The sequence below is a fragment of the Diadema antillarum genome, unplaced genomic scaffold (genome assembly GCF_040938485.1).
Source record: "Diadema antillarum isolate AM-2024a unplaced genomic scaffold, OU_Dant_1.0 seq00000348_RagTag, whole genome shotgun sequence".
NCBI lineage: Eukaryota > Metazoa > Echinodermata > Echinoidea > Diadematoida > Diadematidae > Diadema > Diadema antillarum.
Genome location: NW_027271358.1, coordinates 793,142 through 865,230, shown reverse-complemented (window position 1 = coordinate 865,230; position 72,089 = coordinate 793,142). Strand labels below are relative to the sequence as shown.

The window sequence follows — 72,089 nt, the reverse complement described above, 5'->3', positions numbered from 1 at the left end:
TGTATGGATGGGGCGTTTTTTATGTCATGATTCAGAGAATTCCAATAATTTGGGCCGATATAAATAAGTGTATCTTTAGCAAGAATCGTGCGTAAGAGGGGTAAATGAAATTCATTGGAACGCCTAGTGGGATATTCATGAAATGATTGGTTTTTTAGGAACATGGAATTAAAAATAGACGGAAGCAAATTGTTACAATACTTATACATAAATTGGCCTAAATTATACAAAAATAAGTCTTTAATTTTTAAGAGCTTATTGGAGATAAACAATCTGACGCGAAGTATGAAAGATTTTTCCCCTCAATGTAAACACAAAAAGTCAGGGGTCTTTTTTCCTGTTTTTGTTTTGATTTGTTTTGTTTTGTTTTGTTTTTTTTTTTGTTTTTTTTTTTTTGGGGGGGGGGCATTTCTTACCTCCCTCGCATGTATGCACATAAGATAATGCACTTCGCATGTACAAGTGAAACGGTAAATGCACGTGTGCATGCATGCGGCTAATTGTGTGTGTGTGTGTGGGGGGGGGGGGGGGGAATGTGATGTTCTTGTTGCTGTTTTTAGGACTCTTTGGCCCGAATTCACAAAGGTGGTACAAATGAAACCATGGTTTAAACCATGGACAAAATCCATGGAGCGCCAAGTGTCGCATGGAATATTTCGTTACGAAATCAGTCATTGCGTCGATGAAATGATCATTTTGTAACGAAATGAAATTATTTTGTAACTAAATGAACATTTCGTCCACGAAATGATAATTTCGTTAACGAAACGGTCATTTTGTCGACGGAGTGACCAATTTCGTAACGAAATAGTCCTTGCGACACTTGGCGCTCCATGGTTTTTATCCATGGTTTAAACCATGGTTTCATATTTTGTACCACCTTCGTGAATTCGAGCCTTTGTATGAATCAAAGTTTAGTTCAAGGATATGTATCCCTGCTGAACTGTTCGTGCGTGTTTAATATTTCATGTACGAACCTACTTACGTGCGTTTGTATATTTCCATGTTCTATTTTCCGTGTTTTCTCTCCATATTTCAAATTTTTCTCTCCGTCTCTCTGTCCTTATCTCCCTCTACCTCCTTTCTTCTCTCTTTCCCTATCTCTCTCTCCACACACACACACATACACACACACACGCTCAGTACATTCTCAAATCCCGTTTTAATAAAGCATTTCAAACTAGAGCTACCACGACAACGTCCGGGTATCGTCAGAGTAATCTGTTTTGATGTTGTTGTTTTTTTTAAACCCCGCCTGTGAAAACGGTAACGGACGTTTCCACGGTAACTATTGCCATATTCTACCCTAGGGTAATCACCCCGACAACCCTTCTATTAGAACGCTCCCGCGGTAACATTCCTTGGAGGGTTCCATGATTTGCTCCCGCGACGATTGCTCCAATGAAATCTCTGCATGCCAATAAGCCAAACATAAGTTCCCTAAACGCAGAAACATAACCCCAACCCTAATCCTCATCTTCATATCAAACTAAACCTAAAACTCTATCACAACCCTTATCCTAATCGTAAGTCCTTGGAGAAAATAAGACTGGAGCAGTTGTCGCAGGAGCAATCGTCGTGTCACCGGTCACACTCAACACGCATGTGCAATATTGCAGACAGGAAATTAATGATTGACACGCCGCACGCCGATCAGGTGCATGGTAGGTACAAATTTGTATATGAATTCTCGGTATAGTATCGCAAATGCGCAGAAAACTTCTACGTACGCTGAAGAGCTCTGTCACAGATGCACTGTGGGATTCCTCGGTGTCACTACTGTTCGCTTCCGGTTGTCTCTCGCTAGTCGCAGTTCCCATATAATTCAATGGAGTTTTTGTCTATTGTCTTTGTCTTTGTATTTCTTATCCTTTAATTCTTGTCATCTCTTGAAGAAATGTATTTTCTGTTTGAATTTCCTGTATGCGTGTCATTTTGTAATGCGCAGTAGAGTATATTATTATAGTAGCTGCGCAATATAAATGTCCTTTATTATTATTATTATTATTATTATTATTATTATTATTATTATTATTATCATTATTATTATTATCATTTAATTCAGCTTTAAAGAGTAGATGTTTTTAAATTCTACTGATTTGCGGTCACTAGAGTCATGGTTCACTACTGCAAGGCTTCAATGTGCTGGTCACATGATGGAAAGCGAAGAAATCTTCCACAAAAAATACCCCTGGATAAAGACAGAGCTTGATCTGAGTGCATGTGCAGCCAAAACCGGGACAAGTTTGTCTCGTGAGCTATCCCATAATGCATCTAAAACGCTGCTCTGCGCACGGCACCTAGGTATTGGCGATACCGAAAATTGTTAATGAGGTCTGTTAAAACAGGGTTTCAGTATTGCTCCTCCCACCAAAGTATAATGTACATGTGACGTAAGCTCTACCTGATAGACTGTTTTTGTCACGCATTCAGATCGTATCAGGACAATTACCCTCCGGCTAATGACTGGTTAGTAACAAGGTTAGAGTAAAGATTAGGGTTAGGGTTAGACTTGTATAGGGTTAGAGTTTGGATTAGGGTCAGGGGAAGGGTCTGAGGTAATTGCCTAGACTCGTCACCTTTGCAATTAAACCGCTGCTGGCTTGCGGTTGTTTTCAACGAACATTATGTGCTTGCTTGCAATATCATAAATATATTACGAACATTATGTCCCGAATTCACGAAGGTGGTACAATCTTTTCGTAACGAAATGAACATATCGTTAGTAAAATGGTCATTTCGTCGACGAAGTGACTGCTTTCGTAACGAAATAGGCCATGCGACACTTGGCGCCCCATAAAAAACTACGGTCTTTGTCCATGGTTTAAACCATGGACAAGATTGTATACCACCACTATGTGCTTGCAATATCATGAATACATTAGGCATGATATTTTTCATGTTTCTATCTCTCGACCGGTGACTACCTTTAATTTGCATTATTCAAGTGGAATATGTATGTGGAATATGTATTCCAGGCCTCAAACTCGGAACCGCCCGGCAACAACGAACGTGGAAAAATCGACTAGTCCGAAAGCAGCACCACAAGCAGCACCACAGGCAGCCCCACTACCCGCCCATGAGCCCAGCCACGAACAAACTACTCTCAGCGAGCTAAAAGCAGAGATACTCTCACTTTCCAACTTGCTGTCTCGGAAACTGGATAATCTGGGTGACGAAACCAAAGCAATAAATCGCAAATTAGACGAATTTGAGGCATCGTTGACAGACACGACTGAACGCACCAGGCAAATCGAGCAAGTGCAAATCCCGAACCTAAAACAGCAACACCAAGCTGACATCGAAGCTCTCGAAAAGAAACTCATTCTAATGGAGCTGTATCAAAGAAAGAGTAACTTGCTCTTCTACGGGATTGAGCAACAAAAAGACGAGAACGTAAACTCCAAACTCCACAGCATCTTCATCGATCTCGGCATCCCAAAAGAAGAAGCTGACAAAATCCTCATCGTCAATGCCCACAGGCTCCCCAGGAAACCACCGGCCGGCGCAGCAGCACGGGACCCTGGCCCCGACCCGATAATAGCGAAATTTGCCATCATGAAGGACCGGCAGCGGATCCTTGAAGCCTTCGAGAGAAAGCCGCGAGTGCCTGATCACGTGACCAACGGTGGCGCCGCCGGGACAAGGATCTCGGTACGCACAGACCTACCCCCCGGTATGAAAGCCCAGCGAGGAAAGCTGTCAGCGATAGCCTACTCACTGAGAAAGGAGAAAAATAAGTCCACCAGAATCATCGTTAGAGGAACTGACGTGATCCTTCAGCACAAAGACAAGGGCACTAACGAATGGAAAAACTACAAAGATTAAGTAAGTCATCACAGTCATGCATGTTTAATAATGATAACAAGAATGTAGATATCAGTTTATTAATCTCAAATGACCACATACATGAGTTCAGTGTGAAAATTATTCAGAAAGATTGTGCATTCGATGCTGATTGAAACCCGGAGCAAATCCTCCGTTTGATCCTTACAGATAAATGTATATGTTTATATTTGACGATAACAACAAGATATTATGTTAAAAATAAATTGGTCATTATTTAATGAGTTGAGAATACCAGAATCGTGATACTTACCCCGTGCTGCAAATTTCTGTGAGAAATGCGACATTACCAATATCATGTCGATTCATTTGGTATATGGTCCATTTCTGTAATCACATACTGTGTGTACTTCTATTATTGGCCCACGGTCAATGACTGGCTCGACCAGGTTTTGCATTCAACTAACTAAGTCATCTATACTGCTATTATTTCAATTCATCAGACAAGAACTCGTTTGTCATTCCCATTTTGCACAAAACCGCCCGCCAGTGCATGCGGCATGGTTTCATTGTTCTCGTGAGCCCCTCTAAATGACAAAGTATTGAGACAACTCGGATTTTCACAGTATGCACTGCCCATTGTGGCTGTCCCTATTTCGTATCAATCATTATAATTCCATTACAATTAAGTTTATCCAGGCTCAGATTGTCAAGACATTTGAACGAGAGTGTCTTACTATTCTATTCCATCCTGGTAGACCTATTCACAAACATCCATTTAGCCAAATGTTGAACCACAAAGTAATGCGAACATGTCAGGTGTTATATTATTTTCCAGCCTACGGTTAATGACTCTTGGTCTTCCGGGTTTTCCTGGAGAATTCAACTCAGTACGTTGTTCAATGCCACATAGCAATATTCCAATCCTGAGGCGACAACTCGATCGTCATTCCACATTATATACGAATATACATCTGTATGTGCAGCCAGGTTCTGTTCCATTTCTTTTTTTGTGTGTGTGACCCTCTATTAAAAGAGGGTAATGAAACAACTAGCACTTTCACAGTGTTTAAAGACAGCATGTTTCTGCATGAATATGTCAGTGCGTTTATTTTATCCCTGGTGCTGCAAACACCGATTTGGTTTAACTGCCATAAATTTGATTTTTTTTTTTGAAAGATAATAAAAAATATGCACGGGAATTTTAGTCCAGTACGACGACCCTTGTCCAATGACTTTAAGCCCACCAAGTTTCTCTAAGTTCATTAACCGTATTAAGTTGTATACTGTTAGCTCCTTTGGTTTCGTAATAGCTCACAATAATTTCAGTATTTCACACAAGGCTATTTACTGCTAAATTCCATTTTTTTTGTACCTCTCCAGAGCTGAGATTGTTATACCAGCTGGATTTTTTTTTTTAAATTTTGGTCAATACACCAATGTCACTGCTCCTGTCATCTTCTTGCTCAATCACTCTGGGTTCAATGAGACTCGTATGTATCGGGATTCTCTTCGCAATCACTTTGGGTTTTTTTTTTCTCGTAAATATATAAAAAGTGATTATTTAGATAATATTTGCTGTATATAATTACCCATTTTGGTACCCCTGGCAGACTGCCAAATACTGTTGTAGGTTTTTCTTTTACCCATTAATTCTTCCCGCATATTCCAGACATTGTATATTTTTCTAGTTCTGTATACGGTGACTCTAGTTTCAAGTAAATAATTTAGACGCTTCACTCTTTATCACATACACTCAAGATGAATGCACACGCACGCACGCTCAGCGCACATGCACACACAGACACCTGCACTTGCACTCAAACCTCTTCCCACAACCCTTCAATTTCTACTCATACCCCCACACCGACAATGATCCCTCATGGTATGATCTTTGATGATCAAAGTTTGAATGACTCCGAAAGTACTTATTACACAACTGCCGAGTTTAATGCACTCATAAAACAAAATAAATTTCAATCATTTTTGGATTTGTTTAGTCTTCTTCACATCAATGCCAGAAGTTTAAATAAGAATTTTGATTCCATAGAATCATTTCTTTCCTCTTTACAAAATTTTCAATTTAGTATAATTGGCATATCAGAAACTTGGCTTAATACAAATTCACCACCAATGTTTAATTTAGAGCATTATCGAATGTATCGTTCTGATCGTTACTTAGGCAAGGGAGGTGGGGTTGCTTTCTACATTAGAAATAACATTGATATAAAAGTCAGGCATGACTTACATATCGAGGGTACGGAAGATATTTTTGTTGAAATTGTGAACAGTAAAGCAAAAAATATAATAATAGGTAATATATACAGGTCCCCAAGAAATAACATTGATTGTTTTCTAGAAAGTTTTGATCAAATTCTGAGTATTATTTCTCAGGAAAAGAAAGACACTTTTATAATGGGAGATTTTAATATTGATCTTTTAAATAATTCTGATAATCATACAATGCAGTTGCTAAGTTTATTAGCAACTTTCTCATTTCAACCACATATCAACAACCCAACAAGAATTTCTAGTACATCAAAAACTCTTATTGATAATATATTTTCAAATGTAATAAACACAGAATTTACAAATGGTATATTTTATTATGATATATCCGATCATTTACCTGTTTTTACCATCAACAATAGTTCTTTGAAAATAAAACAATATTTTGAAAATAAAAAATCTCAAATGTATTATAAGGAAACAGAAAGTAATATAAATTCTTTGATATTTGATTTAGCGCAGGAAGAATGGGACGATGTATTTGATGAAAGCAATGCTGATACTGCTTATGAAAAATTTATCAGCAGATTATTGTATTATTATCAGAGAAATATTCCTTTGGTTAAACGGAAACCTTTAAAGAAAAATAGACAACCCTGGATTACCAAAGGTATTATGCGGTCTATATCAACCCGTAATAAGTTATATAAGCAAGCAATAAAGAATCAAAGAAATAACTCATTTATGAAATACCGGAAATATAGAAATCAATTAACATCAGTAATAAGATTGTCCCGAAAATTGTATTATTCAACTAATATAGAAAAAAATAAGGATAATCTTTTTTCATTGTGGAAAACTGTCAATGCTCTTATGGGAAAGACGGTAAAAGAAACTACCAACTCTATCATCATTGACAATGAGGAAATTACTGATTTTACCACAATTGCCAATTCATTTAATGATTATTTTATAAATATTGGTCCTAGTTTAGCATCTAATATGAATTCATGTAATACACATTTTACTGATTATTTACCCAATCCTTGTGAAAATTCATTATTTCTCACGCCTACCAATGACCATGAAATAATCAATATTGTTCAGAATCTGAAAACAACTAAATCGAGTGGGCATGATGGTCTTAGTGTTCATTTATTGAAACAAATAATCTTTTACATTGCAAGCCCTCTAACTCACGTATTTAATATGTCTCTTTCAACAGGCATTTTTCCGAACTCATTCAAACTTGCAAAAGTTATTCCCATTCATAAAAAAGATGACTTTAAATTAATGAGTAATTATAGACCAATTTCATTATTACCAAGTATATCCAAAGTTCTTGAAAAAATTGTGTATAAAAGGTTATATCAGTTTTTACAAACCAATAATTTATTGATACCCAATCAATTTGGATTTAGAAGTGGATATTCTACTGACTATGCAATCGCTCACATGTATGATAAAATGATTGAAGCTTTTGCTGATAAAAAGCATGTTATAGGTATATACATGGATTTGTCGAAAGCATTCGACACCATCGACCATGAAGTATTGATACATAAACTTAATACGTATGGTATACGAGGTCACGCTCTGCTCTGGTTTATAAATTATTTGCAAAACCGTCAACAGTATGTTAGTTTTCAGTCTTATGAATCACACAAACTTGATATTAAATGTGGGGTACCTCAAGGCTCCATTTTAGGGCCTCTGTTGTTTAACATTTATATAAATGATATTATAGGTTCTCCTCCATCTTTGAATTTTATACTTTTTGCTGATGATACATCCATTATTACATCAGATTATGATATAGGGACACTTGTTAATCGTTTGAACACTGAATTATTGAATATATTGAATTGGTTTAAATCAAACAAGTTATCTTTGAATGTTAATAAGACAAATTTCGTTTATTTTAGAAAACCCTACTCACAGGATCTTAATGTCAACATATCAATTGATGGGTTTTCTCTTTGCGAGAAACAGGTTATTAGATTTTTAGGCATTACAATCGATTCTCATTTAACATGGAACGAACATATATCCTGTTTACAAAGGACCCTATCAAGAAATATTGGTGTACTCTGGAAGTTGAAAGATCTTTTATCAGAACGATCCCTGATTATTTTATATAATTCTTTAATTTTGCCTCATATATTGTATTCAAATATTGTATGGGGAAATTGTAGTATTACTAAACTGAATTCATTGTATTTACTCCAAAAGCGTGCTATTCGTATTATTACTAATTCCACATATTTATCTCATACAGATCCTTTATTTCATCGTTTGCATACTTTGAAGCTTCAGGACATCCACATTTTACAAACAGGTATATTTATGTACAAGTATGCAACAAATCAACTTCCCTCTTTATTTCATAATATTTTTCACTTAAATTCGAATATACACACATATCCAACTCGCCGTTCGACAGATTTTCACCTTGTAAACCCCAAAACTGTTTTAGCTCAGAAATCAATTAGACATTACGGCCCCGATGTCTGGAATAACCTACCTGATCAATTAAAGCAGTGTACTTCACTGTTTTCCTTTAAAGCTCATTTAAAAAAGTATTTATTATTGAAATATGTCTCCAGTTAGTAGTTTTTGATCAATGTACTTTTTCTTCTTTTTTTCTGAATTCTCAGTAAGCCCTGATCCATGCAAAGTGTTTTTTTTTTTCATTCCCTCCCGTTCCTTTCCTTTCTTTGATAATGATATTGCATACATTCATTAAAGCGTATACCTTACCCCCAAAATAGGCATGCTACAGCCTTTATTCTCTCTTGCACTGTCACCTGCACACACGACGCACTGTCACTCGCACACACCTACACTTTTATTGTCTACTATACCATGCAGCAGTCAATGGTGCTGCGTGCTGTTTTTTTTTTTCTTGTTCTAAAGCGCCAAGTCACTATTTTTCTTTTCTGTTTTTTTTTTCTGTAGCAAAATGTGTTTTGTGTATTAAGATTAAGAGTTTTATGAGTACATATATAATTGGTGTTGTATTACATTGGTATCACATATTCAGATAGGGCCTCATCCACGTCAAGCTCTGCTTATGATGACGGTCCCCTGTATTGATTTCTCCTTTGTTATTAGATACAGTAAGCCTTAATATGTTATTTTGATTCATAATTATGCCACTTCAGACTGAATGTTGTTACGCAAATGATTTTTTTTTTTGTATTGATTTGTATGTATCTGTATCATTTTGTTTTCATTTGCAATTGTATTTGGAGAAAGAAAATGCAGAAATAAACCAAACAAACCAAACAAACAAGTGTATTTCTAAAATTGATTCTTTGCTTTTCTTTGCCTAAAATTGTCAATAAACTAATTCCCTTTTCGGCTGTTTACACTACAACTTTTGGAATGAATGTGAAAAGAATAAGTTGTATATAGATGTATTAGAGCCTAATGATTAAGCACTAAAATGACATGAGTGAAACTAAAAAAGCTGCTGTCAATAAGTGTTATAGTTCTTGTTGTGTCAACTTCTTCATGTATTCCTAGTCGAAACTATAGGATGACCATTATTGTTTGCAGAGGATATTCACATTTGTATCACAGAGATTCCTGCTTTTAAACTGAGAAAAAATAGGATTCATTTGTTCTGTGTCCGTAGCCCTTCCCAGGCAGTCATTGTTATGTCGTTATGTGTCTGCGTATCAATTTCAATTCAACTAAAATTTTACTTCATTCTTTTTTTCGACAAGAACACACTACGCACATTATTTTCTTTGGAGAACATGATAAGAAAACAATGTGAAATGAACAGAGTAGGCCTTTACAATAATTGCGCAACCTTAAAGTACTTACACATTGTCATGAAAATTGAAATGATCAAAATTACGTAAGCAATACCCAAAATGCGAAAACCAGACATTCAGTGCCAGAGGGGCCCACTGAGCCTATGATGTGTTATGTTATGTCGTCATATGTCTGTGGTCCATATGTGAACATGATATTAAAAGATTCTGCTATATAGGATTGACAGCTCAAGCCCCTTTTAGTCTCAGTTAAACTCCTCTTGCTTGGTACTATTCATCAGCATTATTTTCTCCAAAAAGAAAAGGAAAACACCCAACAACATTCCGAATCCTAAATGCGTTGTCACACCTGAATTCAAAGAGTTGACAACGTCTATGCTGATATCAGAAGGACCAACTCGTTGATTAAATTTTTGCCGGGTCATTACTGTTCTGTTTAGCATTCCAACTGATAATCAGCGATAATGGAGAAATATTGAGAAAGAAATCCAGTTTGCAATTAATCCCCTTCGGTGGCCTTGTAAGACCCAGTTCCCTTGTATTCAACGTGCAGCGTTGATAGGCCTAACTTCAACCAATTGTCAACAGAGATCTTTTTAAGTTTCCTCGTAAACTTTACCTGGATGCAGGACAGTGGGACAAAACTCAATATTCCATTGTTACTGGTAAACATTCTCAGGGGGAAACCCCTGATTATTATGTGATTCTTTAAGGCCGTGACCAGTGCGTTGGTCTATTGCGTCTTTATCGATCACATGGCAAATGCAAATAAATATGTGATTAAAAAAAAATCGTGCTATGCTCAGTTTGTCTTTTAACTATTTCCTTTTTTTGGCTCTGCCATTGTTTATTCATAAAATAACACCCACTAGGCTTAGAAATGCGAATGATACATGTATTCTGCCTTGTGTCCGTTCCTTCTCATGTTTGACCCTTAAAATGTCTCTTTTCCTCAAACGACAAATCAAAGCATGCTAACTCATGGGCCTTACAGCCCATGAGTTCGACACTAAGCAAACAATTAAGGCCCATGAGACCAACATTAAGCCCCGTGTTGTAATGTCGAACTCGTGGGCTGTTTTTACCTAGTGTCGAACTCATGAGCCTCATTTGCCTAGCGTCGAACTCATGGGCTGTATGACTCGTGGGCTGCATGACCAGTGGACCTTTTTTTCCAACGTCGAACTCATGGGCCGTATGACTCCTGGGCGTCGGTCTCGTGGGATGACCTCAAATATTCCCACCCTCTTACGATTTACTCTCCTCGAGCTTTTGAGTAGAAGGTGATTCAATATCGAGTCTTTAAATCTGAATGATATCTTTAGTAATCATATTAGATAATATGGTACAGAAGTGAAGAATATTCATGAAGCATGTGAAGCCGAAAAAACACGAAAAAGACACTGATGAGTGATCTAAATTTTCAGTCGAGCTCTACATGTTTTTTATCGAGTAGATCATGGTACACCTGATGAGTTAGAAGTCGTGTTTTAAACCACAACAAAAAAAAAAAAATCCTTTTCGTGCTTTGATAGCGTTCAGAATGCAGAATTAGCAAAGCTGCTGGAGAATGTAGGAAATTCCATTTCGTATACTAGTATTGCAAAAGATTGATGAGGCGCAGACTCGTATAATTTCACGGTCCATGAATCGTTTCTTTCTCTAGTTTTTCTTTTTTTGATTGCATTCCTTGCGGCGCTTGGTAAAGCAACGACACTCTAAATTGATTGTCATTACCATTTAGTTGCACAAATACACACACGCATACACGCACACATACGAAGAAGCAAAGAATGCACTCCAACATGCGCTCATATAATACTGAAAAAAAGTGTATAGGTCTATTTAACACTTTTAACTGTTGTTCCCTCTTCCCCAAACGGGGTTATGATTGGTAGTAAAAGAGAGTAGTATTGATGTTATTAGCAATCGATAATGGTGGTGTAGTGGTAATAGAAATGTATACGGTGTAGTAATTGTCTGTAGTGGTGGTGATGGTAGGGTGATGTTTGTTCTTCCGTAGGTTCATTAATCAGAAATTGAACTAAGGTTCGTTATTCCGAAACAAAGTCCCTATACCTAGACGTTTGTTAATCCGAATATTTGCGGCTTTTCTCCAAAGGATCGTTAATCCGAAAATGAAAGAAGATTTGTTATTCCGAAGGTTCGTCAATCCGAAAGTGGAATGAGGTTCTCTCTTTCAAAGGTTCGTTAATCAGAAAATAAAAAGATGCGTAAAGACTCATTTTCGGAATCACGAACCTTACTTTGTTTTCAGATTAAAGAACTTTCAGATTGTCAGAAGAACGAACTTTGGGTTTGTCTTTGTCGGAATTTCGACTCCTTTTCCACGTGATCATACCTGTTTGTTTGTTGTTTTTTTCCTGAAATTGCATGTCTATTGTTTCACAGGTTCAGCCAAGTGGCAAAAAAAAAAGATCAATGAATAAGACTTATAATAAAACTGAACTACAAACATGAATTCATTATACGAAGACTGAGCAATTCAAGCATCATTATTATTTGATGACACATTTTTTCCTCAATATTATTGTTGTGAATGGTTAGAATGATACCATAAATTATCTCGTAATAGGCGATAGCAAGGTTTTTCCCTCTTGTCTACAGAGTATAAATTGGGACTTAAGTAAACATATTACAAGAAGTGATTCTGGAGGATATGAAAAGTAAGACTGGCATATTGTAAGGATTCTTTTTTTTTTCTGATTTTACATCCTCACGCATCTTCTTTCTTTTTTCTGATCAAACGTTGTCTACTACGGACGGGTAATTTGGTCATCTGGCAAGTCAGATGTTTTCTTAGCTATATCCTTTTCTTGTTGATTAAAAATGTGCAACAGAAGAATTATTTACGAGTCTCAATTCGTCAGTCAAGTTTTCTTCATTGCTGAAATGCCGACCGCTAGCAAAATCATTACTATACCAGAGATGAGCAAATGATTTGTTTAATACATGTAATTACATTGCAGCGTGTTTCTGATAAAAAGTATTACTTCTTATTCCCTTCTTCAACTCGGAGAACTTGAGCATGTATTCAAACGTTGGTATCAGTTACTATCTGCGTCTGCGGATGTTTGTGTCTGTTTGTGTTTTTGCATGTGTGAGTGTGTCTGTGTGAATGTGTGCGATGGATCGAAGTATGCATACCCATGAACTTCCTCTTGGCCGCAAATTGTATTATTAAAGTGTGTGGACCTTATTCGTGACACTGGCAGACAGTGTGTGGCACTGTGTGTGACGTCTCAAAAAAGTTTTACCCCAATCTCCCTTCAATTCTATAACTTTCCTATACAAGAACAAGTCGATATAGCAAAGGAGACACGAGTATGGACTGTGACATGTCAAACGCGATGAAACAGCCAATTTACTAAAGCTTAAAGGTATGATATGATTTGGTTGAGAAGAGGCTTCAGGTTTCCAAGTTTTTGTGAGATAACAAGAAGAAACCTCTGATAAAATATGAAAGAGCGTACAATTCGACGGGGAATTTATAGTTTATTTGATGAAAATTGGTTTAAAAATGGAGGAGATATCCAAAACAAAGGGATCCTAATAAAAAGTGGGGCCCAAATTTTATTAGGAACGCTTTGCTTTACTTTGTTTTTGGATATCTCGGCCATTTCAAAACCGATTTTCATCAAATAAACTTTAAGTTCCTCCTATAATTCATGCCCCTTAATATTTCATGAGTGTTTTCTAAATATCTCACAAAAATTTAAAAGCTGTATTTCAATGTCAACCAAAATTATACCATCCCTTTAACATATATATCATCTTGCCTTTTATTTGTTTTTTCTTTATCTGAAATCCTAATACTGCCTTGGCTAGTAACCTATGATATACCCAATTATGTTTTTTCCTTATCTGAAATCCTAATACTGCCTTGGCTAATAGCCTATGATATACCCAATTATGTTTTTTCTTTATCTGAAATTCTAATACTGCCTTGGCTAGCAGTCTACCCAATAATGTCGTGATTAGAATGTGAACTTATTCTATGTACAAAGCATTACGTTATAGCGTGCGGTATCTACAATTTATAGTTTGTCACAAGGTGAATTTGATATCAAGGCTTCTTGCTTCATTACACATGATCTTGACGACAACGTTATTCTGGCTTTTATACGGAGCGCGATATGCCTTCAATATTTCATTTAGGTATACTTCTTACGTCAAAAGAATGTATTACAGACCGTATCCATTCATTGCCGATGTCACTTGATATCATTTGTTTAAAACCATTAATAGCACATCTTGTTTGCCCAGCCGAAGGTCAGTTTGGTCTTTGTATCGCTAGATACGAGATACTCTGCAAGATTACGTCATTATAGCTAATATTGATATAAATTACTTGTGGTTTTCTTTTCTTTGTCAACTTGAACTTGCCGATAAGATACTAAGTAGGCTATTGATATTTAATGCTGTCAATTAATTATTCTCAGGCTTTGATAACCCATGGAAAACTTTTGGAAAAAATCCCTGAAATGGTGTGGAGACAAAATTTGACAAAAAATGACCACACCACAGATCTGCCTACGGAGTGATAAGTAAAATTAGGCCAACGTCATGTGAGTTAAGCCTGTATAAGTTTTGCAAAGCCATTTGCAAATAATGATAGTAACAATACAAGGAGCGGTTCAAATTCAAATATACTCTACACAAAACAATATTTATTTATGTAGCTATGTCTATTCTGGTGGAGATATGGTTGAATGCGGAGCAAATATTTTCCAATGATCAGTAAATGTTGAAAGGCAGATTGTATGCTAATGCTATTATCCCTATTTTTCGGGATTTTACACCCAATTTTCCCCCTCCAACGCATCCCAGATAAAATGACTGTTCAAGGTAAAATCCCTAAACATCACAGTAATAATCATCGCACGATGTAAATATTTGTTAACAAATAATCGGTGAATCAGTCACATCGGGCGCAAGGCCAGGATTCTTCAAGGCAGGGGGTGTTTCATAAAGCTGTTCGTAAAGTTACGAACAACTTACGAGCGACTGGTGATCAGTTCTGACGTGCTATACTTATCAGAATTTCCATAATTCAGCACAAGAACTGATCACCAGTCGCTCGTAAGTCGTTCGTAACTTTACGAACAGCTTTATGAAACACCCCCCAGGGTGGGTAACATGTCAAGATGGTGGGGGCGGTGGTAGCCTAATCGTGTAATCTGTCACCTCTTGATCTGCATGTGTGCGTTTTCACTGTGCGATACTTGTATATTGTATATTACAGTTTATGGAGGTAGACCAAAGGGAGAGGGGGTAAAAGGGGTGGCCCATTTCACACGAGGGAGCTTTTGAATGTGTAAAGTTGAAATTGAGCGATCTAGTGCACACTTTAGAGGAAATCTCAATTTTCAGTCGAAAAAGGTGAAAATTGATATTTTGAGACAATGTGAATGGTTAAATGATATTTTCATCTCCTGATCCGCGTATCCATTGTATATGGAGGTGGAAAGAAGGGGATGAGTGTGGGGAAGGGGTGACACCGTCCATCCCGTCACTGAATTAGAATTGAAATTGAACGATCTGGTGCACATTTTCAATTGCAAATTTCATTTGCAAATTTCAATTTCAAAAAAAAATCGAAAAGTAAGAAAATATTCAGATACATTATGAATGGCTAAATCATGGTATTTTCACCTTTTGATCCACGTATGCATCTTCTCTGGACATGCTGGAGATGAAATAAAGGGAAGGTGTGTTCCCTCTCACACAAAGGAGCTTTTGTATTTTAAGAATTGAAATTTAGCCATCTGGTGCATACTTTGGTGGTATATGTACCTTTTTTGTAAAAAAAAGAGTAAGAAATCTAAATATTTAGATGCAATGTGAATGGCTTAATCAAGGTACTATACAGTGCTGTATTTGTCACTTCTTTATATGTGCGTCTTCGCTGTGTCCCTGCCATTGCCTACTGTAAAGTTTATGGAAGTGGAGGGGGATCATTTTTAACCATTTTGAGCGGGTTCGTAAAAAGAAAATCTATCAAAAATGCTACGCCATCAGTACTGTCTCACAGGTGTTGGTCAAACAAGAGGCAATTTGATTGATTCTTATTGAAACATGAAGGCATCAATCTTTGTGATCTTGGTCCATTTTTTCCACAACACCCGCAACAATATCCTGCAGCACCCCCGCTCGCCATTTTGATTTTTCCAACACGTCTTCGTGGCTGACCGTCATGCCGCTGTGGTAGTCGGTTATCGCCATGTTGGTCACCAAGGCCATACCCAGGGTCCTCATCCCACAATGCCTTGCGGCTATGACTTCTGGCACTGTGCTCATTCCTGTCGAAAAAAGAATAAGATATGTTAGACTTTATATGGTGAATTGACTTTTAAAATCAAGTGTTCGATATCTTCGAAAATAACAATGAAAACAATGATGATGATGATGATGAGAATGATAGTAATAATAACAATCAAATGATGATAATAGCAATAACAATAGTAATATTCATAATAATGACTGTGATGATAATAATGATGATTATAATAATAATAAGGATAGACTATGATAAACAACTGCTAGTACAAATAGTACATTCCTTTTTAGGTTAAATGATTATACATTCCTTACTAAATGTTGACACTTAAATTGCAGTAAATTACTGTTTATCAATACGTATTCTTCATACAACATGTATGTGGACATTCTTAGCTGAATCTATGTGAGTCAAAACAATGTCAAAAAGCCAAAGAACACTGACCTTTGACACTGATCTTTGACCTATCACTACTATCATGATAACGCAAACAATAAATTCTGCCCTGTTCACTGTCAGACAGGTCAGACAAGCAAAAATCTATGAAATGGGGGCATTAAGTTAAAACCCTCAAAATTTTTGGTGATAGCGCACTCGCTTGTTCTGTCCAGGGACGTAAACCTCCCTGTTCTGTCTATATACTCGATCTTGTAAGGTCTTTAAGGTCTTTAAAGGTCCTGTTTTCCTTTGGGAGCAGTGATTAAAAAAAGTTCAAGATATCACATTTGATGCATATGTGTTGGTCTGTTGTATCACAAGACATCTTACCATAATTAATATATTTTTTTTTGCAATAAAGCCTATAAGGAAATATCAGTATTTTTCTCAATAAACCATAACTGTTGACAGTTTAATCTTGAAACATTTTTATCATAACTATTGTTAACGTTTTGTGTATTTAGCAATATTTAACATCTATTATAAGGATTCAAATTTTTACAGTGATTGTTTCTATCCCTATAACTCACATTTTAGAACTATTTCAAAGCACTAATGCTGGGTTCTCGTTTCATCTGCAAATGGTAAATTATGCCTTTAAGGGTCCGCTTTGTGTTCGCGTTTCTAACCACATTCTGTTGAAGAATTCCGTTCACATTTTGTACAGAAGCACGATACACTCCGGGAATGGCCAAAAGACACTAACCTTGCTTCCGACGTGTGACCAATGAGAAAAATCTCTGTGGAATGGGGGTATAAGCCATGATAAACCTCCATACAAGTTTTCAAGAAAATCCGTCAAGAATATGGATGGCATACTAGAGCGCACACAAAAATATATCATGCTTCTGAACTTTAAACCAGTAAAAGACGGAACATTGGAGGCAATATCAGTAAAAATTATTAGGTCTTAGATTCAACTAGGATAAACGTCTATATAAAATTTGAACAAATTTGGTCAAGAAATGTGGCTGGTGTATATAGAGCACAAACAAGTAGACCCTCAAAAATCTTTCTTTTTTTTTGTATAAAGACGGAACAAGGGAGGGCGCTATCCCCAGAAGTTCCGAGGTGTGTGTGTGTGTGTGTGTGTGTTTTTTTATAATACTCGTACACCTCCATACCGAATTTGAATAAAGTCGATTAAAGAATACAGCCATAGACCACACAGAAGACATGGACCGAAATGTGACCTTTAACCCTCTAAAAGGCAAAGAGCACCGGGGTAGCAGCATTAAAAACTCTGCTGAGTCTTTGTTCTCATGAATTCTCATGAACATTTGAAATTCATGAGATACCAGGAATGTAAAGTGAAATTAGCGATAAGACAAAAGAGAAACATTCCTATACGAAAAGTCGTAGATGAGCCATAGATTCACTGCCTTAGTGAAATACAAATATTTTCTGAAGGTACATTTTCATCGCAGTATGTGTCTTGAATTTCCTACCGACAACATCGGCTCCGATTGCTCGAAGATACCGGCACTCGGCCGGGGTTTCGTAGGTTGGGCCGCCGACCATCACATACACGCCCTGTTTGATGATCGAAGACACGTGAAGGTTTTCTGCCACCTCAAGAGTCGAATCCCTGAGCTCGGCATCATAGGCGCCGTTCATGGCAGTAAATCGACCTCCGAACCTTTTATAGGGAAATGGTATCATGCGGCAATGAATTTCTATGAGATTTTTTTTTGTACAATATGATTAGTTTCGTCGCTCTCTGTTTCTTCTATAGAATAGCTCTTCTTTTTTTATTTCTTCAGTTCTTTTTTGTTCGTCTGTTTTATGTTTGATCTTCTTCTTTTCTTTCTTTCTTCAGCCTGTGAAATGCTTCCTCTTCTTCATTCTAGTGGGGGCTCTGCGGTGTAATGGATAAGACTCTTGGCTGATACCCTTTTCACGCTACTCACCTGATCACCTGGGAGATTCGACGGGAAATCAAACGTTGAAAACCCGAGGAAAAAAAATCTTGCATACAGTGGACTCCCGTTATAACGAAGATCTCGGGACCGGCAATTTTCTTTCGTTATATCGAAAGAAGCAATAAAAAAAGAAATCATAGAACGAATAATGTAGCGGCCTGAATTTCTCCTTCGTTGTAACCGGAATTTCGTTATAACCGTGTTCGTTTTAACGGGAGTGAACTGTATATTCACATTGTCATAATGATCATCATTTAGAGTAAGATTTTATTTCAAATGAATAAAAAGGACATAAGAATGAGGTCACGTGGTCACCTGTCATCATTCTCGCCTGTGAGGGGGTTGTTTCCGGAGAGTGTTGGGATGCCGATATGATCGATGAACAGCATGATATCCCCCACCTCGTAGGCGGGGTTCAGTCCCCCACAGGCTGCGGTGACAATCAGTGTATCTACGCCCAATAATTTCATCACACGTATCGGGGCGATGACCTAAGTTGAGACAGAGAGCATTCTCACATCACACGTATGACGTAGATAATTGTTTTATTATTCGTATCATAAATTGTAGTTATCTCTATGAACTCTCTGGTTGCCGATATAACAAGCAGTGGTGTGCAACCATGATCCGTTTCATTATTAGTATCTTTGCTGTCCATACATTCAACCATTCGTTTCTTCCTATGCAATTTTACATGCATACAGAAATTGACATGTATTTTCATTTCAGTCGTGAGTTTTACTTGGGAGCAATACCCCCTCTTGCTCCATCCTTTTCATGATAATGATACTGTACAACCCACATCCTTTTCGTTTTGCGGTTAGGGAACGGGGGGGGGGGGGGGTGGGGACACCAGTGATGATCAGTTCCTACCTTCCAGATGGGGTAGCCTTCATAGAGATGAAACCGCCCCTGCATCATCACCACAGCCTTTCCCCTCAGCTTCCCGAACGCAAACTGGCCAATGTGACCATCAACTGTATTCAAACGAGAATAGAGCAAGGTAAGTGTAAATATCTCATTCATCAAAATAGATACTAAAGAAAAGAATTATGCTATTGAAGACTACTGCTAAACTTTGTGGTTTTAAAGCAACTGTAATTATTTCTCCAACGTGTTCTGTAGCAAAGGCTTCTCTTTTCTTTACCTTAACGTAACAAAATATGAGCCTAACAGAGATGAAAGTTCACAATCGATTAATATGTTTGATATTACAAATATAATATGAATTTAAATTTCTAAAGGCCTCCTTGTGCATTGGCTGGTTTCCGTATTTGTTATGTTGCTGTGTTTTTTTTTTATGATTGTCGCCAATTATCATCTTTAATACTTGACTGATCTGAACTGAATCTACTCACCATAAGATTGAATGCTCAAACAGCATGCATGCAACGTGGTAATATACACAGTTAGCACGATGATTGAAACTGATGTTGATATGCATTACGACGTCCAGTGATAATTCTTTACACAGTCATATCTCAGCTATTTCAGCCCAACCTACCAGTACTGACGGGAAAGCTTTGAATCTTCTCGTATGGAATATTGTGTCTCTCGTCCAATTTGTCTGCCATCCCCGTGAGTCCACTGCCGCAGATGATGCCGATTTTCGGACGATGCGGTTGCTGTGATAACAGATATTCTGCCATGGCCTTATAGTTCTCGTATGTGTACCTGACGACGATGAAAGCACCATTACGGCAGACATCATTTTTAAATCATTTCCTTTACTTCGCCGATATGGAAAATAAAGATGAAGAATTCATTATCAAGACGATGATAATAATAGTCATGGAACAAGCACATTATTCAATGCACATTGAGAAATATTATGCAATGGAAACTATAACAACAATGGTGGCGCTATCCCACTACTATTTACAGCATGCATCCTCTTCTCAGTAAGGAAGGAGTTTAAAGGGGACCTCCTGATGATTTTCAGACTTTTACATTTGAACAACTGTAAATTAGTTATCCTGCATGAGTACAGAGTTTCACAATTTATTGTAGCTGGGATGAGAAATAAGAATGTTTTCAAAATCTGTAACAAATTGCAATGAACAAGGATGATGACATCGCAGCATGATAAGAATGCATGAGTTGGGGCTCAAGGAAGCAGAACAGAAGAAAAAGGGATCCATAGATACTGCACAGGTGAACTTGTTAAGCAAGATGTATTGTAATGGAATTACACTGCTACATTTCTGAAATAATTGAGGCTCGTATGTCATCAACATTGTTCAGTGTGATTTGTTTAAGATTTTTCTGAGTATTGGTTTCTTTGCTCAAGGACCACAATAAATTCCACATTTTAATGTATACACGTAGCTCTCGATTTGTGTACTACATGATGTGAAATTATGAAAATCGTCTAGAATGCTTTGTCACTGACTGATTGCTGACCGAAACTCACATTTTGTTAAATTCCCTCAAATGAGTAGGAAAGTTGTTCGGCAAATGACATCAACATCTCCTTTAATCTGCATGTCTGGTTGTGACAGATATCACTGTTTCTTTAGAACATGGAACTTACAGATTTATAACTAGCTTAATCTACATCCGACCAGATCTATGTGGGTATTTTTAAATGAAATTATGATAACTGTTAATAAAGAAAATTATAAAGATTTATATTTATATTCATATTTACATTTAATAAAGAAAAGGTTCTGGAGCAGCCTTGACAACACTCTCAAAGATACTCTGACTTTTCTTTCCCTTTAAATCAAAACTGAAAAAATATTCTCATCCTCACAAAAACAAATAAATAAAAGTCATCCTCATAAAAATAAACAAATAATAATAACTAAATGATAAGTATCTTTTTTATATTAAGAGTTTGTGTTTCACTATTTGGCAATTGTTATTGAATTTCAAGTTTCTACCCATGCCTTGGCGACCTTTCCTGAAAACCAAATTGTAGACCACTCGTTTTTGTTTCTCTTTTTTCTTTGTTATGCCTATGTTTAATTTTGTTTTCCTGCCTGTTCCGTCCCTGCTTTCGTTCTTGTCCTTGTCATAGTCCTTTCTTTCTGTTTGTTTCGCCTGACGTCATGATATCAAAATCATCATACATGGAGTCCTTGACGGATCTTGAGATGCCCTCATCTTCTAGAGTAATTCACAAAATTTACTAGCTATGCTTCTCTAGTGAATTCCTCTTTTCCATATATAGAGTTATGAAATAATATTGTATTGCTAACTTGTTTATTTATCTGAATATAACAATAATGTTGTTGTTTTATTGAAACGTATGTGATGCAAAGTTCCTTAAAATATTATGTTCTCATGTAAGCGTTATATATATTGCTTTGTATTACTTTATGTGGAAATAAAATCACTTGAATCGAAATTGAAATATGTTCCTACATTCGTTAGTAGATGTTAACATTCGTTTATTGAACAATTCTGTTTGACAAAAAAAAAAGTAGCTGAATTCTTTATTTTTGTATAGTAAACTACACATACCTACTCATTCATAGCTAAACTCGCATGATGAATAATAGTTTCCTTGATGATGTATTCTTACTAATTATTAAGACCAAGAGATATCTTACTGACAGATATAAGGAACCATTTTCCAATATCTTATGTTTTGATTTTCATTTGATTTTCGTAATAAATTTGATTCATTATATAAGTATGTTATTAATGATGATTGCGTTCAAATTTGTGAGAAGTAAATGCTGCAAATTGGAATGTAAAAGATAGTGATGTAAATGTTGCATAATGATTTCTTTTTAAGGGACAAAAATACAAGAAAGTGTTAAGAAAAAAGTCATGGTTTAATACGACGTCATAAAAACTATGTCATACGAATCATATGTATAAAAGACGTTTGAGAAATAGTTCTTAAAAAGATATGACAAAATATGAACTGTTACAAAACAATGTAAGTCAAGAAACTGGCAATATGAGAAGCACGTGGAAGATTTTAAGGAGCCTTACTGGCTCTGGAGTTAAGAAAAAATATTTTACCCATGACTATTCATTGAAATGATGGAGAAATGACTGAGAAATGTGCAATAAGATAATGCATTTAATTCATATTATTGGAGGTATAGTGTGGCAAGACAATACCATTATGATGCTCAATGTATGCAATATCTATGTTTACAAAAACCAGGTAAATGCCTTTTCCTTGCCATGCAGTCCTTTAGAGATCATTGAGATTGTGCGTAATATAGAAGATTTAGAATTTAGAAGAGTCCAGGTTTTGATAATGTAGATGGTGAGTCAATAATAAAGTCAAAACGAAGGAAAAAATACAGTATCAATACGGGCACTCTGGAAAATATTGCCACTGACGAATGGGGCAATTTTAGCCCACTTTGTCGGGAAGCTCAAGAAGAGTAACATTATTAGTCTATGCAGTGGTTGGAATGCCTATAGGTATCTTAACTAACTCCCCAGAAGTTCACATAGAGCTTTGGTCACGCTAATTGCGTGGAAGAGAGATCACCCTTTCAGGTGATGTTGGTTATTCCGAAGTTCGTTAATCTGAACAAGAAATTAGATAGTTCGTGATTCCGAAGATCGTTAATCCGAAACGAAATAAGGCGCATTATTCCGAAGGTGCGTTAATCCGAAAATGAAATAAGTTTCGTTCTTCTCAAGGTTCGTTGATCCGAAAACAAAATAAGGGTCATTATTCCGACGGTTCGATAATCCGAAAATGAAATAAGATTCATTATTCCCAAGGTTCGTTAATCCGAAACGATATAAGGGTCAAGCGAAGGTTCGATAAACCGCAAATAATAGAGGTTCGGTTATCCGAAAATAAAAAGAAGGTGAGTACTAATGAACCCTCTAAATCATAAACCTTATTTCGTTTCTTTTTCTTTTTGATTTCCGGATTAACGAACCTGCGGAACAACGACCCTTATTTCATTTTCGGATTAATGAACTTTGGGAAAAATCTTATTTTCGGACTAACGAACCTTCGAAATAACGAACTGTATACTGCTCTTACACCCAATTATGTACCACTTATCCTCTCCATGAACCATGTATAACAAGTCCAACAGCAATGCGGTCTGATACACTGACACACACACACACACACACACACACACACATATATATATATATATATATATAATAAAACAAAAGTTTCCCACATTTCGCAATGTTATCCCCACCCCTGTTCTTTAGTGTAATGGAGAACCTACAGAAAAAAAATAATGTTTGCGATATTTGCTTTTTGATCGTTCTGATAATAATAAAAACATGAATGTTTAAATATTTGACTCTTCTTAAGTTAGCTATACGTGATATCCAATAGGCGTAATCAGTGGCAATGTGAGTTGTCTTATCATTAATGAGTAGTACACGTACAAAGATCTCAAAGTCCGACGTTGTCGTTTATCTAAACATAACTATAGTGATGGCTTATTGTCAAGGTAATAAACCTTAAGCCGACATACACACAGATGTGAATAACTGTTTGAGTACAACAGATAAAATGGAAGACATACACATTCTAAAGCATGTTGATATGATATGTTGTACAAATAATACACACCAGTGGGGACAGTTTACATATAGTATGAATTACCGACACATTGTACCTTTGGAACAATCTAATACGTCCGCATCGATTATCGAAGGCGTTTTGACTGTTTCGAAGGTAGCGAGTGTGGGTATTAACTATTGTACTAATGCGCGAACAAAACTATATGTATGATTTGTTTTATAAAACGATGAAGCAGATCCTCTAAAGGATTTCAGTTGTATGCGTCTTTATTTCTTGATAGCCGTTTTCGTGAGTAAGTTTATCAAGGTAAAACGATGAAATCTCGCCTAGTTGTCGCCACGTGAAAGTGCTAGTGACCGGTCATTGGCAAAATTACGTGTTATGAAATATACAAGCCTGGTCACGTGTACGTTCTTGACCAATCATTCGATGAGGACCTGCTTCATCTTTCTATCATAATCTAGTTTATACAAACATATATCAAAGTTCTACTCTAACCTTTTTTGGTATCCCATTCGGGCCACAGAAAACGTCAAATCTAATTTTTAGTGGCAACACAATAAAATTTGAAAGCCCGAAAAATAAAGAAAAACATCGGATAAAACATTGAAAAAATGACGCAATAACCATGATCATTAGATGGAAAATGGCAGGTATGATAAAGGGTTTCAAATACTTCGTGCTTTGAATAAGAGGTAAGAAAGTAAGAAATGATATGAAATAATTCAACAAAATGGTGATATGATTTTAAACCATGATGATAACGTGAAAATTAACTGGCATATTAAAGGGATTCAAATGTGACGTAATATGACTAAGTTCACTAAGTCTAACAGAGTTAATTCATAATTGAATTGTGGTATGTGCATGAGAGAGGGAGAGAGAGAGAGATATTCGTATACAATTACAGTAGATAGACGATGAAATAATAACCGTCCTTTACATTACAATCACTGCCAGAGAAGATGCAGTTATCCAATTCGTTTTCAGATACAATGTATACACAGTATGTATTCCACCGATGACATACAACTTACTTGGTTTCCATGTTGTTCTTATCCGTCAGTTTGTCTTTATGTGCTTACAATGGGTTTCCTATTGCTGTTTGACCACCAGCCACAACGTTTTTCACTCTACAACTTCGGCGAAGGCGATACATTATTGAATGTTCCTCCCCTCGATTAACCCCGGGTACGCCTGAAGAAGTTAAAACTTCTGAAGTACATGATAAAAAAAAAGTCGTTCGTGCATGTTGTAACATGTCGCATTTATACGAGTTCCCCGCAATTAAACAGAAAACTTTGATACCAGTTGACTTTAGGAGGGTGTGATACTGAACTTGGAACTTGGTTATATACAAGGCTGTGTACCCAATACTTTTTATAGGCCTATTCATGAATGGTTTAATTACATAGTGCATTCAATATCAGTTCTAGACCGGTTTATACTGGTGATGTTCGTTGTTGTCAAGATCGTTATTCCGAAAGTTTGTTATTCCGAAACACACAGATTTAATAATATAACTATAGGTCTTCGTGTTGTGGCATTAATTCGTTATATACGTTTTTCAGATTTAATATAACTATAGGTCTTCGTGTTGTGGCATTAATTCGTTATATACGTTTTTCCGAAGGCTCATTCATTCGAAAATGAATCAAGTAGGCCCTAAGGTTTTTTTTTTAATTGATCAAGCGAAAATAAAAAGGGTAGGTACAATGCAAACCTTCGGATTGGCCCAAGCTTCGGAATTGAACCTTTTTTTTCGGATTAACACATTTTAAAAATAAAGAACTTTCGGAATTACGAACTGTAACCGGCTTTTGCATTTTGTGCTGTGATCGACATTGCCACACTTTTTATAAAATATTTGGATTTTTCCTATAAAAAGGTGAGACAAATAAATATTCAGAGAAATGTGAATAGCGGATTCTGCAACCTCATCTGAGTTATCACTGGGTACTTAAATCTGTCATGATGGAGGATCGAGCGGGGGAAGAGTTTAGGTGGGGGTATCCTCACTTACACACAGAATTGAAATCTAAAGAAAATATAATGAATACTTTTTGCAGAATACATAGTATTGTAAAAACTGCTGATCGCCAAAGTGTATGCCTCCTGAGTCTATGAAGGGACAAGACCGAGCGAGGGGAAGGAGTGAAAGGGGGCATCCCCCTTCAACACGTCGAGGGAGTTTTGCATTTTTGGAATTCGAATTCAATGATCTGGCGCACACCTTTGGTGGAATATCTGGAAATTTGTCAGTCAAAAAAAGTGTATAATAGTCTATGAAGGAGTAAGGAAACGATGCCTGTGGGACGAGGTATCCTCCTTGAGGGAACCTCTGCATGTTTATAATTGAAAATCAGCGATCTATAGTGCACACGGTTAAAACTTGTTTAGAAACTATCGATATTAATAAGTGTATAATAGTTTTTGGAGGGTTACCAAGCAGATGGAGGGTGTGGGAGGGGGTATCTCTCCTCACATTACACGATGGATGCTTACCTAGGGTTTGGGAGGGTTTGGGAGAGGACATCCACCCCCCCCCCCACACACACACACATACACACGCACACACAGAGAGAAAAGAACTTTTACATTTACATAATTTGCTTTTGCTTTTAGAATTCAAATCAACAATCAGGCGCACACTTTGATGGAATATTTTGTAATTTGTCGATTCCCACGAATGTACTATTATCAAATAGTCTACATGGTCTATAAGAGACTCGGGATCCCAAGGGAATATTCTCCCCTCCCACGCGAGGGACATTCTACATGTGCACTGTTTTAGAATTGATATTCATCGACCTGATGCACACATTTGGACGAGTTTCTATCAAAAATGTATTTTCCCCTCGAGAACTGAGTGGATTCTTGTACATGACTATTGTCATATACCCCCCCCCCCCCCCCATCTTGTGAGCTGGGGGTATGTATACCTATTTAGACTTTTTTCCTAAACAGCTAGCCAAAAAAGGAGAACTCCAGCTGATTTTAACATTTTAACATTTGAACAACTATAAATTGCTTGTAATATTGGTGCAGAGTTACAGAATTCATATTGACTAGGATGTAAGGAATAAGAATGTTTTCAAAATTTATAACAAATCACCATGCACAAGGATAATGACATTGCAGCTTCACCATATGAATGCATGATTAGGGGCTCAAGGAAACAGAACAAAAGAAGAAAGCATGCATAAATTCCACACAGATGACCTCGTTAAGCAAGCGGTATTGCATTGCTACATTTCTGAAATATGTGAGCCTCCTACTCATGCATTCTTATGGTGAGCCACTGGCACCACCATGTATTTTTATGGTTAAGCTGTTACCTTGTTCTGTGTAATTTGTTTTGGGTTTTCAGCGTACTGGTTTCTCTGTTCAAAGACCACAATTAATTCCACAAATCTAAACATGGAGATGTCGATATCTGTACTTCATACAATGACATGAAATTATGAAAATCACCCGGAATTCCCCTTTAATCATTCTCCACACAATTTCATTTACTCTGTAAGTAGTTATTTGTTGTCTGAGAATGACAAAATAAGCCCAACGCACACTATAAGACTTTCGGTCGCACAACTAAGCGATTTTGGATTTGAAATAAACAAACATGTTTATTCTGAGGCTATTGTATAATTTATGTCGGATCCAAAGTCGCCTTGTCGTGCAACCAAAAGTCGTATGGTGTGGGGCAGGGTTTATTCGTACTGACACACAGAGACGGAGACACAGAGACAAACACACAAACACACACACAGACACACACACGTATTTATATGATTTATTTAATTCACGTAGCACTTTAATAGCCTATATCACATAGTATACAAACTGTTCGCAAGGTTCACCCTGAAAGACAAACTCTTCTATACGTCTATTTTGTTTTCTTGTGACAGACAATTACAGAAAGCTAAGTTGGCAAAATGTCTATTTACACTTTGGTATTTGCTGAGCACTATCTAGGACAACTAAGGCCACATTTTAAAGAGTTATATGTAATGTGCCATAATCAGGTCACGGGACATGAAGTACATTGTGCGATATAAGATATCAGTAAAAAGATATCAGTAAAACAAACTATATTTGCGAACTTTCAATACAAGGTCTTTGTAGGCTATACGACACTTTGAAACTCCTTCAAGTTAGCTTGAGCAACATGCATATGGAGAAGTTGTACACAATCTGAATGTAATTATGAAGTTTCTGTCAACATCTTAAAGGACAAGTTCACCTTCATAAACATAAGGATTGAGAAAATGCAACAATATTAGTAGAACACATCAGTGAAAGTTTGAGGAAAATTGGACAATCGATGCAAAAGTTATGAATTTTTAAAATTTTTGTGTTGGAACCGCTGGATGAGGAGACTACTACAGCTTGTGAGTCATATGCGTACAACAGGATAAAGAAAATGTAAAGAAAATTCAACATATTTTCACTTTTTTCGCATAATAAAAGAGCACTTGACTTGTCTCTTTCTAAAAGCAGGGGGAATAATATTACCCCTTACATATGTCGGTAACGAGTCAAGGGAATATGTACTTTTTTCAAAAGATGGAATTTTGTGAAATTCTCTTTATATTTTCCTTATATTGTTGTACGCATGTGACATCTAAGTTATTCATACACTGCAGTAGTCTTCTCATCCAGCGGTTACTACACAAAAACTTCAAAAATTCATAACTTTTGAACGGGTTGTCCGATTTTCCTCAAACTTTCAATGACGTGTTCTCCTAATATTGCTACATTCTCTCAATCCATATGTTTATGAGGGTGAACTTGTCCTTTAACCTACAAAGAATATCATAGCTTTTTTGAAATTTTGTGCGAAACTGCATGAGCATAAAAATGCTGATATGGGACATGCGTGAGTGTAAGAGCGACTCTGATACTTTCATACTGTTAATGTGTACAAAATTGGCCTACGATCGTATTATGACGGGGATCCACGGGTTAAAGTGCATTACCATACCATAATCAACTTGGTTTTTATTAATTCTGAGTAGATTTGATGAAAACACGCGAAACTTTATAATTTCACTTTCTTATGCTTATAATCTGCGTCCTACTCTAATGAAACTTCTACCGTCGTGCTTGTATGATTTTACTTTGCATTTTTTTTTTGTCAGAGAAAACCTAGAACATGGTGTGGAATCGAAATTAAAAAATCGGCATTATCTAGGCCTTATTGACCTTATGAGAGACGTATACATGACTGCGACAGAAGTCATACATCGATGACACTATAACGCAGTGCCGTGGACGATGTTCAGACTGCCACGTCAACCGATACATTGCGCATGCGCCATTTCCATGTCTTCCGTCCAGTGCCAAACTGTGGACTTGATATTGAATTGTACATGTATGTACGTTGATGATGCACTATTGTGCATATTTCTCATCCTCACAACAGCTTAAGAGTTGCAAATACCTGACTTTGGGAGCATTCAAGCATGCTACGTTTCCAATGTTTTTGAGGTTTTTTAGTAGGATAGACTACCTGTAACTCCTGCTTTATTGTGATCACCAGATGACAGAGCTATAGACTTCAGTATGTTCAAAACCATCACCCTTATCATTATCAATTTTTAATGGTCATTTTGAGTCTGTTTTTGCGACAATTTCACTGCCTAAAGTGCAGAGATCGGTACGTAATAGCGCTATTCAATAGACTGTGTATCAATATTACAGGTACTATTAATATCATTATCATCATCATCATTATTATTATTATTATCATCATCATCATCATTATCATCATCATCATCATCATCATTGTCATCATCATCGATCATCACAAATGAATGCGCACACATATTAATTATTGCGCTATAGGCAGTGAATAAAGGAGACGGAAGCAAGCATGCTAAAAAATGGCATGACATCAGTGGACATCATTTCACCTTAATAAACATAGCTGACCACTACATTCTTAGCTCTGTCCGAAGTAGCGGCGAAAAAAAAGAAACATGTTGGTAATTCGAATGTACAGATACACCAGTATAACCTCTTCTACGTAAGTATTCGCCCATGCCTTTTCCATGCAATGTTCCATTACATTAAAATGCAACTACTGTTCTACGCATGCCCCAACCTCTGCTCGTAAGAAACATGCAGGGTTCTATCGATTTCGAGTTCTAACAGTATATCTTAAAGTTATCTGCAGTTGCAAAACAAAACAAAACCCGGAGCACAATGATTTCCCAACAACATAAATGATAAGATTTCACATAATAATGATTTGATGGCAACCTCAGTATAATAGTACGGAAAGTATTCTCTTTCTGCAAGGCGTATAATCAACAAGAGAAAGATAGCAGCTGCCAACTTGTCTTCAGTAGACTCCTGTGGACCATGAATGTTTCAGGAGAGCAAAGTGTGATCGACACTAGCGCCATCTGTTGGCCAGTGTACAGACAGTAAGTGCCAGGGCTTTCTTTGACGCGTGGCCCGAACTTATTTCACAGATAAAACATAAATTGCGACTCGTCCGCGACGCCTCCGAGGGTCTTCACCACTAATCTCTATGTTACTATCTATATACAGGCAGATCAATGGCCTCAACATACTTCCCCACAAGCGACTATTTTTTTTTCTCTCCGTATCATCCTTAGAGTGAATTACATGTCTTCGTATCAACCAATTCAACCATGGAAGTTCGGTGGTCAGTTCTGTACAGCAGACAGGCAGTCAATAGTTTGCTTCCGTCGGATGTTAAAAATGACCAACAAACATATAAACTAAAGCAAAACAAAAACAAAAACAAAAACAAAACAAAACACCTGGCACTACCATAGACAACACTGCTGCATGAGACTCGAATGGTACTTTGAAATTGTTGGTCCAGTTTGATGTGTCTCAGTACGAAACAGTCTGCGGTTCATCGTAAAGTGAAACAAAATGAGGGCCTCAATCTTGGTCCATTCTTTCGACAACGCCCATTATGATATCTTGCAGCACCCCCGCTCGCCATTTTGATATTTCCAACACGTCTTCGTGGCTGACCGTCATGCCGCTGTGGTAGTCACTAACCACCATGTCCGTCACCAACGCCATACCCAGGGCCCTCATCCCACAATGCCTTGCGGCAAGGACTTCCGGCACCGTGCTCATTCCTGGAAGGAACAATAAAAACACATTTATGCCCAATTGTATTCAACAAATCAAATTTTGCATTCTCGTGTTCATATTCTTCACCGATGAAAAGTGATCAAACTTAAAAAGACAATTTAAAAGTAACAGTAACAGTACAGTCTTTCCTCTATATTTACATTTCTTTCTCTCTTTTTTTTTTGGATAAAGTTTGCTCTTTCGGTGTTTATACTTTTTGTTTATATGATGAAACATAAAATTCTACACAACAATTAGCACTAGACAATCTTGGCGATATTATTATGCCACATAATCCTTATTGTAATTAGTTCTGTATACCTGATTATGCTAAATCACTGGGTCAAATTGACACCCCCCCCCCCCCAGTAAAAACTTGGTCTCAGATAGCCCAGTTAGAATAGGGTTAACATGTTTAGTCGTCGTCGTTCTGTCTTAGAGATGTGTAAGATCCGATCCCCTAGGGATGCTATACCACCCGCTAATTTGGTGCAAATCCTTCATGGAGTTTTCAACAAGAAACTGAAAATGGAAAAAAAAGTTTACACATGACCCACGACGCACGACGCACGCCGCGCGCCGGACGCCGGACGCCGGACGCCGGACGCCGAACGACGAACGATCGCAATAGCTCACTCGAGCATTTGGCTCAGATAAGCTAAGAATCCAAAACTTTAGAAATATTTACTTGTCTAATTTTGCTCAAACTTTTCACTGAGAGTGTCTTTCGCTTTCGTGCATTAGCTAAATCTATACATATTTCATGTCTGGGAAAACTTCAAATTAAATTTACATTTCTAGTCGTGGCTCAGAGCTCCAGGAGACGTTTTGGCTCAGTGATTAAGTGGATACCATTAATCATGATGTTTCTCGGTTCTTAATCGATTGCTGGGATTGAGGAAATTGCCAGTGAGAAAAGGCCACTGTGTCTTAAATTTCCTACCGACAACATCGCCTCCAAGAGCCCGAAGATACCGGCACTCCGCCGGGGTTTCGAAGGAGGGGCCGCTGACCATCACGTACACGCCCTGTTTGATGATCGACGCCATGTGAAGGTTTTCCGCCACCTTAAGTGTCGACTTCATGAGCTCGGCATCGTAGGCGCCGTTCATGTCGGGGAAGCGCCCTCCGAACCTGGTGATTAAGAGAAACAAATAAAACATGTTTCTCTCTTCCAGAGTCGAAATTTCAATTTGATGTAAACGTCTCGTTTTCAGCATGACTTCAAGTCTCATATCAGTAAATAAAAATAAAAATAGCCTTCGCGAGCGAAGTTATTTGAATAAATCGAGGAAGTTAAGAATTCGGCTTAATAAGAAGTAGTAGGCTATTTTTCTGTGTGATGAGGAACCATGCCATTTGGAGACTGCACGTGCACTACTTCATTGAAAAAAAAAAATCCTAGATTTGATATGATTTAATACAGCTAAAACACGTGTATTTTTTTTAAAAGTGGTGAAACGTCGATGTGAGTGTCACGACCTCTGAGGTAAGTTTGAGCTGAAAAGCCTCTTTTCAAAATAAAGTTAAACGTATCTTTAAATTGATAAACTGAGTCTTTCGTACATAAAGGTATTTGCGGGATGCGTCAACGAGGGTGTGACCTCCATCATTTCCCAGTCCAAACACATTATCTTAACGACCTTGATTAATGATTGATCTATTCTGGAAGCATGGTGACTAGACTTGATCTTGTTGAAGAAGAGCTCAACTTGGAAAGAGAGAATAAATCTGATACAAATGTTTGGCTACACGGGTACAGGCAGGTTGCAAACTTGTGACAATACCGGTAAAGACACATGTACATGTATACCACCTTCGTCTATGGAATGCCACCAAATGACAAGTAAAGATGAAACATTGTTCCTGAAAATCTGTTAAATATTTATGTCACACATCCTGAGATTAAAAAAAAAAATGAGTATGAATAGTTCCGTCTTTCTCAGTTCCTCCTTTTGCTTTTATTTCTTTTGTCCAAAGAAAAATAATGTTCCTTTATCTGTCCGTCTGATATTTGTTTGATCTTCTTGTCTTCTTTAGTCTGCGTAACCTATATTGTTTCTTCTCCTTTATGCTTAATGGGGGGGGGGGCACTATTGTATATGTATAGTGAATAAGACTTGACTTTGAATTAGAGGTGATGATACTGAGGATGCTATACGCAGGGATGAATAGAAAGCGTAAAAAATATACTTTATTTCTCTAGTCTATAGACTTTAAAACTTTTTTTTCATGTTTGTAATCATCATAAATCTTGCCATAATGTTTGGCCAACAATGATGACGACGATGATGATAGTAATGATTATTAGTACATGTAGTATCATCATCGCATCACTATCATGACTACTGCTGCTGCTACTTCTACTATACTACTACTAATACTGGGTGCACGTCACGAGACCGACACCCACGAGTCATACAGCCCACAAGTTATACAGCTCACAAGTCATACAGCTCACAAGTCATACAGCCCACCAGTTATACAGCCCACGAGTTCGACACTGAGTAAATAAAGCCCACGAGTTCGACATCAAGTAAAATAAGCCCAGGAGTTATACGGCTCACGGGACCGACACTACGCACAAAAGGCTCATGAGACCGACAGTAAGCAAACAAAGCCCACGAGACCGACACTGCACTTAAAAGGTCCACGAGACCGACGCTACGCATACAAGGCTCACGAGACCGACATTACGCAAAAGAGGTTCACGAGACCGACACTAAGCAAAGAAGGCCCACGAGATCGACAGGATGAACAGCGCCACCTATAGAGCAATAAATTGTATAGGGTGTCCTGATAATAGCATAGGAAGATATGAGAGATGGAAGAGAAGAGTTGCCATCTTCGATAGGGTGTAACCCCACCAGTTGCCCCCCCCCCCCCCCCAAATGATCAGGATCTTTAATTGTGTTTGCATGGGTGTGTGTTTGTGAAAAAAGAATGAACAAAGTACAGTAAAAGTGTGTAACAGATCTTTATACAATAAACCTGCGAGGGTGTTGATTTAGTATCAATTACAAAAAAAGTAACGTAATCGTCTATTAAGGTAGCGTTAGGGATTCGGAAAAACCCAGATGCATCCATGAAAACAGCTATTGTATTTCACGATAAGATGTACTGTTCGGAGGAGAATAACACAAGCCACAAAACTGAGGTGAATCCCCGCGACATAAAACGTTTCAATCAGTAGAATTACATCATAGTTACAGAGAAAATTAAAAATAGATCTTACTGCAAAACGTCAAAGCAGGAGGGTAGAATATCTAAAATAGAATAAGTAACTAGTGAATCGGGAAAGAGAAGAGGTAAAATTTATATCTTGTCCATTTTCTAGCTAAAAACTGGGAAAGCCTTTAAAAAATAGCACGATGGCATTATCAATACTCTAAAATTAATTCATACATCGTTATTGTCCTCTGTTAAATTCATTTGTGTTTTTGTCTCTTTTTGGGGGGGGGGGATGAAAAATACTAATTCTTCTGTTTTTTTTTTTTTTTTTGGGGGGGGGGGGGAGCGGGGGCATGAAGAATATAATTCAATTTTTCTACTTGATAACAATGTCGCTCCCTGACACACTTGCCCCCCCCCGAAGTATGTAGAAATACATATTTGATGACGTTCATAATTATGTAGATGGTCACCATCTTTCAATTGATAGCGTTACGAAATTACACCCGCCAGTATGTTATTTTTCCGTTCATGGAACACCCTGTACAGCTGATTGACATGTAGATGGCGCTGTTTATCCTGTCGGTCTCGTGGGCCTTCTTTGCCTACTGTCGGTCTCGTGGGCTTTCTTTGCTTAGTGTCGGTCTCGTGAGCCTTTTTAGCTTGTTGTCGGTCTCGTGGGCCTTTTTTGCCTACTGTCGGTCTCGTGGGCTTTCTTTGCTTAGTGTCGGTCTCATGAGCCTTTATTGCTTAGTGTCGGTCTCGTGGGCTATGTTTGCTTAGTGTCGGTCTCATGAGCCTTTTGTACGTAGTGTCGAACTCATGGGCTGTATGACTCCTGAGCCGTATAACTCGTGGGCTGTATGACTCATGGACCTACTATTGATGTCGGTCTCGTGGACCGTATGACTCGTGGGTGTCGGTCTCGTGGGATGCCCCCCTAATACTATACCACTTCTATACTACTACTAATATTACTACTTGATATTACTACTACCTACTACTACTACTATAACAGTACTACTGCTACTACTAGTACTTATAGTACTACTATAATAATATAATATATATGCCTAAATCCCGACACGGGCAAAGTACAATTTACAAGATGAGATTACCAAAAATTCAAAAGAAACATCAAAACAAAGTCCATTTTTTCATCTTGACTGTTGTTGGTGACGCTTTTCTCTTCTCAACTTGTTAACCTCCTTCCTCTGATGATCAATTTTCATGCTGACATCATGAGTGAATTTCCGCCATTCATGTCTGTCATCAACATGGTCTTTCCAGTTGTGAAGGACATCGGCTCTCCTCAGAATGTCTTTGATTGTATCTTTGTATCTCAGATGAGGGCGTCCTATACTGCGAGAGCCATCATCAAGCTCTCCAAAAAAGAGCTCCCTGACAGGTCTGGCAGCTTCCATTCGCACAACATGACCAACCCATCGTAGTCGATTTTTAACAAGGGTGGTTTCAATGTCAAGTGTTTTTGCCTGTTCCAATACTTCATCATTTGTGACAAAGTGGTCCCACTTGATGTGGAGAATAGACCTAAGGTGTCGTTGTTGAATGGTCCTGAGCTGCTTTATATGGCGCCGATAGAGTGTCCATGTTTCACTCCCATATAGCAGTAAAGGAGTCACACATTGATTATACACTTTGAGTTTTGTTTCAGAAGTTAGATCCCGGCACTGAAATACTCTTTGCCTCAATCTTCCCATTGCACATGATGCGGCTTGAATGCGTGCCTTGAGTTCTTCATCTACTTTACAGTCTTTTGTAATATAACTGCCAAGGTATTTGAAACGGTCAACTCTACAAAGTTTACTTCCATCAATGTAGAAATCAACTTGCTCTCCCACACTCATTGTCTCTGTCTTCTTAATGTTGATTCGTAGACCCATCTTTAGGGATAATGTGTTGTATGCAGATAAAAGAGTCTGTAATGCAGAAGACTCATTGCAAAAAATGGCAATATCATCAGCATATTGAGCTTCTCTTATATAATCTGTGAGTATCTTAGTTTTCGCTTTTAGGCGACGCAGATCAAAAATATCTCCATCATATCTGAAACGCACTTTGATACTGCAGAAAGGATCAACATCTTTAAAGGCTAGATGGAGGAGTACAGCGGCATACATTCCAAAAAGTGTAGGAGCTAATTTACAACCTTGTTTTACTCCACTATTGTAGTTTATTGAGTCCGAAAGTTCACCATTAATAAGGAGTCTGGCATGTACATTAGAATACAGTTTCTTGATAATGCGTACAAATTTCTTTGGACATCCCAGCTTCTGTAATATTGCATAAAGAAGATCTCGGTTAACACAGTCAAAAGCTTTGGTAAAATCTATAAAAGCAATGTGTACGTTACAACGCTGCTCCTTACATTTTTCCATTATTTGCCGTAGTGTAAAGATGCCATCAATCGTGCTTCTGCTACTCCTGTAGCCAGATTGTGACTCGGGATAAATCTTCTCTGCTAGGCGTTGAAGTCTCTGAAGTATAACATCTGCAAAAATCTTCCCTACCACACTGAGCAGAGATATGCCACGATAGTTCTCACACAAGCTGCGATCACCTTTCTTAAAAAGGATAGAAATATTTGCATCTGTCAGATCAGAAGGTAATCTCTCAATAAACCAGAACAGATTGAATAGAGTCAGCAGGAAAGTCCACAAAACTCTACCACCATGGACTATGACCTCTGGAATAATTCCATCTGGGCCCGGACTCTTTCTCAGTTTTGTGTTCTTGAGTGCTGTTTCAAGTTCATCCATTGAGATAGGATCATCAAACTCATCAATGGTTGGAAGTTGATCGACTTCATTGAGAATCTCCCAGTCGACATTTGTCGGTTGATTAAGAAGCTCATCAAAGTGTTCAACCCATCTGTCTTTGATGTCTTCAGGAGCAGACAGGAGCTCACCCTGCTTTGACTTGACCGGATGAACATTCTTCGATTTGGGACCATACACAGCATTAAGAGTTGCATAAAACTCTCTGTGATTCTTTTCCTGAACATATCTCTCAGCCTCCTCTGCTTTCTGTTGAAACCACTTATTTTTCATTCTTCGAATTTCTTCTCTTAGCCCTTTTACATCACCAGTTTTCCGTTTTTCCTTCAAGAGTTTCTGAATCTCTTGCTCTTGATCATCAAACCAGTCTTCACTCTTCCTCTTTTTCTTTTCAAAGATGTGATCTGCAGCATTCTGAAGTAGTTCTTTCAAGTCATCCCAGGCTGATTCACAGTCAGGGATTTTTTCCTCTAAGAAACTTTCTAATGCAAGTTTCTTTTTGTTAGTTAGGTGGGTATCAAGTTTGCAGGGGGGTCTTGCACATTTCTTCCTTGACTTAATCACTATACTGCATTTACACAGCAATAGCCTGTGGTCCGTAAAGCAGTCTGCAGAAGGATTGACCTTGGTGACCCTGATGAACTGTCTTGCTTGTGAATTGGCGAGAACATGGTCCAACTGATGCCAATGTTTCGAGCGTGGGTGTTGCCAAGTGTTTTTGAGCCGATTTTTCAGCTGGAACATAGTACCCATTACTGAAAGCTTCATCCGGGTGCAGAACTCTAATAGCATGAGGCCGTTAGAGTTCATGTGTCCTACTCCATGCCTGCCTATGACTGATGGCCAGGACTCCCAGTCTTTACCAACACGAGCATTGAAGTCACCAAGCACAATAATGCCATCTCCTTTGGCACTGGTGATACACTCGCCGAGCTGCTCATAAAATTGTTCTTTCTCGAGTTCTGGTCGTTGCATTGTAGGTCCATAGACGCTGATTAATGTGAGATGGACATTGTTCTTCAGCTCGACATGAGCTGTCATGATCCTATCGGAGATGGGTACTGGGTTGATGTGACTAAATTTGTTAGAAACAGCAAATCCCACTCCTGCAGTTTTGTCTTTTCCTCCACTCCAATATATTGTGTGACATCTTTCCTTAACGTTTCCAGTACCTGGACGACGCACCTCACTAAGTGCACAAATGTCAACATCTGCTTCCTCCAGAGCTCGGCAGATAATAGCTGTAGCTCTTTCCGGTCGTACGGAATTAACACTGTCATTGGTTGTACGAACGTTCCAAGCTGCTAGATTAAACACTTGCTTTGTTCCTTTGAATCCACTATGGACTCTACCATTTCTCAAGTCTCCATCGGTTAACCCGAATGCGGTAGTGTTGCTATATGGACTTCGCTCATTTTCCACCACTGCCATATAACGTGGGGCGTCGGTTACCTCGTACGCAGTAGCTGTAGGTGGATAATCAGTTGTACTCATCTCATAAAAAGTAGGCTGCGCTAAAGATGTCGATGCTGCCCAGCGCACTGCAGCATCCCTTGGCAAGGTGCCCTGTGGGTCGACGGCACAGCAAGGCTGAGACGGTCGCAGGAACAACTTGTTGCATTTGTGAGTTGCTAGATGTTACAAAGCAACAGGGCAGAAGTTACTATTCAGTGACACTGGTGACAGTTTTATCACGTTCACTAGATCTGCATGGCTAAGCTATGGCTACCCCTACCAGAATATACGTGGAGCTTGATCTCATTGCCCTGTTCTCCGGCAGTTTAAGGAGTTTACCCAAGGGTATATCCGGCCGGCTCATTATTCACAAGGAGCACTAATAAGGCCAAGCCTAGTCTAGCTTATCAGTGCCATGACAGTCATCTGACACCTCTTGTCCTGTAGAGCATTTGCACTACAGAATAGTACTTCTGCGGGCACGTCGCTGGCTGTACACGTCTACGGCATTACGGTAGCAGTCTGCATTAAGATCTTGGGAATACAGACTGGCCAGACATCGATGATATAGTACTACTACTACTACTACTACTACTACTACTAGTAGTAGTAGTAGTAGTAGTACTACTACTACTACTACAGCTACTATACTACTACTACTACTACTACTACTACTACTACTACAACTACTATACTACTACTACTACTACTACTAGTGACTACTACTACTAGTAGTAGTAGTAGTGGTGGTGGTGGTAGTAGTAGTAGTAGCACACGTGGCAGTAGTAGTAGTGGTAGTACATGTAGCAGTAGTAGTAGTACACTGTAGTAGTAGTATATGATTATCTTTATAATGTATAATTATGTTCCCATGATCACTAGAATCATAATCTGTGATGTCAGTGTAATATCTTATTTCAAATTCTACAAAAGATCATAAGAATAAAGTCACGTGATCACCTGTCATGATTCTTTCCTGTGAGGGGGTTGATTCCGGAGAGTGTTGGGATACCGATATGATCGATGAGCAGCATGATATCTCCGACCTTATAGGCGGGGTTCAGTCCCCCACAGGCCGTGGTAACAATCAGCGTCTCTACGCCCAATATTTTCATCACACGTATGGGGGCGATGACCTAAGGTGAGAAAGAGGATCCGGGTCATAGAAGATATGGAATGTAAAGGGGAAAAAAAAGAAACACACACACACGCACATACACACACACACATTTTTGTCCACAACCAGTGATATAAGGAGCAACTACATGCGCGCATAGGAGGAGGTGATGATTATGTTACCATAGTATCTCAAAAGTCCCCAATGGACAGACCTGTACATTAATCTTCACTTTTTTTCACATGAAAATCAACAAAAATGAGTTATACCATAAACATTACTTGTGGAATCTAGTAATATCCTGGCAAGGATAGATTTCAAACAAATTTGTGAAACACACAACTTTGATCCTGGTCTGCAGCTTTCAAAAATTAATCCTTAAAGTTGTTTTCGTGTATCACTCCATTAACACTATATTCACAAAGTCACTGGCAGAATGAAGGCTATACAGAAATGAGAGTGATAAAGATATTCGCATGTATAGGACTGGTATCTGACAAGCAGTAGGATCGCATATGCACGAATACAACAGAGATAAAAAGAGACAATGAGTAGGTAAAGTGACGGTACAGGAAAGGGAGGCAAACATAGGAGACAGCGAGAGAGAAAGATGGTAATACATGTAGAAAGTCGAGGGCCCAGGAGCGATGAGAGAGAGAGAGAAAAAAAAATAAAATGCGAAAGCGTGACCACGAGCCTCGTAATGGCACTGATGATAGTGCCCACGGTCAATAATGTCAATGATATAGATAAATGCTTTCTCCGGAGTTAATATTAACTACTGCAGTCAATTCATAGCTATCTTCATCATTAACTATATTTATCACTCGTCTTTCAACTCTGCTGATTTAAGAACAATGATGTGCAACTATACGTTTCAATTTCCCTCAGTATGTTCTTTGCTTTGAGTGCAACGATCCGTAAACGCAACAATTCATTTGCTTTCGTACATTTGCGTGCAAACAGAAATTGAAATATATTTTCATTTCATTCGTTTTACTTTGGTTTAATACCTCCTCTTACTCCACTCCTCCCATCTTCTTGATCATCCTCTTGTTAAAGAGGAAATCCAGTCCAAATATAAGATAGTCTGATAAAAAAGAGTAAAATCTTACGAGTTCAACGTTAAAAAATTTGACTGAAATCGGATGAAAAATAAGGACGTTATGACATTTTGAAGTTTTGCTACTTTTTGCAAAACAGTTCTTGTACAGTGGATATGAAAGTGAGCTGACCATGTCATACCCTCACAATTTTCCATTGATAACGTACAAAAAAAAATGATGAAAATTCAATGTTTCTGTCAGTGAAGTCTAAAACAAGATGTAATTCCTGGATGAATAACTTCAGAATAGTGATCAGTTAGATATACAGTAAACCTCGGATAAGTCGACGTCGAGTGAGTCGAAAATCACTTAACTCGAAGCAAAATAAAAAGTCCCGATTTTTCCCTATGTATTTTCTCTAAGAAATATTTGGATAAGCCGAAGTACGAGAGTCGAATTTCGGCTGTGTCGAAGTAAAACAGTCAGTCCCTTTTGTACAAAATACACGTAGTTTACATCACTTGAGCCGAAGAAGATTTGTCTGGCATTCTCATTACATTTAGAGGAGAACAAAATAATCGGCATGTCGCAGAACCCCGTCCCTGGCCTGCTGCAGGTAAGCATGCACACTCACCGTACCGCTCTGCACGCATGTCGAATACATACACATGTATGTATACACACAGCACATCGATCCATGTACTTTATCCATACACACAGCACATCCATACTTTATCCATGTCAAGCCAGAACTCCTTGGTCAACCAATCGCTGCTTTAATATTTTAGTGACAGGCCAAGTGGGTGGAGCTTGTTTGTGCGTGCCCGGCTGGCTGTACAGTTTTGTTCAATGGAGGTAGGATGGGCCTGGGAGAGTGTTTGTCTCAGGGTAGGTTGACAGAGATGGCTACCTATGTTGCACCATAGACATAGCACATGCACATTGCCACATTAGCGCAGACATTCTCAGCGAACTACGTTTAACTACTAGGTACTAGTATTGATACAAATTCCATGTTCAATTTAGAACAAAATAAGAACATTATCTTCAAGAACAGACAAATTTGAATGCAAACACACACAAGCACGCACACACACACACACACATGCATGCAAATGTCCTATACTACATGTACATAACTGTGAGTCGAAAAAAAAATCGACTCTCGCGAGAGTCGAATTTCACTTAAGTCGACGCATTTTTGTCAGTCCCGAGAGCTTCGACTCATGCGAGGTTTACTGTATATGTCGGGATTTGAGCCTCGGGCATAATTGCGTTTGAATGAAAAACTGCAAATTCCAAAATTTTATAGACAAACTATATAGCAAGTTGAGAGGGCAATTTGGAGGGTATGACATGCTCACTTTGCCATTTGCATATTCATACTGACTGTTCAAGAACTATTTCCTGAAAAATTAGCGAAACTTCAAAATGTCATAACTTCCTTATATTTATGCCGATTTCGATTAAAATTTTACCGTTGAACTCGAAAGATGTTACTCTTTCTTATCACACTAACTTATTTTTGGACTTGATTAAGGAATGGAGGGGGAGGGGGGATGAGGCACCAGTGATGATCAGTTCTTACCTTCCAGGCCGGGTAGCCTTCGTACAGATGAAACCGCCCCTGCATCATCACAACCTGCTTTCCCATGAGCGTGCCGAACGCAAACTGACCAATGTGACCTTCAACTGTATTTGAACGAGAATAGAGCAAGGTAAGTGCAAATGTCTCATTCAAATATTATAGAAAATATCAATGCTTTTCAGCGAATTATCGAATCTAAAAAGTTTCAGAACATTATAGCAAGCAGACTAAACTCTGTGGTGTCATAGAAATTATGATCATTTCATTTCTCAAGTGAGCTGATACATTTTTGTGGTCGATTTCTTTCTTTCTTGCTTTGAGATTCTTTTTCAGTATACAGTGTATATTTATCAAGGGTAGATTTTTACGTATAATGTTTATCAATATCATCCATCAGTATGCTATTATCCTAGTAAAGTACATAAACCTGAGTAAAGAGGGTAACTGTGCTCACAAGACCTCGCCCGAGAATGTGAATACCAAGCAGGATTCGAACTGAGGACCTATCTTTGTAAGCTTTTTGGTTGCTTCAATTCTTCAGTCTGAGGATATATACCAGGATTCAAATTTGACTGAATTCTAGACTTTGATGGATTGACGGATAAGGAATATTCTAGCAACGTGTTTTCTTTACCTTCAAGTCAAATTTGCACTTAGCTAAGATGAAGAGCTCCCACATATTAGAATATTTTATATTTTAATTTTTTAAGGGCATCGTTGTGTATTGGTCTGTTTCCATATCTGTTTCATTGTTTTGTTTTGTTTTGTTTTGTTTTGTTTTTATGCCTCCGCCACGAAGTGTCGCCGGAGGCATTATGTTTTCTGGTTGTCCGTCCTTCCGTCCTTCCGTCCGTCCGTCCGTCCTTCCGTCCGTCCGTGATGAATTTTGTGGACTGCGTAACTAAAAACCGTTTGAGGTATCCTAATGAGACTTGGTATGTCTATGCATGAGTGGACAAAGTTGTGCCTATTAACTTTTGGGTGCTCATGCTTAAGGTCAAAGGTCAAAAGGTCAAGGTCAAATGCTCAAAAATTCACTATTTTCCCCATATCTATGTAATGCCTGAAGGTTTTTCTTTAAACTTGGTGTATACATGTAATACCAAATAATAAGATTATCCAGAGAGAGAGAGTTTCGAGTCATGAGGTCAAAGGTCAAGGGTCAGAAGTCAAGTTATAATGTTAAATTTCACTTTTTTCTCCATATCTTGGAAATTGTTCAAGGTATCTTCATGAAACTTAGTACATTTATTATGCATGTATTGACTAGCAGTGATTATCAAGGGAATGTATGGGTCATGGGTCAAAGGTCAAGGTCAACTCCTCAAAATTTCACTTTTTCCCCTCATATTTAGGCAATACTTGCCAGATTTTTCTTGACACTTGATATACCAGGTATACATGTGTTACCCAATAGAGATTCTCTGGGCAGTTTCTTGCCCAAAGATCAAAGGTCAAGTGAAAGTGCTAAATTTCACTTCTTTTTTCCATAACTTGAAAGTGACTCAAGGTATCATCATGAAACTTAGTACATATTCTTGCATGTTCTACCTGACAGTGATTCTATCAGGAACTTTAGGGTCATAGGGTCAAAGGTCCAGGGTCAAAGAGCGCTGTGGCATAGTCGATAAGACTTCCGACTCCCAATCGGAGGACGTGGAGTTCGATTCCCGCCCAGCGCTTGCGTCCTTAGACAAGGTGTATTTACCCACCACGTCCCCCTCGACTCAGGAGTATAAATGGGTATCTGGCAACTCTACAGAGTAATGATAATGGCAGGGCCCTCTGGTTGAGCAGTAACTACACCGAAGAGGGTACCACGGATAAATAAAAACTTATGATTGTTTACAGTTCATATTTCAGTTCAACCTACCAGTACTGACGGGAAAGTTCTGAATCTTCTCGTATGGAATGTTGTACCTCTCCTCCAGTTTGTTTGCCATCTCCGCCAGGCCACTGCCGCAGATGATGCCGATTTTCGGACGATGCGGTTGCCGTGACAACAGATATTCTGCCATGGCCTCATAATCCTCGTAGGTGTATCTGACAACGATAAAAGTACCACAGACACATAATATATATATATATATATATATATATATATATATATATATATATATATGTGTGTGTGTGTGTGTGTGTGTGTGTGTGTGTAATTTCTTTGTAATTTCTTTATTGTTGTTGTAGTCCGTTGTATTGTATTACATATGTATTTTCTAATTGTATTGTTATAGAAATTTTTGTAAAGCGCATAGAGACTTCAGTGTAACATGCGCTATATAAGCAGAATGTTATTATTATTATTATTATCATTATTATTATTATTATTATATATTTATACAAAAATATCTTTTAATCTTTTTCTGTTTAGTTATTTACACCAAGATAAAAAAGATGACGATTGCATTGTTGAAGCGATTATAATGATTATGACGTATGTAGTATAATTACACACGGAGAAACATTATTAAGAAGTGGAAACTTTATACTCGAATATGACGGCGCTATCCTATGAATAACCATCTCATGAAAGAAAAGGTTTAGGTTGCTTTCATTTTCGGTAAATTTCTACAAGTGAGTAGGAAAGTTGTTCAGCGATGACATTAATTTCCTTAAATCTGTTTGTCTGGTTGTGACCGATATTACTGTTACCTTAAAACATGTGAAACATTAAGATGTACATCTTAATTTACGTCGGACTTTAATCAAACCTCTATGACGTTCTTTTTGTTAGATTTTACTGAATTTATCAAGGTCAAATCAATATTGCATGCCCTCTTAGTAAAAGTATAAAAGCCAACTACCATCACATGCATTATGCCAAAGTCCTTGACAATGACACATACACATGCACGTACAGCTCTGGTCGTATACCATGTGTGAAGACAATGAAGGAAACTTTGGTAATACAGTATTTCAATATGATGCGTTTCCTTGCTTCGGTGAGCAGATTGCATTCTAAATATTATCGTCTGATACCGCTGATATCACTGACACTTATGATAAGCAGGTGTTATCCAAAATTAAAGGGACCGATCCGCTATGTGTTCAGGTCGATTTAAACATAGAGTAAAGTAAAATCTTTGGCAGAGTTTCATTAAACTCGGACTAAATAAGATAGTAATGGAATAGTGTAAAAACATTGATGTTAGTCACAAATACATTTAAAAATTAGATAGAATTGTGACACGTAATCACTTTAACACTAAAATTTGGTAATATACAAGAATCCAGTAAAACAGAAGTCACTCTTTTTTTTACAACTTCCGATGTGCATCCCCCTTTTGCTTATTCACTTTATTTATAATCATTGTAGACACACATAAATACAGATCATGATCATATATAATGAAGAGACAAACTGGTAATGCATGTTTGGCCAATAAAGCATGAGTTTATTCGACTGAAATTTTCAGCGTCCTATACGCCTTCTTCAGGAGTCTTGACAAGAAGAAGAAGAAGGCATATAGGACGCCGAAAATTTGAGTCGAATAAACTCACGCTTTATTGGCCAAAAAAGCATTACCAGTTTGTTTCTTCATTTCTTCGTGGAGCCAATACGTGAAATCTCAACATATATGTGGGTGTGTGTAGGCATACATATCAAGGATCTTTTTTTTTGTAGGAATTTGTGTGCAATAGGATTTTTGTAAAACCAGGCTATAGCTTCTCATCTAATTTGCATATGTGAGTGTGTGGACAATATAACCATTGACTATATCGTGGGGGGAAGGTGCAAACTTTAACAAAAAAGTGACTTTCTTGTCTTTTGTACAATTTCAATGAAACTTTCAGTTTCCTTTGGTCTACACGCTATCTTTAAAAGTAACCTTGAATGAGGATTTTCACTTTAACGGAAACCCAAACCCAAAGAGAAATATCAATTGAGTGAAAGCTGCAACATAAGTAGAACATATCGGTGAAAGTTTGAGGAAAATCGGACAATCAATGGAAAAGTCGTGAATTTTTAAAGTTTTGGTGTTGAAACCGCTGGATTAGGAGACTATTAGCGGTTATGACGTATGTGTGGACAACAATGTAAAGAAAATATAAAGGGAATTCCACAAAAAAAAATTCATTTTTCATGAAAATGTACACATTGAATTCTATCAACTTGATACTGACACACATGTATGATAAGGGTAGCAATTATTCCCCATGCTTTCTGAAAGCGGTTAGTCAAGTGCTCTTTCATTATGCTAGAAAAGTGAATTTTTGTGGAATTTTCTTTATATTTTCTTTATATTTTCTTTACACTGTTGTCCACACATACGTCATAACCTCTAGTAGTCCCCTCATCCAGCGGTTCCAACACTAAAACTTAACAAATCATAACTTTTGCATCGATTGTCTGATTTTCCTCAAACTTTCATTGATGTGTTCTACTAATGTTGCCGCTTTCACTCAATCCACATTTCTCTTTCGGTTTGGGTTCCCTTTAAATAGCATGTACGCCTAGATAACGTCTATACAAACAGGATATAGTAGTAGGAATCGCTACCGCCTGGCAGGTCAAAGCTGTGAGTCAGGATCCCCCCCCCCCCCCCCCCCCCAGCATCAAGCCTCTTGATAGTCCTGTATTGTTTGCTGAGTACATGTCGACAGTTTACGCGAAGAAAAGTGTGCGCCTATTTGCATTCAGGGTAATGGTTGTTATACCTTATATATCATAATATTGACCCTAAATCCCTGAACAGACGTAACCAGAGAACAATCAGCAAGGTTACGAGATCCCCCACACGCCGCCCCGCCCGTTACCGCTCGGCAAATACTGTCACTAAGATCCATTAAAAAAAAAAACAGGTTACTAATTTTTTCCATTATGGCAAAACAAACATTTGACGCTAATAATGTTGATATTTGCCGGCAAAGCAAATCAATGTTTACACCGTTCATCTAGCGTTCTGATATGTCAATACTAACGTACGTCATATGAATGACAAAATACCAACATAGTTACTCTGGAAATGTCAATGCTGAGTAGAACGACATTTTGACCAACTTTGCCGAGGTGACTAGCAGAAAAAAAAAGCAGCGTTTTCAGTCTGTGCGATGGAGAGACTTATGATAGGTAGGATTGGAATATCTGTAAGTATCCAAAACCCCAGAAATGTTCCACATGAATGTATTGATCTCGCTATTGGCGCTCAAGTCAAGAGTACTCTGGCGTCTTCATGACCCGTGCATTGATGAGAACAAACAAAAATGAACAACGCAATGCTATCTAGCAGCAGTGCAGTCTGGAATTCTGACCAAAAAAAAAGCATATTCAGTCATGATTGTCACGAATCATCCCATTCACCACATCATGACAATAAAAATGTTACGCCCCATTCTCCTCATATCGCACCCAGTTACAAAACACCACAATTTTTAAGCCATGTCTGGGTTTTGAGATTGAGAACTTGCAGCGGACCGCTTTATTCACATTTTTAGCCTTTTTCAAGGCACATCAGAATAATCAAGTCCCACATAAGCGATCCACTAGTATTTGTCTCTCCTGTGCTCATTGATGACGTAATAAGAGCCTACCGAAATTAGCAGCGTTTGCGAATTCCTTACTTTGGCAGTCCTTTCAGCCATTATTGATAAGAACAACTACGTTAAGATGATATTCTTGGGCCTAATTCGTGTTGGCTACTTAATAACCAGTGGGCGTGATGGGGGTAGGGCTTACATCGTAAATGAATAGTACACCTACAAAGATTCCAAAGTTCAACGTTGTAGTTTATCAATACATATTACACACACACACACACACACACACACACACACACACACAAACAAAAACAAACACACACAGCTTGTCAAGATAACATTATATGGTTACCAAAAAACTGGATAGACTTACACACCAGAAACACATCTTTGCATTATAATTAGCACACTTGGAAAATATAAATTGTATATAAATAGACACTTTTGAAAACCTGTTCCGGCCACACTCCTGAATATGAATCACTAGCGGATCTTTCGGAAGGGATGTCGTAGGCCCTTTGAGGTGTACAAGGTATATGAAGATATTATTTTCCATTTTGTATGAATGTAAGTATCATATATATATATATATATATATATATATATATATATATACATACATACATACATAAATAATATATACACAATTATACACATATCCATGAGAGAGATCAGATAAAAGCAACAGCTGAATGGTCGGTATATTATGTGAAACATTGGTTGATAACGTCCATCACATACGATCACAGTTACAAAAGTGAAGATATGCAAAGTATCAAATATTCATGTTCAGCTACATACACTATACCATCTATAACATTTAACTTACTCTGTTTCCATGTTGTTGTTGTCCGTCATATTTTCTTAAAGCGCTTACACGGGGCCTATTAGTCAACTATCATTTGCAATCACTGGTTCACTTCCAGCAACCACGTCCTGTAGACTGTTCAACTCCGACGACGGTGATATCTGGGATCCTTCACCACCATTGACCTCTGGCACACCTTAGGAACTTCGGATGACACTTCGACGAGGAGAATTATAGACAGGAATATAATGTTGTTTATGTTAACTATGTCATGTAGCGAAATCTCATTACGGCGGTTGAAACTTTGGCACCAGCTGATTTTAATAGGTTACACTGCAGACTGGTTGTCTGCAAGGCTGTGCACCCACTAACATACGGTGAACTTTGCACACTCGTTGACTGGTTAACAACCGAGTGCATTAAATCCCTTTCTTATCTGAAGAGAGATTAAACCACATTATCTGCTGTGATCGGCATTGTTCGCGATCAGCTGCTTTGCCATTACCGAACAGGCTGCTTATGTCCACCTTTAGTTTCCGCCCTGGCCCATGCACTATTGGGCTTTTGTCAGCCCAGAAGAACGGGGGAACGTCAAGTACATACCAAAGGAGGTGTGTTCAAGTTGATAGTCAAAGCGACAACGTACAACACAACCACCGTCTCTTTGGAGGATTCAAGCGGGTCATGTTTAGTCGGAGTCAAAGTTCAATGTTGTTATGAACCCTACAGCGGAGCGAGCTCAAATTTTGACAGCCACATAAATCTGTCTGGAATCCCGCAGTAAGCAGGAGAGGCAGTTTGTGAAGCACCTCGACATAATGCTACCCAAAATGAATGGATAGGGTGGCATCGACACCATCTCAAGAATGAATATTCTGTACACTGGGTACAATGTAGTTGCTTTGCGAATCTTTTTCTCTACGTCCGAGATGGGTGATACTGTTAGTCAATAATATATCGTTTTTATCATCACTTCCATCAAGCAATAAACCGAGGTCGCGCCCCGTTTTAGTCATTAATAAGTTAACTGAAGGACAGCAGATACCATAACACACTGGAATCCGACTATATAAAGTTTAGTCACAATATATTTGTCTTACTGATTGCTGTGATGTTTTGATAAGATTTCTTTTGATGGTTGTGACATGTTAGTGTGCAAAAATTACGTCCACTCCAATTATTCTATAAAATGTGTTTAATAAAACCACGTCTGATTCCGAAGTGCATATCAACGACTTGATGATATTGAAACTGACTTTCAAAATAAATGTCGTACATTTTTTTTTCTCTGAAGAAAGTTGAATTGACGGCCAGACATGTCCTTGGATTTTATATCTTTGTTTTATGAGTTGATATGATGCATGTTTTACTGTTACTGTAACGCTTACTCACTCTTTTAAATGATTCGCAACTTTCTATGACTGTTGAGGACGTAGTCTTCATGTTGATGTGTGATGTTTAATGTCTTATGTTATACTTCCGATAATATATTGTGCAAAATTGTGCAAAAAAAAAAACCCTCACGTTTATCTGAAAGCATTAAAGAAGGAACAAAGATAAACATGCTAATTCGAAAAAAGACAAGTAGGCATCTTGAGAAATTGACCTTGCACTTGTAATTTTTCATTCATCAATGTTTTAAACAAAACATTAAGGTTGAACGTGTTATAAACAATACGCATTATATATATATATATATATATATATATATATATATATATATATAAGCGCGAGACCAGGAGCAGACGTATACCCTTGTGTGTATGTCTGCTTCAGAAACGGATTTTAGTCTAACACCACATCGTATCCTGGTCGCTGATGAAGAATGCGATGACTAACCTGTTTGGTGTCTTGTGTCTAAATCATGCGCTTTCCTCGCCAGGATACAGCGTTTTCAGTCTACTACCATTTTAGGTTTTTATCATATATATATATATATATATATATATATATATATATATATATATATATTTGTATTCTGATTTAGTGCACGAAGAAGAATCACGAAATCCACAAATCTATAATAGTGAAAGCCGCCTCTCCATTATAGACTGTCTTTATCATAGCATAATGTATCTCATTTACATTGCATATTATGTGTTTTATATGTGTTCGCCGCGTCACCTCTCACTATGAGCCTTTCTATCCTTCCTCCCGACGCCTTAAGGGCAAACTACAAAATAAAGGTGATATTGTAGACGAGAGAATAGACGAGAGAAAGAGACGAGAAAATAATGAAAGCTATAGGAAGAGCATATCAGTTGTCAAAATAAAATTCAAGAAAGTCAATTTTATACATGTTAATGCGAACCTGAGATATGATCTGACTGCAATATAGAATATGATGGTCGGCTGGAAACCAACACCTCAGATAAAACAATCATCATTTCCAGAGAGAAGCCGTGTTTCTACAAGCAATAGTTCGAAGAAATAAAAATGACATAACTCGCTATTATGTTGTATTTATGTCAATTTTTGTTGTATTTCAAACAAACACAACTCTACCATGACATCGTAGTCATAGTGCCTGCGATGAGTGTGAGGTTAACCCTTTGTCGATCACTCTGCACGTCATGATAATTATGTGTAGGGGACAACGGGCCCAAAGTTGTTATACTGGTAAGTTGTTGGACTACAAGATCTTTTTATCAAAATTTAAACAAGAGACGGCGGCGTTACAAGCTACATCATTATCAAAACATATAGGCCTAACAACAACGATCTCTGCGTTGGAACTTTGGTCATGTCTGAACACTACACAGCCTATGAAGACTGAAGTTTTCATGCAAGTCATTCATTTTCAGTTAATGATGGGTATAATGTGTTTTCGTACACTTTGATTAGCGGTAGAAATTGGTTGCACTGTCGATGTTTTTCTCTTCGAGATTATATGGATTTTTCTTCTGTTTCTTTTTCCTCTTTCTTCTTCTTTTTCTCCTCCTCCATTTCGGCAAAGAAACGGCTATTTTTTACTTTAGTACTATGATACCGACATCAAAGCATCTTTTTACAATTCGTCCACGGGCACGTCACCTTCACTTCCACGCGTGTGTGCACTCACTATAAATACAGGTCTATCAAGGAACATAGGCCTACTACGTTTATAGCTGCATGATTGCAGCTTAACAAGATTTTGACCACATTTAACACAGCATTCCATTCCACATCGAGGTACATAACGGTAACATCGTCATCGGTTTTGTCACGACATGAGGGCCGGGTATTGCGGCGTTGTATGTCTCAAAAACCCGCGTTAAGTAACATTGACTTTTCGCATTCTTGAAGAAGTGAATCGCGGAATCACTTTGTTTTTCTTTCTTAAATAGCTATAGAGAATGAACGTCAGGTACCAGATCGGGGTATAAAAGAACTATATAGTAAATTGTACATTCGTGAATCATTCGAATGAAGATGATCATTTTGTGGAGTGTGGAATTACTCATCTGTTTTATCTGTCTCTCTCGTTTACACATAATATCATTCATTCTGTTTGTAAGCTCTTCATATAGTTGATGTTGGCCATTTGGAAACTAGAGATGCTTCTAATTCTTCTAATTCATAAGGTCTGGAGTACCTGATTTAATTGCTGATGTAGTTTTTTTTTTCGGATGAATAAACTTTCTTATCTTATATTCAGAATGAGTAACCCTCTTTCATTTTGAGATTATTGAACCTTCGGAATATCGAATCTTAGGTCTATTTCATGTTTTTATTTATTTTATTTATTTATTCAGTCTTTTTTCAACAGGGTAGCCCCATCAGTAGGCAAGTACTGTTCTTACTGGGGGCCCTGCACAAACAAACATTACAGTTGACAAGACAGAGACATATACATCAAATACAAAACACTGTATGTGGACAGGTACAATTCTTCCACCGAGTCCCCTACATACAGTCACACAATAACTATACACTGACAATTACACGCTTACTAGTCAAACAAGCAATAATAACATGGTGATGGGCCTACGTAACTATCATAACCAAACAATTAACCATAAACTTCATTAAGAATTAAAACTTTCACTGAGAGTGATAAATACGGTTATTACCCCCACCCAAAGCGGGAAGAAATGCACCCAACCAGCAACCATCTTATTATATTCTTACTAATAACAAACTTATGAACATAATGATATGTTACTCAACATAGAATGAGAATACGAATACAATGCCCACTGGCATTCACATATACAGCTGTATATCATTTCTCTTGTCTATGCCCAAAATCTGAGAAAAATAGATATATCGGTAATTTCTGTGTTTGTCAGTGAAAACGCTGTTGCCATGGTAACACAATGTATAACATGAAACAAAAATCTACACAACTATGATATCATAGATCATATCATATCCCAAATGTTTGGGAACATTTTGATTTTTTATAAAGAACACTTGGAATAGTAAACTGCACAAATGTTCGCTCGGATAGACCGACATCTATACTAGGTATTATGGAATTAATATTGTGTTTCGGGATATACTAACAAACTGTCGGAGCAACGAGCCTTATTTCACTTTCGTTTCACCGAACCTTCGGAATAACGCTATTAACACCCAAAAACGGAATTCAAGAAGGTTTCAGTGGATTAAAAGAGAGGGAGAGAGAGAGAGAGAGAGAAAAAAGTGATTATGTTCGATCCCTGTGGCGTTCCATAGCTTGCACATGATTTCGTCATCCTTCTGTCGACAGTCAGTAGCAGAAGCTGCACGAGTGTCTGACGTGTAAAACGAATGCACCTGTTTGCCAGCTGGGTCTTTAGTTCCTCACACCCTCTTTACTTCAGTCCCGTACATAGAGTTTGCTGTTATTCAAGTTCAACAGGCATCGAAACGGCTCACCTTTCGCTTGCACAAACTTAGCAGTTGGATTATAATCTGCGAATATGTCCGATGGTAAGACTGATTTCCTTGAAGTATTTAGTGTTTAGCTGTGTATTACTTGCGTACTGTATTCAGCAGCATTGTCATATTAGAGTTCTATAGCAGGGCTGCACACTGGCGCCGGTCCGACGGTCAAAGACCGGTAAAAGTCACTGTCGGACCGGTAACTTTTCAGGAAATCCACAAGTTACCGGTCCGACATGACCAGTAAAAAAAAAAGCATTGGTGGGGTCAGTAGAAAGAAAAAGAGCAGCCCCGATCAGGAAGAAACAGAATGCAAGATATCGCACTGTTCAACAAGTTTTACGCAAGTTTTCGTTTATGTCTACCGGTGCCATTTGTACAGTAAACACTATATTAGTTTTGAGCACTAGCAGTCGACCAGTTATTCGCGCTCGCTTGCGCATTTGGCGCTGCTCACGCACTGCCATGCAATGCAATACATGCAAAGCAAACGATGCAAAGCATGTACAGTGTAACTGCTTTTCGTTTGCTTGCGATCGGCGGTCATGCCAGACAAGAAGCATTGATAGAAGCGCACGTATTTCTGGGTCATTTTACTCATGATTTTTTAACACAAGATCAATCCGATCCCGGCTTCGCAGCAGCGTGGCAGTTATGTTAGAACTAATTTACTTGTGTTGATTTTTAGAAAAAGTAAAAAGACATTCAATATTCAGCGATACAGTAAATGGATCTGGTTGCGTTTATTTTCGTTTTACACAGTCATTTCACAGATGAATATTTTCATTCGTTCAGAATGGTTTCATAATGAAGAAAGGCGCAAAGAGGGTCACGAAATCGGCCCTTCCGTGTACTTTTTAAGAACGCATGCACAAAATGTGAAGAGATAATACTAGGGAGAAAAAAAAAATCATGAAATCATCGCAGTCCCGCTTACATATTTGAGGTAGAAATTGTCCCAAAAAGGATTATGAATTTGACCGGCCGCGTCGTATCTTTCAAAAGCTTATGTACGAAATGCGAAGAGATTATAGAGGAGAAAAAAAAAAATAAAGGACACATTTGGTGAGTGCATCATAAAAGATAACAGCCGAATAACAATTCATGAAATCAACGCAATCCCGTTGAAATTTGAGGACATAATAGGCGCAAAAAGGATCTTGAATTCAGTCCTGCATGCCGTGTTGGTTATCAAAAACACATGCACAAATGCGACAAGATTATCGGGAGAAAAATAAAAAAACACATTTTTACCCTTCTGGTGCGTGCATTACAAAAGATTACATCTGAAGTAATTCATGAAATCGCCACCATCCCGCTGATATTTGAGGTAGAAAAAGGCGCAAAAAGGATCGTGAGTTTGGCCGTGTCGTATACCTTTTAAGAACACATGTACGAAATGGGAAAAGATTAGCGGGAGAAAAATAAAGGACACATTTTCACCCCTTTTGGCGCTTGCATCATATAGTTACAGCCGAACAGTAATTCATGAATTTTTCGCAATCCCGTTGGAATTTGAGTAAACAATAATAAGCGCAAAAAGAATCTCAAATTCCGCCCTGCATGCAGTGTATAATTTTGCAAACGCATCCACAAATGCGAAGAAATTATCGGGAGAAAAATAAAGAACGCATTTTCAACCAGTATAGCTGGTGCGTGCATCACAAAAGATTACATCCGAAGTAATTCATGAAATCGCCTCAATTCGGCTGATATTTGATGTAGAAATAGGCGCTAAAAGGATCGTGAATTTGGCCGTGTCGTATTCGCATGTACCAAATGCGAAGAGATTATTGGGAGAAAAATACAGGACACATTTTCAACCCCTTTTGGCCCGTGCAATCACAAAGATTACAGCCGAATAATAATTCATAAAATCATCGCAATCCCGTTGAAGTTTGAGGAAACAATAGGCGCAAAGAGAATTATGATTTTTGGCCGTGTCGTATATCTTTTAAGAACGCATTTACGAAATGCGAAGAGTTTATATCGGGGAAAAATACAGGACACATTTTCAACCCCTTTTGGCGCGTGTATCACAAAAGATTACAGCCGAAGTAATTCATAAAATCATCGAAATCCCGCTGATATTTGAGGACACATTTTCAACCCCTTTTGGCCCGTGCATCATAAAGATTACAGCCGAATAATAATTCATAAAATCATCGCAATCCCGTTGAAGTTTGAGGAAACAATAGGCGCAAAAAGGATCGTGAATTCGGCCGTGTCGTATACCTTTAAAGAACGCATGTACGGAATGCGAAGAGATTATGGGGAGAAAAATAAAGAACGCATTTTCAACTATTGTAGCCGGTGCGTGCATCACAAAAAGTTACATCCGAAGTAATTTATGAAATCGCCACAATTCCGCTGATATTTGAGGTAGAAATAAGCGTAAAAAGTATCATGAATTCGGCCGTGTGAAACATCTTTTAAGAACGCACGTATGAAATTCGAAGAGTTTGTCGGGAAATAATAAAGGACACATTGTCAACCCCTTTTGGCGCTTGCATCATAAAAGATTACAGCCGAAAAGTAATTTATGAAATCGTCACAATCCCGCTGATATTTGAGGTAGAAATAGGCGCAAAAAGTATCGTGAATTCAGCCATGTGGTGCATCTTTTAAGAACGCACTTACGAAATTCGAAGAGTTTATCGCGAAAAAATAAAGGATACATTTTCAACCCCTTTTGGCGCGTGCATCAGAAAATATTACAGCCAAAGTAATTTATGAAATCGTCACAATCCCGCTAATATTTGAGGTGGAAATGGGCGCAAAAAGGATTGCGAATTCGGCCCTGCATGTCGTGTACCTTTCAAGAACGCATGCACAAATGTGAATAGATTATCGGGAGAAAAATAAAGAACCCCTTGTAGCGCGTGCATCAGAAAATATCACAGCTAAAATAATTCATTAAATCGTCGCAATCCAACTGACCACCAAGAGCAGGTTACAAAGCAAGTTCGTGCGCCGATGTTTAGAAAAAGTCACAAACGCATTTGATACAATCTGATTTTGTTCATTATCATTTTACACTCTAATTCACAAACAAACATTCTATTTTCTTCCTTTCTTTTCTTTTTAAATTTCTTGTGCAATAAATAAAGCAAGTTTTCCACAAAAAAATATTAATCTGTAAAATGTACATGGGTGGGGGAGGGGGTACGTCCATAAAAAACAAGAAAATAAGTTTGCAAGTCATTTAATGTTTTTTTTTAGGTTGTCGTTGTTGACCGGTAAATTTTCTGTTCGGACCGGTAAAAAATGGTAAAACGGGACATTTACCGGTCCGACAGAGACAGGTTTGACCGGCAGAAAAAATGGGTTAGTGTGCAGCCCTGTCTATAGTCTATATTCACTTATATTTATGATATTAATTTAGATCTAGATCTGGGTCAGGTGACCAAGGTCTAGATTCTAAATTTAAACTTTTTAGACTCTAAACTTGTAAAAACTCTGTTAGCAGTGTCACTTAGTGACAATGCAATGTGAAGGCGCTGAATCACAGTGTTTGCTGTATTGCATGTTACTGTTAGTTTTGCTCACTGTAATGTCTGTAGCTTACATGAATTACCAAATGATTCATTTTTCTACATGTTGCATGTCTTTGGCACTTTGCAACTTTGCATAGGACTGTGTCATATAAATTTATACATGAATTAAAATGACTAACTAATCACTGCTAATTCATGTTTATACTAACTCGTGCTAACTATACACAGCCCAGTCGCTGTATAAATAGCTTTGCATGGCGTCTGGTTGGGCTGTGTTTAAATGTGTCTGTGCATAGGACTGGGAGCTGTGTCTTATCTTCACCAATATACAATGATAATATACAAATCCATGATTTTGTAGAATCGGCCTACATTATTTAGCATTCAGAACTAACTAAGGTTAGACAGTTTACACAGCCCTGCTGCTGTAAATTTACACAAGTGTCACTCTGTCACGACATATATCTATTTTGTAGCACTCACAGCTCAACTCTTCTCTGTTTCTCTCCTCCTCAATCTCTCTCTTCCCGCTTCCATCTCTCCGTCTTTCCCACTCTCTCTCCTCCTCTCTCTGTGGGTCATTGATGCTCTCCGCTGGTTCTCCTCAATGTAGGGCTATTATTTTAACAAACTATCTAGAGTAAAATATCCCGTTTGCGGCAGTTTAAGCATTGTTGAGGGTTTTTCCAACTTGTGAACAAATCAGGCAAATTATTTTCAACCATTTCATATATCATAGACAAGATTATTCATTAACGCAATTGTTTTCATGAAAGAAATTTACCATTGACCAACGCAGTTTTCATGATTTACCAGGGCAAAACCCGGCACAATTTTCGCCGATAAGGGCGATATGCGACGTAGTATTTCTGCTTGCGGCACGATGTACAATCCCTATGCAATACGCGCGTGCTCCGCGATCCTTAGCTGAACGCCTTCACATGTCTCGCGAACATTGCGTAAGCGCCAATTCCCATTGCGAAAGCACGTGAAAATAGCGTGCGCACATGCATTGGCCGCAAACAAGATCGCAATTCTGGCGGTGTTGTTGATGTCTTTCTCGTGTTTTTCTCATTTTTTTTCGATGGTAACATCCACTTTCCGAAAAAAATGGCGGCCCACATCGGCTCGCGAAAGTTCTATTTTACGTGAGGATATGTTTTCAAAATCCATGAACATCGAGAAAACGACAAAAAGTCCAGTTTCTTGGACCATTGTTTCTTAACTGTTATGTTAAGAAGTACCGAAAATTTCATTTTGGATGCGATATGTTGTCATTTAGGTGAGAAAATTTCACTTTCGTCAGAGATCGTGCCCATTTTATCGGTTGGTTTTTGTTGATTGCTAGTGTGTTAGTATATGTGTAGTGTGCATGTGACAGTGCAATGCTGTGTTTAGCTGTATATTACCGTGTATGTTGTACCTGCCGCGAACGGCTGCACGGCCGCGTACTGACGCAGTTACTCTAGGCCCTAATGATGACTTGTGAGCCTCTGCTCGCCAGTGTGTCTGTCCACAGTGTTATGATGGATTCAATTCCAAGTATTCTAAGTGGAACAAATTCTCTGCCACCTGACATCCACTCGTTTTCTTAGGCTGCCACTGTATAGATGTGTAAGGCCGCCCATAAAACAAGGTAATCACTTGTCAACACTGACCACTGCTTTGTAACCTTCTTTAACCCTTTGTTTTCCTGCCTGATACCAGAGAGGTGAGTCACCTCTCTGCTGTTCTGTAAGGTATAAATACCAATACTGCTCTTTGTGCGATCATGCACAAAGAAGTGTCACAATTCCATCAGTTACTTGCTCCGACAACTCGCCTCGGTGCAGAGCCTCTAATAAAACCTCCTACGGTATCTACAATGTACGCCCGGAGTGCCTGATGTCTCATTTTTCTATATTCAACTTTAATTAGTGAGTAGGTGTTGTTGTGAAGTGTATACTTGCAGCTGTGCAATACGAACAATACACCAAACACACACACACATCTATCCTCACTAAAATTTGATGCTTTAATTGTTGTTCACAGGAAAGAAAAGGTCCCAGCCCCCATGGAAGTGTCCATCTCCCACAAAGGAGACACAGCTGTACCTCTTTAACAGCCTGACCAGACAGAAGGAACCGTTCGTTCCCCAAGATGGAAAGAGGGTCTCTTGGTATAGCTGCGGTCCAACTGTCTATGATGCTGCCCACATGGGCCATGCAAGGTATAGAGCAATATGAAATGAACAAATGACTTTTCCGAGAGAACACAACTAAGCATTATGTGACCTTGAATCACAAAATGCAGAATAAACTCACTCAAGGTGGGTCTTCATCAGCTCAAGCTTGAAGAATAGCCTGCTATTTCTGATCCAAAGAATTAGCCCAATCAGAAAATAGCCCGCTAATTTTGCAACGAAGACTGAAATAGCGCGTTATTCCGATCGGAAAATAAACCACTGAAATCTTGGACTTATTTTGCAGAATAGCCAGCTAATTCATGAAATAGGGCTCTAATCTTAATGCTTTTTCATCAGCTCGAGCTTAAACATCGGCACTGCATGCGTTGCTCACCACGCAGGGACGTAGGCATTCGGGTCGGAGTGTGTTCGCGTGGATACCAGAGAGAGTATTTCCTGTGAACTATTTGAATGTCAAGTTTTGCATAGTTACAGTATGAGGGTGAGTGAAAGTGTTGTTTTGTTACAATTTTTGGTGATGTATATTTCTTTGGTCTCACATTGTCTTTGTTTATTTTACACCTGTGAGGCACATGGAAGTCCAAAGAATATTTGCACTTCAAAATTATCGAAGATTTCTAGTTTATGATTTCGTCAAGTTTTTATGAAAGTCTGAAAATCCCTTTTACAAGGGACAATATGCAATACAGGGCATTCAGTGCATTGCAGTGGACCCTTGTTCTCAAAAGTGAGATTGCTTGATTTTCTTATCCATTTCACTTTAAAACCAGGAATCTTCACTCTTCAAATCTTGTAAACAAAATATATTCTTTAACAACTTATTGTTGGTTTTATGTCATCAAACTACTACTGTATGATAGAATCCTATAGTGATCCCATTCTCATTTCTCATATCAGAAAATACAGCTTTTTAATCTACGAAAGCTGGTCATTGCAACAAAGCATTTCTTCATATATGTGTTTTTAAAAGAATCAAAAGGTGAATGTGTTATGAATTATTTGTAGCCAATGACTTATATTGCCAATCTTATGATCTGTCAATCATATTTACCCAGGTCGTACATTTCCTTTGACATCCTTCGTCGGATAATGACCAAGTACTTCAACTATGACGTGACATACGCCATGAACATCACTGACATTGACGACAAGATCATCAAGAGAGCAAGAACCAACCATTTGTATGCACAGTACATCAATAATTCAACGGCCATAGAGCAAGTCCTGGCAGATGTAGAAAAGGCGATGGAGGTACAGCACTTGATTGTATTAACTTGTTGATGTAGGAGTCTATTACCTCCTTAAAATGTAAACTCTTGCAACCAGATTTACACAAGTCGTTTATATCACTTCCATGTTTTAGATTTACTCCAGGGACTAGACAAGCACAGAATAGGCATACTTTCCCACCTTTGTGCCAGTGCATGTACATTATTTGACGTTTGTTAGCATAGCAATTTATCATGCTCATCAACACAGTTGAAATTTGCTTATTCCATGGACTGATAAACTATCTTTGTGAAATAGCTGCTGTTTCCAATATGTAGGCTTGATTTAGGCAAACCTGCCTGTTTTAAGTGAACCTGTGTACATTTATGAGCAGCAGTGATTCAGTTTACTAGCCTGCTTTGGAAGTCTCGTATCAGGGGTGAATGGTTGCAATTCTAAAGATGGAACTTTTGGAGAGTCATGGGTGTTTTTTAATTCTAATTTTTTTTTTAATTCATTTTTATTCGTCCAATAAAAAGCATTACAGGAAACTCATCGTGGGATTTTCACATATGAATGTCAAAGCATAACAAATGCAATATATACATAAAAAAAGAACAAAGATGAAAATTAACATAACATTTGATGAAAAAAGGACGAGAAGTGAAAATCCCTGGTCGCCACAGGAGCAGCGCCCTCTTTTGCCAATTATTTGTTTTCATTTTTTCCTCAATTTTTATTTGTATGAACCTGAAAAGTGTGTGAGTTTACGTGTTTGGGGGGGGGGGGGGTTGCAGCCATCCAGCTCCCCCCGGTTCTGCAGCCCCTGATAGGAATCCCTATGACGAGTCACTGCTAGACTCTCAAAAATGTTCCTTGTTTGTTTGTTGTTGTTTTTTTCATGCAGTCCTACAAGAAAAAGATGGAGAGGGAGACAAACCCTGAGAAGAAGGAGATGTTAGCCAGGATCATTGGCAAAGTCCAAGATGCATTCACCAAGTGTCAGGCAGAGAAATCTAATACACACAAGGAGGTATGTAGCCTGACTGGTCAGTCATGAAGATGTGCATCATTCTTGTCATGGGTTACAGACCAATTTATTTGTCTATTAAAATCTAGCTCACTCTCCCTTAGTATGTTATAACAAGCTTGTCAGTTCACTCATTTGTGCTAGATATATGTGACCCACTACAACAAAAGGATCCTAAAGTCACTGACGGCTGAGCCAAGAAAATTGAGTTGAAGTCAAATTATCAAAATTGGTCAAAACAATCGGATTTCTGCTTTCTGCATAATTTTGTAGTCTAATGTATTGTCTATCATGTGCCGAAATTTCGAAGCTAAATGATCAAAGGAAAGGCAAGAAATCAACGTGTTTCTGGGCCATGATTTTCCGACTTTCAACGTCACAGTAACGTGTCTGAAGATTCGGATTTAGTGCCTCAGCTAGACTCTGCCCCTAGCAACGAGGGAGTAATCTTATTGGTCAGTGCGTGGCATCCTGATTACTGATTGGTCGTGCATAGACCGCTGATGCTAAGCTTGAATGAACATCGCGGAGGTCGCTAGGAGCATGCCTTCTATTGTCAAGCGGTGAAAACTCTCTCGCCTCCCCTTGATCATGATAGCGTCGGAAGGAAAACTTTGAAGGCGTTTTTCTCGAAACTCTGATTTCCACAACCACTTGACATGCGCTAATAAAATCATCGATATCTCCGCAACCGAGTACTTTTATGAGTTGTGCTACATATGAACTTAAAGTAGAAGAGTAGGGGGATAATGTCATGCCATTTTCAGAAAATTGTCCTCCCCCGACTTTCGGATCCTTTTGTTGTAGCGGGTCACTTATTTAGATTTGAATACAGAGTTTGCATCTATAGATGAGTTGTTGCTATATCTGGCAAGTGTTCTGGATGTGAAGTATAATGTGTTTCATTACAAAACCAGCCTACCTGTAGTTGCCATGCTATAATTACAATACTGTTTGTTTGGGTTTACCTGCTTGCTCTCCTCGTGGTAGCTGCAATAGACTGACTGCTAAATAAGTTCATGAATACATTCAAACTGTATGCATACAACAATGTCGAAGATTGTTCCTGACAACCCAAAAGCTTGTCTAAAGCTTTGTCCAACATGGTAATAATTTGTTCATACAAGTAGATTTCAGGAGTGGAAATGCATTGTGTGTTTTACAGGTGGAATGGCTTGTTAATAGGTCATCGGAAGGAATGTATCTGTAAAATTGAATACATTAATAAACTAGCCTTTTATTGTGAGCTTCAACTGAGGCTGCTTGTCTATGGATGTCTTCAAGGTTTGTCTGCATGAAGATGGTTTTGGAGAGTATAGCATGTGATCCAGGATTGATTATTATTTCACTTGCCTCTTTAAGATTCAATTTACAAGGACCTGTCTGGTTTCTGTAGCCAGTCAGCCAGTCTTGATTTACTTGGAGAAACTGAAAATTTCATTTTTTAAAATCATTTTTTATCATTTTTATCATTCTCAATGCTGCACGGGCAATTCCAACACAGAAATGGGGAACTATTGGAAGTTATTGCCTTTATTTTTGTTGAATGAATAAGCTGCATATCAGTAATTCCATAGTCAATGTTTGAGCATGCATTAATTTTCTTGTCTAAAGCTTATTTTACACATGGTTTGATAAGATGTATCCTCTCTTACGATACAAAAACAGGCCCACTTTTTTATAGCAATGTCCTTTGAAAAATGTTCTTCCTCAAGGTCCTTCTGGCCGAAGCAAAAGATCCACTGGCTGAAGTGCTGGACGCTGAGAAAGGAAAGGAGATCTCGGACAAGTCCATCTTCTCAGCTTTGCCTCAGCACTGGGAGGCTGAATTCCACAAAGACATGGAGGCTCTCAATGTAAGTCATGCCTTTAAAGGGAAAATTGACTCTGCTTTCATGCTGACTTGAACAAGAAGAGTGAAGTACAAGAGACTAAACAGTGAATGTTTCATTGGAATCTTTTGAACAAAAAGGCTGAATATACAAGTTAACTCTTTGTGTACCACCTATGGCTGCCCATGTCAGTCTGCAGTGTGCCGACTTCACATATTTTTGCTTCAGTGCATGATTGTGCACGAACCAATCAATAAATTGCAATGTTCCACAGTTCATTGAGAGTGTAATAGCTGTAGCTTTGTCATAAAATTTACATCACAGCAAAGTAAAGAATTTGCTTTACATCTTTACTGTACTGCATTTCTAGCATATTCATCACAGGTAAGTTGTAAATGGGCTTCTCTTAAGGCAGTGAAAATATGGTACACACTGAAGTCTGAAAGTGTAGCTTTAGAAACTCATCCCCAAAACAAATTTCTTATGTGAATCTTGGCAGTCAGTTCCTAATGTAATAGTTATAGGCTAATTCGTCAGTTGAGAATAATAAGGGTGTTAAGTTTCCATTAAACCCATAGTGTTCAAGACAACATAATGCCCTTCTCATTCTCTACAGACAATTCTAATTGGCCAAAGAGAACTGAGGATTGGTATTTATGCATTCATTGTAATTTGTTGTCATGGTTAGCAGCTGATGTTATTTCCCTTGCTACAGAGCCAGCTATAATTCAGAAAGCATTTTGAAGATATGCCACATCACTGATTCTGTTAAATTGTTCCTCTGGCTAAGTCGGACTTGATGTAAGAATTCTGGAATATAAGGTTAGAGTATAATGCATAGCCAATGGTTTATTTGTCTTTGTCCTGTGGATTAATTTATGAAACACTTCAACTGTCTCTCTCTTTGTCTGTCTCTTGTCTTCACTTTCAGGTGTTGCCAGCCGATGTCCTGACGAGGGTCAGTGAATATGTTCCAGAGGTCATTCAGTACGTCCAAGCAATCATTGACCGTGGATTTGCGTAAGTTTTAACCCTGTACCCTTTCCCAAATCAGCTGAGAGATCTTTGTTTAACAGGCAAATAGAAATTTTCTGTGATAAGAAGCCATAATATGTCAAGTCATTGCAAAGCATGGCATTTGTGCTCTCCTGTACTAAATGGGACAGGTAGATTTGAGAGACTCAGGAAATGGAGCTTACATTAACTCTTCGTGTGCCATGGTGTAAGCCCCTGTGACCACATTATCCTGTGACTGCAATGCATGAGCACTTCCAGAAAGCATTCTGTTTTGCAAGACCATGTAACTTATTACAGAAGTATTTATGCTAGAAATGCTGTAAAGCAAAGTTGTAGAGAAAGTTGTAAGCTTTGCTGGGGTGTAAATTCTTGACAAAGTTATGGCTTTGATGTTTTCAATGTTCTGAGGCATCTTGTGATTTAATCAGTTGTGCGCAGTCATGCATTTGAACAAAATATGCAAAGTTAGCAAGCCATCGACTGGGTAGGGTGTTTGGTCGTGGCACACAACGAGTTAAACAGTAACGCTTTATAATTTTTGTAGAATGATATGTTAGCTGCTTATCACAAGACTGTAGACTACTTTGCTTCATGATTGCTGGTGCATGGGATCAGCCAATTGTTGTACGAATAGAGCAAAAGGTGAATTATTTTCTTGTACTGCAACCATAGAATTTTATATTCAAAAGGAAGTGTCAACTTACAATACGCTCCCATACAAGCACTACATGGATAGTCTATCATTACTAATGTTCAGAAAATATGTGGATGTTTGCTTCAATGCTATGCTATGTATGTGTCTGTACCTGTGTCTGTTTGTGTGTCTATACCTGTGTTTGTCTAAAGTGTCTGTGTCTTTGTGTATGTCTGTGTGTGTGCATGTGTGTAGAGGTATTGTCATCATGCATGAGGTGCTAAATGCAATTTCAGTGTCTAAATTTGCAGTGACAGATTATGAGGGAGGGGGAAGGTACAGTTTAGGGGGTTTAACCCCCCTTGGGCTGCCAGATGAAAATTTTATTTGCATAGAAATACGCCATCATGTGTCCAGACCCACGTAGTATGTTCCTTGCACTCTCTCGGGCTCAGCCCAACGTTGCCAGTGTTGGTGTAATTATGCTTTTTAGCATAATTATTTTATGCTTCAGCAAAATGTGAAGACTTTTTTTTTTTACTTGTCAGCCAATTTGGGGAGAGATGTGACAGCAAAATTGTCATTGGGTCAACCGTCCCCCTTAGCAAAGAGCTAGGTCTTCCTCTGTTTCACACACCAATATTTGACTTTTGTATCAAAATTAAGCTGTTGCTGAATTCATACATTGAATAATTCATTCTCCAGCTATGAATCCAATGGATCAGTTTACTTTGCCACCTCCAAGTTTGATGGATCTGATGCCCACCACTATGCTAAGCTGGTTCCCGAAGCCTACGGGGACCAGGATGCCCTTGCCGAAGGGGAAGGGGACCTCAGCGTCTCACCCGATCAGCTGCAGGAGAAGCAGTCAGCCAATGACTTTGCCCTTTGGAAGAAGTCCAAGCCAGGAGAACCTGCCTGGGAATCACCATGGGGAATGGTAAGAGGAGAAGAAAGACATCACAAGCATGACAACCACTCACTTTCATATTGTCAGTTTCTTGTTTTATTGTCAAAAGATTAGACAGTACATTTTCCCCCAAATAGTTATGTAAGGCCATGTTTGAGCACTCAAAAGTGAACTGAACAGAACTGTACAGTACCTTACGATACCATGCAAGATTTAGAGCATTTGAGTGCTCTGTGGAGATGGCATATCTAATGAGCTATCTGTGGACTTGAAATCAGAGGGGGTCCTGCCATGTTGATCAACAGGGTCATGCTCGTGACATGTGAATAGTCTACATACAGGTTTTACTTTGTTTTAGAATCAACTCTTTGTGTTTTGATGTTGGGCATATTACATTCTTCTCATGTCAAAAGCTGATACTGTATGCTTTTGGACCACTTTGCATTCAAGTGCTCTTTGGCATGGTATGGTACAGTGCGGTACGCTTTTGGAAAACATGGGAAGCTGTCCATGTTTGGCATGGTATGTTACACTTTAGGAGCATTCAAGCACTCCTCTGCCATGAGTACAATATGGTATGGTACGGTACTTTAGAAGAGCGTTCGGAAGCACTGTAGGATTTATTTTTCTTCTGAAGTATTCAATACTGTAGAACATATGTGCAGCAATATATGTAATTGTGTATTGATGTTGTTATTGTAGTCTTTGTTATCACTGCTACTACTGTCACCTTTATGGCTGCAAGTGTTGTGGTTTTGTAATAATTTGTGCTGTTTCTATTTTCAATATCCTATGTATAATATGTAACCTTTAAACTTATCTCATTCAAATTCATGTTGGCACTGATTGGTTTGTTTAATATTTACAATGTAATCTACACACCATAGCTCCTGTGCAAAACGTGTCCATGTACGCATAAATGTACAATTGTATGTATATGTGTATGAATGTACACATGTATGTGCACTGTATGTAAGTATGCTGTACAGTGTATGTATGTATGTATGTGTGAATGTTTGTATGTGACATGTATGTTGTGCATTTATATTTTTATGTATGTACAGATGGATGGATGGATAGGTGGATGTATTTAGATATGAATGTGTGAATTTACTACATGTACATGCTTGTGTGTGTCTATTCCCAGGGGAGACCAGGTTGGCATATAGAATGTTCTGTGATGGCAAGCAGTATTCTAGGGGAATCCATGGACATCCACACAGGGGGCGTCGACCTCAAGTTCCCTCACCATGACAATGAGTTAGCTCAGGCTGAGGTAGGCATCGACACATCCAGCAAACACTCTTTGAGCTGTTGAAGAGAAGCTGATTCTGCTACAACACACATTTCCCGTAGACACCTGTCCAAGTTTACTTGGGACTTGTCTTCAACGGATTAAAACTTCATGTCCTTCATTAATTGCACATGGCGACAGAAGATACTGGACCTTTCAGAGCATTAATTGATGTTAGGTGATTGCAATAGAGGTGTATGCGATTTCAGGTATCACATTTATGCTTACTCCTCTGACTGGAAACCAGACATACTCTTGCTGGACTCTTCAGAATAACCATCTTCAGTAAACTAGGCTATTTAGGAGCATTAGTATGTCCTCTGTTCTTTGGATCTGAGATTTACTAGTAATGTTAATGTCCAGCAATACTGAGAGTTTTCTAACTCTTTCAATAAGCTTTAAGAAACAAAGTCTTGCAAATCATATTTTGCAAATATTGTAATAGTGGAAACTTTCATACAGTTTTGTGGATTTTACACCCATATGACAATAAAACTAATAATACTGTCAATAATATGTACCGTTTCTAGGCATACTATGGAAATGACCACTGGGTTCGCTACTTCCTCCATTCTGGCCACTTGACCATACAAGGCTGCAAGATGTCCAAATCACTCAAGAATTTTGTCACGATCAAGCAAGCTCTCGAAACATATTCCTCCCGACAAATCAGGTAAGAGTTTTAGATTTATCATATTCGTCATATCTTCATGGCATCAGAATACTTACAGTATTGTTTTTCTTTGCTGTGTTTATACCTCTTATAAGTTGTATATTTATTGTATCCATGTGTGTTCCAATGATCAAAATTGGCACCAGTGATAGAATCATAGTTTTTCTCAAAATCACTGGAAATAGAGTCATTCTTTTTTGTGAGCCTGATTATGTGTAATAGACTATAGCAACAATTTGTGCGATTCATCAAAGCATCCTATAGAGAGAGTGTCTGGTCTGGAACAGTGTGATTGAAAAGTTAGCAAGTTCATGGTAATCAGAAGTGGGTTAGCATTCACTGCAATCATAAAGTCAGTGAAACTACAGAGCTACAATAGTGTTGTTCACCCAAGACCGACAAAGAATACAATATACTAACTATTGAAATATTTTTGCGTTTCTGTGTCACTAATCTTGACATGTTGATATCAAGTGCTACAAAATTGAATAAGCAACAGTATTTGATAGAACTTGTTTTCAGAATTATTATTATTATTATTATTTGTTGTTGTTGTTATTGTTTTATATAGTGTAGTTACAAAGGTTGTCTTTTTTTTTTTCTCTCCTCGAAAAAAATTGTATGTTCTATCTGTTTTATTATAAAGACCAATAATAAAAAGGAAGGCACTATTCACTAGTGTGATATTTGAACCCACTTCACCTACTGCTTACCAGGCAGTTGCACTATCACTGAGCTGAAGCCAGTTCATGGCAGTGACACAATGATGTTTGATCACATGTACCCAAAGCCTCACCTTTCAACTCTGAATATTAAAGGACAAGTTCACCTTCGTAGACATGTGGATTGAGTGAATGCAGCAATATTAGTAGAACACATCAGTAAGAGTTTGAGCAAAATCGGACAATCAGTTCAAAAGTTATGAATTTTTTAAGTTTCTGCTCAGTCACGGCTGGATGAAAAGACTACTATAGCTTGTGATGTCACATGAGTACAACGATATAAAGAAAGAATAAAGAAAATTCAACATATTTCCATTTTTCTCGCATAACAATAGAACACTCGACTTCTCTCTTTCAGAAGGCAGGGGGAATAATATTACCCTTAACATACGTCAGTAGCAAGCCCAAGAAATGTGCACTTTATTCAAAAAGTAAAGTTTTGTGAAATTCTCTTTTTATTTTCATTATGTAGTTGTACGCATGTGACATCATATACTGTAGTAGTCTTCTCTTCCAGCAGTGACTGCGCAGATACTTAAAATATTCGTAACTTTTGAACGGATTGTCGGATTTTCCTCAAACTTTCACTGATGTGTTCTACTAATATTACTGCATTCTCTCAATCCTTATGTATATGAAGGTGGACTTGTCCTTTAAGACCACAAGAGAATGAAGGAAAGGTGAGGCATAAAGTGAGTTATTTTGTGTTTTTTAGTCTCTGTCCACAAGTGAAGATGCTCAGATTCAACTGTTTTGGTAAGGTTAAAGGTTGCTGAGATGTATTGAACAATTCAAGGGTTTTATATTTCCATTCGAATTGAGCTCCGGGGCTGCTCAGTGACACTATTTTAAATCTGAGATTTAGGCATTACCAATTTGAAGCTAAAGTTTGAATTCTATTCACTCATCAGGTTGGTCTTCCTGTTACACTCATGGAAGGACACGCTGGATTACTCCACAGCAACCATGGAGAGCGCTGTACAGTACGAAAAGATGATTAATGTGAGTTTGTCATCCTGTCCAAATGATGTCAAATATTGAAACCTTATCCGGGCAATTACTCCCCGAGGGCAATTACTCATCGGCTAAATACTAGTTAGTGGTAAGGTAAGAGTAAAGATCAGTGTTAGGATTAGTTTTAAGGTTAGAGTAAAGATCAGTGTTAGGATTAGGTTTAGGGTTAGGTTTAGGGTTAGGAGTTTGGGTTAGGGTTAAGATTAGGTTCAGGGTTAGGAGTTTGGGTTAGGGTTAAGATTAGGTTCAGGATTAGGATTAGGATGAGGGCCAGCGGAAGGATCCAGGGTATTTGCCCAGGGGGTAATTGCCCTAGACCCATTGAAACATATTGTGAAATATTTTGAACAAATGACTTGCATGGGGTACATGAGGTAGTTCAAACCTGCATACAGTTAATCCAGATCTTAGAGCAGTTACATTTGTCAAAATAGATTGTTTTTCTTTTATTTTTCTTCTCTGATTGCTTCATATTCAAATTACAAGGACATGATTTCACTTAAAAGCAGTTCTACATTCTGCATTGTAGTCAGTAGAGTAAATAGAGTCAATATATGACAATCAGGATGGTAGAAGTCTCATCAAAATGTGATATAAAATAAGGAAGTCAACGAGGTTCAGATGGTTTGACATGATATGCATACTAGTTGCAACTGAGTATGCAAATTAGATGAGATAATGATGTCATCACTTCTCAAGTCTCCCATTGGTCAGCTCACAAGACAGTAAAAAGTCACATTGACCGAGTTTCTCACTCAGTTCAGCTTACTTTAGTTTCAGTGCAATTATCAAAACTATCTTACAGAAGCAGGCAAAGGTTAAATGGGTAAATTGTTTTACTTGTACTCTCAGTAACGGTAATCGTGACATGTGTACATGAGCTAAATCATATCGCCAGCATCCTACGTGTTACAACAACAAAAAGGCACATTATAACCTACCTATCTCCAAACTGAACGTAGATCAAATGTCCGAATCAATTTCAGTGATTCATGAAAACTCCTACATTTTGCAACCAGTTTATCTTTATGTCCAATTTAGATGCAACTTTACTACTCTGTCTCGTTGATGCTATCCTATCTTCTGAAGTTGACTTGAAACTGGAGTGGCATGTATGTCCTAAAGCAAGAAATTAGGCACTGTAGATTTTCTGAAATCCTGAAATTTAAAAGGTATACGTGTATGTTACCTTCAGACAAGTAAATTATTTTAATGTGTTGCTTAATTTGTGTTTCATCTTGTAGACATTATCTTAGATCGAAACGATTAACTGATGTCAATATGCTGATTATTCACAAGTTCACTTTTCTGTTTACTCCTGTAGAACATCAGCTGCTTTACAAATTCTTTGCTTATGTCATTAAGCAAGGGGAGTCATATAGCATGTTTCCACATCTTTTCAACTTTTTGTCTCTCTAGGAATTTTTCCTGAATGTCAAAGACATTATTCACAACTCTCCAAGCAGTGGCTGTGATGCATTCCACAAATGGACGGAGCCAGAACTCAAGCTGAACCAACAGTGAGCAAACTCACTTACAGAATGCAGGAATGACTTGCATAATATTACAGTCGGTAGACTCACATGGCAACAATCTCCTCATCACTTCTGAAACATTTTGTTGTATCAGGGTTTGAAAAACAATAAGATAGAAGGAAACTTTGGACTTTTGGGCAAGTTAACTTAGCATTGTTGTGATAAGAGTATGTTATAATAGTGTTCGTTCTTTACAATAAGATACCTCTGTTCCATGAGACAACAGTGTACTGAATTAGACTTCTTAGCAAAAACAATATTTCCTGGTGATTTGCCTTCAATTTTTGTCTTCAGGTATTCATTCCAGCAAAGACGTGATAGCCCTTATGATATTTGCATCATAATTAATATGTCAATGCAGTATGCCGATGTAAAATGTTTATTTTTTGTAATGTGAAGAGAAATTAAAATTTTCAAGATGGTACCTGCACTAAGATACTGGTAGTACATATTTGTGATGTACAATACATATGTTACCGATTTGTTCTTATGAATACTTTCACATATTTCTTGTCATCAGTGCAGGTAGCACTAATATATGATTATGTGCTATGTTCATGTACATGTGTCAGAAGTGAAGTAACATTAACAAAAGTAATGATGAAAATGATAGATTGTTACTGCAATAATTGATCTGATAATTGTGATTCCCGTAACAGCCACTATCAAAAAGAGAGAGTAACACTATGATGAGAGGTTGGGACATTCCATTTGTCACGTAAGTCTCATCATTTTCTGTGTCATCATGTCGCCATTTTAAAATCATCTTCATGCATAGATGCCTTGAGTGCCAGGAGAAGGTGCACATAGCTCTATGTGACTCCATCGACACACGGTCTGCACTAGATGCTATGAGGGGTGTGGTAGCACAGTGCAACGTCTACATCCAAGAGAGGCGGTCTGCCAAGGCGCTGCCGGATGCACTGTTGCTAGGCAACATCGCAAAGTACATCACAAAGATGCTCAGGGTGAGTAGAGTACAGTGCAAACTCTGTTATCCTGCCATGTTAGGATTTGTGTCCGTCGAGACAAGCAATTCAGCTGGATATGGGAGAAACAATGTTTATGTGCATGTAGCTACCAACCTAATGGTAGCGAAGTATTAGAATAGTGTTCACTGCAACAGTGGTGTAGTCTGTGCTAGCCTATTTTAAATTATAGACCTTAGG

General features: G+C 38.0%; 3 protein-coding genes across 3 annotated transcripts in view; 1 reads left to right on the top strand and 2 right to left on the bottom strand.

Moving 5' to 3' along the window:
- Window positions 1-15,624: 15,624 nt before the first annotated feature.
- On the bottom strand, window positions 15,625-25,184 carry LOC139731006 (purine nucleoside phosphorylase-like). Its single transcript, XM_071641881.1, has 6 exons — window positions 24,975-25,184; window positions 19,966-20,135; window positions 19,335-19,438; window positions 18,777-18,952; window positions 17,988-18,178; window positions 15,625-16,123 (listed from the first exon to the last, which is right to left on the bottom strand). Exons 1-6 carry the CDS (start codon window positions 24,983-24,985, stop codon window positions 15,909-15,911), a joined length of 867 nt encoding a protein of 288 aa, XP_071497982.1. The 5' UTR covers window positions 24,986-25,184; the 3' UTR covers window positions 15,625-15,908.
- A 4,603-nt stretch (window positions 25,185-29,787) lies between these two features.
- On the bottom strand, window positions 29,788-49,176 carry LOC139731015 (purine nucleoside phosphorylase-like). Its single transcript, XM_071641891.1, has 6 exons — window positions 48,542-49,176; window positions 44,108-44,277; window positions 42,235-42,338; window positions 39,444-39,619; window positions 32,003-32,193; window positions 29,788-31,064 (listed from the first exon to the last, which is right to left on the bottom strand). Exons 1-6 carry the CDS (start codon window positions 48,568-48,570, stop codon window positions 30,859-30,861), a joined length of 876 nt encoding a protein of 291 aa, XP_071497992.1. The 5' UTR covers window positions 48,571-49,176; the 3' UTR covers window positions 29,788-30,858.
- Window positions 49,177-53,227: 4,051 nt separating this feature from the next.
- LOC139731035 (cysteine--tRNA ligase, cytoplasmic-like) overlaps window positions 53,228-72,089 on the top strand; it is a 23,715-nt gene continuing 4,853 nt past the window's right edge. Inside the window, exons 1-12 of the mRNA XM_071641916.1 lie at window positions 53,228-53,416; window positions 58,897-59,074; window positions 60,106-60,301; window positions 61,167-61,292; window positions 63,005-63,145; window positions 64,053-64,141; window positions 65,478-65,712; window positions 66,830-66,958; window positions 67,507-67,649; window positions 69,283-69,373; window positions 70,805-70,905; window positions 71,699-71,888. Of these exons, the coding sequence (XP_071498017.1) occupies window positions 53,407-53,416; window positions 58,897-59,074; window positions 60,106-60,301; window positions 61,167-61,292; window positions 63,005-63,145; window positions 64,053-64,141; window positions 65,478-65,712; window positions 66,830-66,958; window positions 67,507-67,649; window positions 69,283-69,373; window positions 70,805-70,905; window positions 71,699-71,888 (1,629 nt within the window). The 5' untranslated portion in view covers window positions 53,228-53,406. The remainder of the gene's footprint in view (window positions 53,417-58,896; window positions 59,075-60,105; window positions 60,302-61,166; window positions 61,293-63,004; window positions 63,146-64,052; window positions 64,142-65,477; window positions 65,713-66,829; window positions 66,959-67,506; window positions 67,650-69,282; window positions 69,374-70,804; window positions 70,906-71,698; window positions 71,889-72,089) is intronic.

What these genes read in the sequence shown, in the direction of transcription:
- LOC139731006 (XM_071641881.1), bottom strand. An exon ending in AAGCTTTCCCGTCAGTACTG is followed by an intron (nt 19,439 to 19,965) that starts GTAGGTTGGGCT and finishes GTTTGAATACAG; the next exon opens with TTGATGGTCACATTGGCCAG. An exon ending in ACAGGCGAGAATGATGACAG is followed by an intron (nt 18,179 to 18,776) that starts GTGACCACGTGA and finishes TCCCTATAAAAG; the next exon opens with GTTCGGAGGTCGATTTACTG.
- LOC139731015 (XM_071641891.1), bottom strand. Translation starts at nt 48,570, where the DNA reads ATGACGGACAACAACAACATGGAAACAGA. An exon ending in ACAGGAAAGAATCATGACAG is followed by an intron (nt 32,194 to 39,443) that starts GTGATCACGTGA and finishes CTTAATCACCAG; the next exon opens with GTTCGGAGGGCGCTTCCCCG. An exon ending in TCTTGGAGGCGATGTTGTCG is followed by an intron (nt 31,065 to 32,002) that starts GTAGGAAATTTA and finishes TGTTCCTTCCAG; the next exon opens with GAATGAGCACGGTGCCGGAA.